Consider the following 62,231-nt stretch of genomic DNA (forward strand, 5'->3'; position numbering starts at 1 on the left):
GCATTTTATTATAGAATCGAATAAGATTTCCTTTCGTACCCATCACCTGATCTGAATTTTGCAAATATACATTTTCAAATAATCAATGAAGTACATCAATATAAGGAACCGTTCATAATTAAATATATGGCTGCGGGTGGGGGGTGTTGATTGTAAGGGTTGGAGGGTGGGGTGGGGTGTCACCCATTTTGTTCAGGGGAGCTAAGGGGTCAGCATTTTTGTACACACGCACTATGTTTAGAAATTATGGGAAGGGGAGAGGGCGTCATAGATAATGTACATGACATGCAGGGTGGGCCGTCTCTTACTCTGTACATACTCATACACTTTAGGCGGGGGAGGGGGGGGGGATGTAATTCACATTGTACATAAAAATCAACATCACCCCAAAGCCATACATTATGAACGGTCCCTAAGGGCAGCTATACACTATACAAAATCGGATGGGATTAATCAACATTTTATATTGCATCCCATTATTATGAACATTTCTTCGTTTGAATAGATCTATCAGTAAATGATGCATTGAGCACGCCCTGAACCCTGTCAACATATGTATATTATTGGGGTGAGGGGGTGGTGGAGAATGGCGTAAGGAAATGCAACGAAAATTTTCACTTTAAAATGTCTTGTGAAAGTCTTTGTTAAGGATGAAATTGTATATAATTTATTTGAACTTCTATTTATTTACAAAAAGTGTAACTTCACTAATGATTCTTTGATGGGACAATTAACAAAACTGCACCCACAGACTTTCATTCTTACACTTGTTTGGAAGGGATATGATAATTCATGTCTCTTAAAGGTTAAAATCTTACATACAAAAGAAGTAATTTTAATGTAAGGAACATTTAATTATGAAATAAGATTATTTTAATGGAATTTGCAGAAATCTCATCTTCGAAGACTGGGTGGCAGCAATTTTGTGGATCACATAAAAGGAGCAAGGCTAAGGTAACACGTTTTTAACATTTCACTTGTTTCCAGTATATCCACCACAAAGTTTAAGAGAAAGATGATAATGCTCTTTCATTACCACCTGTTTTGAATATTGGTGATAATGTTTGGTCTTTTTTTGGTAATAATAGTTGGTCTTTATTTTCATTTATATATATAAGGTTTAAAATTTAAGAGAAAAAAATGACAATGATTTCTCCCGGAGATGTTTAGTTTAATGAGCACTCCCTTGCTTGGCGCCATATTGTTTTTCGCCGTAAACAGCTGGATGCAAGATAGCACGCGAGAGGACAGAAGTCATACATTTATAGATACAAGAGATGTTTATTGCTGGGAAACAGACTCTTCGGGTATTTGGTCAGCTGTAGAATTTGAATATGATGTTTTTTATTATTGTCAAAGGGTAGGTCTTTCATTATTTGCAATCTAATATGTGTGCAGTGAAACATACTGAGATTTGGAAGAGTCCATTAATTAAAGTACAGGTGTTGTTAGATATCAGCGTTTTATGTACATGTTCCCTTGTTAAGATCATCTATCGAGTATATTAGAGAGAAGGTGTATATTTGTAGTGTTTTAAATCAGAGTTATTTTCAGTGTATGACCTACATTTCAATATGTTTTGGCCACCTGTCACCCCTTTGGTCAAATAGAGTAGGATTTCCATTTCTTGGAATTGAGAGTCAGAGATGCACTGTTTCCAAGAATTTGCGTGTGCCAGCGATGTTTGTTTACGAGTACATTTAAGTCTTTTTGAGTGTAGATTGGAGTTGTAAGAGATGTTATTCAATGTCTTATTGTTCATGGTACGATAGATTATTTCTGGCAATGTAGAGTTTAATCTCATTATTTTATTGTTCATGATTCAGAGAAGCATAGTTATGACGTCGCAGATAATACGCACACATAATTCATTATATGAGAGATTTTCTAAGCGTTCCTATAAGAGATTAAGTGTAAACATTTATGAATTATAAAAAAGTTATTTATCTGAGTTTTATGAGTGTACAAATGACAAAGAGAGAGAGAGTAGATAATAGAGAATATATTGTATACTTATGAGAGCTCATTATTGTTTTCAGAACTCCATGATCCATACTTCCTTGTGTTTGGGAACAAATGGTGTTGGGAGACCTCCCACAATAGACTTGTTCTTTGACCTGTGAACCACCACCCATTTTGTGTTCTTATCATTTAATGTAAAATGGCTTTTGTTACTATTTATGACTCCTGGTAGCAAAATTGCTACATCAGTTCAACTCCTATTAATTTGAAATAATCATTTCCGAGAATCTCTAAAGAAAACTAAATCTGACAGAATGACAACAATCTTCCATTGTTTTGCAGGACAATGTCAAACAATTTGATGTCAAGAATGAATGTTGATTGGCAAAACGGCAAGTTTTCTTTTAAGAATACAAGGTTGTATTCAATCATCTCTGGTAAGTTAATTACCAAGTGCAGCATTTTCATCATGACCATAGCAAATAATATATGACAGTAAAGCATCGTCTAATTCATCCTACCGGTAATTCATAGTCTAATTAAATAATCAACTTGCAATTGAGGATTTTCTTTGAAAATGTTTAAGAAAACTTCCATTCCTTCGGTTGAAAATATAAATTGTTTACACTTTTCTTCATATTTTGTATTGATGCTGTTCATATGTTCACATGCCAAGTTACAGCAGTGAAATGAACCTTTCAAGTGATTGATTAAACAAATACTTGAATCATTTAAGACAATATATCTTCTATATAACTTATTCATGTATTTCAATATAAAATTTCAGAATGTGTCCTATCTCAAGGGAATGAGATGGGAATGCATCCGAAGCAAATTTCAAGAAAGAGTTAGGAACGTTTCTGAAGTATCCACCTGACCGCCAGGCAGGGAGTGGCAGAAAGAAGAGGAGCTGATAATTGTGTTTTTGGAGTTGTAATTGTGTTGAAAAATCTGAACTGTGGTATTGAAATTGGTGGCGTAAATGTCACTTTGATGCTATATGCAGATGATATTGTGTTATTAGCACAACAGAGATCACCTACAGACTATGTCATGTGTGATGTTTTACATTATGCTTTAAACCACGTTTTCTGTGTGCGTGTGTGTTCATAAAGATTTCATGAAAAGTGACTTGTTTTATGTGCTGTCTTCAGGTATAGTTCCTGGTCATCTTGGATGCCTTTCATGGTGAAAGTAATTGCATTGTGTTTATTCAGGGGTCTGTCTAAGAGCTGAAATTCAGACAAAATGTCTTAAGTGAACATTATATTGAATGTGGAATTTTAACCAAGTATTTTATCAGGTAAATATTTTTACTGCAATTTTCTGTTTGAACACTGTTCATTGCATGTAGCTTTTTGGGTATTTTAGCTGGATGCAGGAGTTTGGTGCTACTTTATTGTAGTTAAAAGATGAAGTGCGAGTCTATTTACAGGAAAGCGTAATACCTCCCAGACACAACCACGGAACAACCCATTTTCAACGTTAATAATATGTGAGACTTCAACATTGATTCCACGTCGGATATCTACGTCAAAAAAACTTTCATATACAACCTATTTTCAATCTATTTTCAATGTTGAGGATCAACCTATTCTCAACGTTGATAATCGGTCAAACTTCAACGTTGATTCCACGTCGGATATCTACGTCAAAAAAACTTTCATATACAACCTATTTTCAATCTATTTTCAACGTTGAGGATCAACCTATTCTCAACGTTGAAACAACGTTGATGTGCCTGCTGGGTAGGTACGTTCCTTGCTTTCCACGTTACTGCTTGTACTCACTTCCACCAACGTGAAAATATTGTTTCTAAATAACTATTGAATATTCAAAATAATTTAACATTCTTCCATTGTTAGGTACGCTTTAGTGTTCCACCATTACGGAATACAGGAATTTTAGTTTGATTGAAGTTAACTCTCAAGCCCAACTACTCAGAGAAATATGCCAGTACATTGACGTCCTTCTGTAAACCAAATACAGAATGAGTGAACCAGCACAAACCATTGACATACAACAATAAACATAATTTGTGCATTTAACTAAAGTGAGTAGCATTTGATTTGTTGTTTTATAATCTTTCGCAAATGCTCCGAGTCGTTCAACTATTATTGATTTTGGCATTGAAGTCAGTTTGATGACACCACGACAGCTGAACTGGGTGACATGTTCATCGTTTGGTGCTCGCAATCGGTGGATTGGCTATTACCTATACACATGGGAAAAGAATGGCAACACCCCATATTTCATATACTAGCCACATAAAGAAACTGTGAATTGTCAAAATATTATCCCAGTTGATAAGTACAATAACAATGTCAAAGGTACATATAAACTTTAATGGAGGGATCATGAGACCATAACAAGTCGGGAGAATTTCAATTGAAAAGTCAATCACAATGACGTCACGAGTCCACAAGCGGGACAGGGGGTCAAACGACCATGTCACAAGCTCAATAACGGGTATGTCCACCATCGGCATTGAGAACAGCAGTGCATCGACGACGCATAGAGCCTATCAAACGTGTAAGGCAGGCTTGTGGGATGTCACGCCACATTCTCTTAAGTTCTGTTGCAAGGTCAAGGACGTTATCTGGCGGATGAGGAAGACGGCGTAGACGTCGATCCATCTCGTCCCAAACATGCTCTATCGGGGAGAGATCCGGTGAATTTGCAGGCCAAGGCAGTAAGTCAACGTTGTGGTGTTGCACGAAATCCATAGCAACCCTTGCCGTATGAGGGCGGGCATTGTCCTGTTGGAATGTTAACCCAGGGCCATAACGTTGCAGAAAGGAATTGCCACAGGTCGAAGAATCTGATCCCTGTAGCCCACACCAGTTAAGTTGCCCTAAACAATCACCAAAGGAGTTGTTTGGCGTGCTGTAATTCCACCCCAAATCATCACGGAACCACCACCAAAGCGATTCCTCTCCAAGACACAGGCCTGTGCATAACGTTCTCCAAGACACAGGCCTGTGCATAACGTTCTCCCACGCGTCTATAGGCACGTTGACGTCCATCACTATGGGAAATGTTAAACCTGGACTCACCTGTAAAAACAACATTTCTCCACCAAAACAAGGGTCTGCGGACATGATTTCGGCACCACATTCGGCGAGCTTGTCGATGACGTTGTGTCAGGATAGGCCGTATGGCGGGACGTCGTAGTCTGATCACATGATGACGTTAACGTTGTCGAACTGTGTTGGGGTGGATACGGCGAATTCCTGGGATGGTTCGGGCAGTCATCACTGCAGTCTGAAACCTGTGGCGAAGATGGGTCACCCTTATCCATATGTCCTGTCTTGGCGTTGTTACACGTGGACGTCCAGAACGTGGCCGATCGATGACGTCATTTGTGTTCTGGTAGCGTCTCACCAGTGCAGAAATGGTTTTCCGGTGGCAGTGGAAATGTGCAGCCACTTGTCGTTGAGACATTACCCCACGGACCATCCCAATGGCCTCATGACGTTGTGCAGACGTGAGCCTTGGCATGCTATGCGTTTGAATAGCCGTTTAATTTTTTAAACGAACGCAAGGGCAGGGGTTGAGCTTTCCAAAGTGACAGTATTGTGTGGCATTCATTTGCTCTGTTTCTCTTTCCCGGAATGTACGTGCAACAACGTATTGCACGTCTCAAGGACGAACCCACTGACGTCACGGAACGTGGCACGTGCATGCATGTTGGATACATGTCACTAATCTCTGAGTTTACATCCTTATGTGTCTACACAGGTTTGATAAATTTAGGTTTTAAATTGTTGTATGCACAGTTTCTTTATGTGCCTATTATAGTATCAATATGTTACCATTAACCATTGCAAATCGGCTTATCAAAACCTCATCTTACCTCACCATCTGGACAAAGTGACCACGAAGGAACAATTAAATGGCAAAGTTAAACAAAAAAACAACTAAAAACTAGTATATTCAGAGCAGCAAACATGGCAAAAAATATTACTCGTTTTGCAGTGCTGAAAACTATAGTCGTACGAAGTTAGCAAGTACTGTCATCTTCAAGATTCTGGCATAGAATCCTCAAGAAATCCTCAAGTTGTATTTCGCTCTGGGATAACACGGACGTCTGATAGATCGTCTGACTCCATACCCGACCGATTTTTGACGATTTCAGACCATTCTGTTGGACAACTGCGTTTTTACCACGCCACTTGACCTGAACGGATGAAAGCGTGTGATTGTGAGAAGTGCTGTAATCTCTAGATCGATCTGAACGGTGCTTAACGTCTTTGGTTTGCTGATGATTTCTGGCCATCGGCTGATAGTCGATGGATGATAACCAACATCTCTTGCTGTAGCCCAAAATGACTTGCCAACATTCTGCATATCAATAACCTTGAATTTGTCAGCAGGTGTCAGGTGTTGATGCCTCATATTTGATTATCAACAACAAGATCAATTGATTTTCCAGTTATCGTACTGTAAGAACAGTTTACTGATTTTTTTTATTTATATGTTTTTATTTCCCAGCAGATGTTTACATGACACATAATTATGCGTAGATATATAATAATTATTGTTCATATTGTATATGAAGTATAGCTAATACAGGTTAGACTATATCTGATAGCCATGGGGCCTAAATCATTTTTACATTACCCATTATTTCTCTGCAGACGTTTACATATACCTAAGTATGCGTAGCTACATAACAATGTTTCATATTGTAGATGAAATACGGCTAGTGCAGGTTTGACTGCATCTGGTAAAATGCAAGGTATAAGTCATTTTTACATTACCCATTATTTCTCTGCAGATGTCTCTACATGTACATAGGTATGCGTAGATTAGATAAACAAATGAGTAGGCGAAGAAGAAGATTGCACTCATTTTAGACAACTGCCCTGCTCAGCCGAAAGTCAAAGGTCTCACAAACATTACTCTTGTGTTCCTTCCACCAAACACAACTTCTAAAACGCAGCCAATGGACCAAGGTGTCATCAATAATTTGAAGGTTCACTACAGGAATGCAGCTCTTGACCGTTACATAGCAGCCATCAACGACAGTAAGGAATGTGTAATCACAGTGCTTGATGCCATGCGTATGTTATGACATGCTTGGCAGAAAGTAAAGCCAGTAACAATCTCCAACTGCTACCGCCACGCTGGATTCGTTCTGACAGAAGCCGCATCTCCCGACGCCCCATGTGAATATGACGATGAAGATGACATCCCCCTAGCCAGATTACATGTCTGTGTACTTCCAGGTGATGTGACTTTGGTCGACTATGTAAGTGTCGATGACAACATTGAAACATGTGCCCCTTCATCTGATGCCGACATCATCGAGTCATTGCTTGGTCCCAGGACCTGTCACAACGACGACTCGTCTGATGATGAAGACGAGACACACCCTGCCGTCAAGCCACCACCATCCGTATCGGAAGCGATAAAGTTCTGTGAAGGACTGGAGGAATTTCTCGAGTCGGTCCCAGGTACAAACAAAGAACATTTTTCCCACTTGGCAAGCGTCCGTGAATTTGTGTATAAATGTAAGGGAAATTCACAGAAACAAACATTAATGTCAGACTTTTTCCAGAAGTGAGTTCATCTTTTTGTATTAATAAGATTCAAGATGGCGGCATGTACATGTATATCTATCGATTGCCGATAGATTTTGTTCATGGATTTTAAGAGGTAAATATATTTTGTATTTTATTGTGCTAGTATTGAAATGTGTTCTCATTTATATACTGTTTGTTTCCATTATCCATTATTATCCATTATCTATGTCACCTAATGTATTGTTGTGCTATATTTAGATATGATGTGCTGAATAAAGGAATTGTTCAATATTCAATCATCTTTTTTTCTACCCTCATAGACATACCTATGTCTCGAATACATCGATAAGTCGAATCTTTTACTTGGTCCCCAGCGATTCGACTCATCAGGATTTGACTCTATTTCTCTGCAGATGTTGACATGTACTATATTGTCTATATTGCATATGAAAACGGCTTGTGCAGGTTTGACTGTATGTAATAGCCTGCAAGGCATAAGTCATATTTACATTCCATAATACTCTTTGAAGTTTGCATTTGAATATTTATATTACAAAGTTTACTGAAAATTGATATTTGCTTAATGGCGGGTAGACGAATGGAACGTGATGCTCGCCTTTGATCGTGGCACGTGCATGTATATAATGAATGTATGTTGCACCCGGAAGGTCATAATACTCATGCAAGCATAATCATGACATGAATATAAATGGCTATAAAATGTTATGAATGTTAAAATCATAGGTGTTGCGTTACTAAATGTTATAGTTGTACATGTGTATTATTACATACGAAGGTGGACACGAATTTATTCTCTGTTACAACGTAAACAATATTTTCTCAACAAGCAGAAATAAGCAAAACCTAACTTCCTACGTCTCCCATAAGGTGAACGCGACCTCCTGTACCTTTATCAAGGTGAAGCCGCCTTCTTTCTCCTAATAATAATAATAATAAGTCATCTTCTATAGCGCACAGTCTCCAAAACACCAAGTGATTGCTCGCGGCGCTTAATCAGAATCTGATTCTTATTACCCCGGATAACCCAAGCTGCCTAGGCGCTAGAAGGTTATAGTCACATGACTTTATCCAACCTGGTACCCCTTTTCTGCTGGGTGAACAGAGGCAATTTGGACAAAACTCACTTGCCTAAGGTGAAACCACATGTATATCACATGTGCTTCGTTGTGGGGCAGGCCTGAAGTCCTAGAAACTCTCAGGAGTCAAGCTGCCAAACACGGTTACCCACCAAAGGACTGTCCGAGCTCGACGTTGCTTAACTTCCACTGATTCGTGACCTGATCTCTGTGCACAGGACCACACGCCACCACTACAAGATGAACCCGCCTTCCTTCACCTCCTACAAAGTGAACAAGGCTTCCTCTACCTGCGTCAAGTTGAACCAGGCTTCCTCCACTTGTGACATGCTGAACCCGTCTTCCTCCATCTCCTCCTGGCACCCGTGAAGAGCCACCTCCTCGTGGTGGGTGCTGGGTAATGCTAAGAGCTCTTCAATCCCCCGTTGTGGACCCAGGGGTATATTTGGTCCACCAACCCGTTTGCCGCGGGTTGCCCCCCTGTGTCGGTGGAGGACGGGATTCTGGTGGTTGAGCGCACTGGTTCCAGGAACAGTGTTCCTTTGCCCAACACACCACTTCGCCCCTTACTTCACCTAGACGGGTGGTAGAATCGGCCCGATTCTATCAATCAGCTGGTCATGTCGAGCCCTGTGCATTACCAGGTGACAGTTTCACCCCATAATACACTTAATACCTGTAAAGGCATTGTGAGAGATAAGGAAAGAATGCTTTCTGACCTGACTGAAACAGAACTTACAGCAGAGCTGAGAGATCAATGAGTCACTCACATTAGACGCTTTACAAGGAAGATTAATAATGAAGTCGTCAACATTAACACCTATCTCTTTACTTTTGCCCTTCATAAACTGCCAAAAGTAATGAAAGCAGGCTATTGTAACATCGGGGTGGAAACATATACTAGTATTCCAAATCCACTCCGTTGTTACAACTGCCAAAAACTTGGGCATGGATCAAAGTCATGCACAAAATCCAAAACATGCTACCGATTTAGTGAACAAGGTCATGATGGGAACGAGTGTACGAAACATCCCTAGTGTGTGAACTGTACTGGAGAACATATGGCCTCCTCTAAACTGTGTCATGTATTTCAAACAGAGCACAAAATCATTAAATTGAAACTAGAAAAGAATACGTCTTACCCTGAAGCCAAACGCTTGGTACATATGCAAGTCAACCAAACACTCTTCCCCTGTCTTATTCCGCTGCAGTAACCAGAACAATGAACAAATCTGCTAAATCAGTTGAAACCCAGACAGAAATTACATGGGTCAAAACAGATACCTATTCACTCGTTGATGCTTCTTCTGTTCCTGATGTTGATACTCCTGCTGCTCCTGACGTTACTTCTGTAACCTCGTACACGCAGACGCAACAAAAAACAAAACAACATATCCATCTCCTCTGGTTAGAAATGCTGGCAAGAATATTGATCATTCTAAGCAATCTGACAGAATGTCAAAGGGTCTCCGAGACCCAATACAGGTATTTAATAAGTTTGATATCTTGGAAGACATGGATCCCCATAGGCGAAATAGAAGCAAGTCGCCACGGTCAGGGCAAAGTAGATCACCCGTACGCCCACCCCAAATAACGTGACCATTTACCATCCACTTATACAGTTGAATTGCAGAGGTCTAAGGACCAATGCCAATGAATTACATTTATTAGTACAGGACTCCAGGAGATTTATCTCAAGCCAACAGATAAGTTTGAATTCCGTCAATACAATTCTTATCATTCTTTTTCACCTCCGGATGTTAAAGCTTCTGGTCGGTGTTCTATTTTGGTGGAACAGGATGTGATCCACAGTCCTGTTCCTCTTTATGTCAATCTACAGGCTGTTGCAATTCGACTTACACTGCATATTAATTTTACTTTGTGCTCACTGTATATTCCACCCTCTTCTGCTCTTCAGCGATCCGAACTACAGACATTATATGACCAGCTCCCGAAACCATGTATACTCATGGGTGACCTTAAATGGTCATAACCCTTTATGGGGAGGTACCAACACTAATTCTAAGGGAAAAGTCATTGAAGACTTTATCATTGATAATAGCTTGTGTATTTTTAATGACGGCTCACAGACTTACGTGCATCCTGCTAGTGGTAGTTATTCTGCCCTGGATCTCTCACTGTCAGACTCTAATATGTTAAGTGAATTTTCATGGTCTGTCCACGATGACCTCTGTGGAAGTGACCACTTCCATTCTTACTCCAACCATCCCTGCTGATGAGCCACCTTCCACGAGGTGGAACTTTGCAAAGGCCAACTGGACTATTTATAAATCATTGTGTGAGGAAATAATGCAGACAGATATGTTCATGAATGTACCTGATCCCATTCAGCTGTTTACAGACAAACTTAATGTTATTGCTGAAGAAACTATTCCAAAGTCCTCTTCAGTTTCACATATCCGTAGACCATGGTTTGATATAGACTGTAAGACTGACTGACTGAATTTAGTTTTACGCCGCTTTTAGCAATATTCCAGCAATATCACGGCGGGGGGACACCAGAAATGGGCTTAACACATTGTGCCAATGTGGGGAATCGAACCCGGGTCTTCGGCGTGACGAGCCAACGCTTTAACCACTAGGCTACCCAACCGCCCCTAGACTGTAAGAAGGCTAGGAAGACCAGGAAAAAGGCAGAAAAATATTTTCGTAGACACCCTTTAGTGAATAATCTAAATACTGTCAAAATAGCAAACCCCAAGGCACGGCGAACCTTTAAACAGAACAAACGCCGTAGTCTTGGAGTAACTATGTATGTAGGATCAATTCTAGAACGCCAATTTCTAAGGTGTGGAACATGATACAAAAAATCAAGGGTAAAGGTTCAAAATCGGCGGTTCATCATCTGAAAGACGGTGATCAATTACTTACAGACAAAATTGACATTGCAAATAAAATAGGGGAAACTTTGTCTAAACATTCTTCATCATCGAATTACGTACCTCAAATCCAAAAACATCAAAAACAGCATGAGAAGAAAACTCTTAATTTTACTTCCGATAATGGTGAAGATTATAACGAAATATTTTCAATTCATGAGCTCCACACTACACTTGGACAAGCACACAATACTGCAACAGGTGTTGATAACATCTGCCTGAGTCGTGTTTTGAAACTCTGCTTTGTATATTTGATGCCATATGGACTTCTGGGAACTTTCCATCTTCTTGGCATGATGCCATTGTGGTACCAATACCAGAACCTGGTCGGGATCATTCTGATCCTTCTAATTATCGACCTATATCTTTAACTAGCTGTGTCTGTAAAACTATGGAACGTATTGTAAATAATAGATTAGTATGGAAACACAGAAGTACCATTGACCATTTAGTACGTTTGGATTCATTTATAAGAAATGCCATTGTTAATAAACAACATGCGGTGTCAATCTTTATTTATTTAGAAAAAGCGTATGATACCACATGGAAGCATGGCATTTTAAGAGATTTACATGATTTTGGACTGAGAGGACGTTTTCCGCATTTTACATCTCAGTTTTTAAAAGACAGAACATTTCAGGTCCGAGTGGGTTCTACCCTGTCTGACCATTATAATCAAGATCAGGGTGTACCACAAGGTAGTATATTGTCTGTTACACTGTTTAGCATTAAGATTAACAGTTTGTCAGAAGTTTTAAATGACTCAATTGATGGGTCTTTATTTGTTGATGATTTTAACATTTCATGTCGTGGCAAAAATATGCGCACAATTGAACGCCAGTTACAGTTGTGCCTTAATAAAATCCATCATTGGTGTCTCGAAAATGGTTTCAAATTTTCAAAATCCAAGACAAATTGTATTCATTTTTGTCGAAGATATAAACCACATAAAGATCCTGAATTATTTCTTGATGGAACTCCTATTAAGGTTGTAGAACAGGCTAGATTTTGGGGATTGTTTTTGACCATCATTTGACATATTTCCCGCATATCAGTCAGCTAAAGACTAAATGCTCGAAGGCTTTAGACTTGTTGAAAGTCGTGTCGAATTCAAAGTGGGGAGGAGACCAAAAAACCCTCTTCCACTTGTACAGAGCACTTATTCGCTCAAAATTAGAATATGGTTCAATTGTATATGGTGGAGCATGTAAAAGTAATTGAGAAAAAATAGATACAATTCACCATCAAGGTTTAATATTATGTCTTGGTACTTTCAGATCATCACCTATCGATAGCCTTTATGTAGAAGCGGATGAACCTTCTCTTCATCAGCGCCGCATTAAATTATCTCTTCAATATCTCACAAAGTTATGTTCAGATCCATCAAATCCTGCTTATGGTACAGTTTTTAATCCACAGTATGAAGAACTGTTTAATATAAACCCTAAACAAATTCCACCTTTGGGAATTCGGATGAAATCCCATATTACAGCTGCAAATATTGAACTGGAGACTATATGTCCATGCAGGCTTCTCTCAACGCCTTCCTGGCAATTGGTCCGACCGCTAGTGAACCTAGATCTTACTAATCATAAGAAATCTGACACAAATGACTTCATATACCAACAGGAATACATCCAGTTAAGGAACCAATATACTTCCCATCGTTCCATTTTTACTGATGGATCTAAAGATGGTGGCAATGTGTCCAGTGCCACTGTCATCGGATCAAACAATATCCCATTCCGATTACCAGACAATAGCTCCATATTCACAGCAGAGTCCATGGCAATATTGACAGCCTTGCAATACATTAAACGTCAGTCTCATCATAAACAATTTGTATATATTATTTTCTGATTCATTGTCATGTCTTCAGGCAATGAAAAAAACATGTCTTCGGACCATCCCGTCATTCTAGATATATTGGACCTATACAATGCTCTTGCCACTAGTCAATACGACATTGTCTTCTGTTAGTTGCCCAGCCATGTTGTCATTGTGGGAAACACAATGGCTGATGATGCAGCAAAAACAGCACTCACCAAATCTGTGACACCACTTCTTCTACCATATAGTGATTTCAAACCTATCATTAGATCTTATATCCGCGATCTGATGCAGAAGGAGTGGGACACCCGAGTAGGTTTCAATAAATTACATGCAATAAAACCAACTATCGGTTACACCTACTTGGGTTGTAAGTCCAGATTTGAAGAGGTCATTATGCGACGGTGTCGTATTGGTCATATTCGTTATACACATCAACACTTGTTAAAAGCTGAAGATCCTCCTTTCTGTATCCCTTGTGATGAGAGAATCACTGTCAGGCATGTTTTGCTAGATTGTGTCGATTTCTCTCTCACAAGGGATCTTTATTATCATTCCACTAGTCTAATGGATCCTTTTAGTAATGTCAAGGCTCATTTTATACTTGGCTTCTTAAGAGAAATTGAACTGATAGATAAATTTTGAAATCGATATCTGTTTTAAGTTGGATTAATATTATGATCAACTAAGAACACATATGGCGGTGTCACTAAGAGGGTTAAAATAGTGAAATATAAGTCCATTGTTGATCAAAGTGCATAATATTTTGTCTAGTGTTTTAGAATTTTGATTGGCCTAAGTATTTTAAATATTGGCTAGCAGAATTTACAACCACTGATAACCAAAGGGATGGCATAAATCCTGCTAGGAAATCATGTAGGAAGCGAAAGCACTGTAAGTTCTCTTGATCCCCAGTAAGGTGGTTATTGGTGGTTTATAGCCTAGTTTTAATTGGTACGGATGCATCTATTGGATCTACTCTCTTCTTATATATATACTACTCAAAGTTTGATAAGGATCATATTTTTCAGCACTTGTAAAACTTTCAACAAAGGTGAATGACAACCAACACAGAGTGATTGATGTTCAGAAATGTTTACTTCAAGAAATTGTGACAGAAAAATTTGGCAAACATGACATTTCATCGCGTACTCCTAAGGTAAAGGGAGAGTACCATAAAAAGCATGGTAATTTCATGATCACGAAATTGTTTAAACTCTGCACATTCCATTTCACACTGCACAAACAAGTGTCAATAGCGGGTATGGCCTCCGTTAGCTCAATGACAGCTTGGCAACGTCGTCTCATGCTTCCAACGAGGTTTTGAATGGACGCAAGATAGAGATTGTTCCATTCTTGGATCAGAACATTTTCAAGTTCCTGGAGGGTGGTTGGTTGTACAGGACGACGTGAAATCGCTACCTGAAGCATATTCCAGACATGCTCGATAGGGTTGAGGTCTGGAGAACAGAGCTGGCCAGTCCATACGAACAATTGTCTCACGTTCCAGGTACTCGTCCACCACCCTAGCACGATGTGGACGTGCATTATCGTCCATGAGGATGAAGTCAGGACCAACAGCACCAGCATATGGTCTCACGTACACATCAGGACTTCATCCCTGTAGCGCACTCCGGTCATCGTGCCTCGCCTTAGGACATGGAGATCAGTTCGTCCAGCTCGACTGATTCCTCCCCAAATCATCAACGACCCACCACCATATCTGTCGTGTTCAGCAACATTAGCGTCCTGATATCGTTCTCCTGCCCTTCTCCACACTCGTGCACGACGATCTGTGAAGTCAACACAAAACCTCGACTCGTCTGTGAAAGTACAGGGGCCCAATCAACAACCCTCCAATTCACATGAGCCCTGGCCCAATTCAAACGATCTTGTCTGTGTCGCTGAGTAAGAGGGATGCGAATACAGGCTCTCCGGGAACGAAGACCAGCTTCATGAAGACGATTACGCACAGTTTGCGTGGAAATGTTAACTCCAGTTGCATTCAGAAGATCATTTCTAAGCGCAGTCGCCGTTGCAAACCGATGACGTTGTGCTGAAATCAAGAGAAAACGGTCATCTTGCTGCGTGGTGGACCTTTCTCTGCCGCCTCCATGTCGATGAGAAGCTGAACCATGAGCTTGATACCGGTTCCAAGCTCTGCAAACAACGCTCTGACTGACACCCAATAGCTCTGCAACGTGACGTTGTCTTGCACCATTTTCGAGCATTCCTATGCATCTGGCCAATTCTTCAACAGTCAAACGACGTCTTTGACGTTGTGGAGGCATTTTCATAGAGTAACAGTGACTTAAACGATGTCAGATGTAAAGACAATGCCCAAATTCAAATCAACGACAAGCACTCAGAAATGTGAAAAATGTGGGTACCATGCTTCACGTGCTACTCATGATCATTGCAGCATGCATTTCCCTACCTAACCTGTGTTTTGAGGCTCAAGAGGGGTCAGTCAAACATTGTGTTGAAATTTGCGTGTCATATCAATTCATATATTGATTTTATAATGTAAGAACTATATGATCCTTATCAAACTTTGAGTAGTATATATTTTTAATTATGGTCAGGTTGGGTTTTTTTTCAAAACTGTGATATATACACCTATTTCACTGTCCTTTGTCGACAGATATCTTAAAATGATTACCTTGTTTTCTTCGCTATATGGCTGTAATATTGCCGACACGATGTACACTTTTAACTCATTCACTCACTCCTCCACCTCCTACATAGAGAACCACGCTTCCTCTACCTGCGTCAAGCTGAAGCGGGCTTCCTCCACTTGTGACATGTTGAACCCTCCTTCATCCACCTCTTACAAAGTGAACCAGGCTTCCTCTACCTGCGTCAAGCTGAAGCGGGCTTCTTCCACTTGTGACATGTTGAACCCTCCTTCCTCCATCTACTACAAAGTGAACCCGTCTTCTTCCACCTGCTACAAAGTGAACCAGGCTTCTTTTACCTGCGTCAAGTTGAACCGGGCTTCCTCCACTTGTGATATGTTGAACCCGCCTTCCTCCATCTACTACAAAGTGAACCAGGCTTCTTATCTGCAACAAGTTGAACCAGATTTCGCACCCTGTTGCAAAGTGAACCAGGCGTCTTCCACCTACAACACGGTGAACCCGGCTTTTCCACATGTGACATGGTGAACCCGACTTACTCCACATGAGACATGGTGAACCCGACTTTTCCACATGAGACATGGTGAACCCGACTTACTTCACCTGCATCAGAGACCATGTAATAGGTCAATAATCTTATTAGATATCAGATGAATCCTATTGTGTGGTCTCTGTTTGCAAGAAGATGAGCCTGACTTCCTCCACTTGCTACAAAATGCACCGACATCCTCCATCTGTCATTAGATGAACTAGATGAAGGCTAATTAGTGATAACGATTTTGTAACACTGAGTTCAATTGGAACTGGAAATATTGCCCCGGTATCGAAAGTTGTTAAATTGCCTGTTGTCTCGTATGGATGCCGGTTATTCAAGCACATAAAGCCGTTCCAGTCTCGGTCCCTTCCCACTGCTATTGATTGCTTAGCAGTGAATCCTGATTGATCCTGAAGACAAACTCAGAGTCAGAATAGGCAGAACAGATAACGATGAACAGGGCATTGCTGTTGTTCATGCTGTGCAAGTGTTTAGCTGCTAGTATTACTTCTACGCACTTTAAAAACCGCCCCGAATACAATGATATGAGTGTCAATGGTTTACTGGAGGAACCCAATGTGTTGAACAGAGTACATTGTGGGGTGCTCTGCTTAAAGAATCAATGCTTGGCGTTCATCTATAATGCAAATACAAGGGTGTGCCGCCGTAGTTCGTCCCTCCCACAAGCACACGAGGTAGACGTTCCTGAAGTGGGTGCACGGTTCTACGAAACAGGTAAATACAACCAACAGCATCCTGTTTTCATATTCATACGAAATATCTGTACATACCCTATTGTACAACTCCGACTTTATCATGAGTACGTTTTAATAAATCACTATATATATATGAAATACTGAAAATACCGAGTATTTCCTCAAATTGAGCGCATGAGTCTCCATTGTTTTAACCGGTCACACACATGTGCAAAGGTAAGCCAATTTGTCACTTGATAGGTCAAAGGAATTGATGGGACATCACTTATGTAAAATGTGGAAATATCCTCCACATGTCTGCTGAGATCTTGACTGTGGAAGCGTTTATACAAAGGGGAACGGTCAGTGGAATAGAGTTGGTTATTATGGTTACTGAACGATATCAATTCTTCGAATGGCCTGTGGCTGAAATTTAACATCTTGGCCAAATAACCTTGTTTTCAGTTTGTCAACACCTGTTGAAATACGAATCCATATTCGTTAAAACGCAAATCAGTAGGGAGGTTAGAATTCACGTGGTTCTAATTCCCCTTGCCTGTAAACATATAGAAATTCATTCCTTGAACTCCTGAGGTTTATAATTATCCTTTGTTATAGGGACTTGGGGTACATTCGCTGGGCCCAGCCATATATTTCTCCTATTAGTGATTTTTCTAGGGCTTTCGAATCGAGTTCAACCGAGGAAATGGACATTGCTACGGGTTTCAAAGGAGTCAAAACTGATGCAAGGTTTTGGTAGCTCAATAATGACCTTATCTGTGGCATAAATCGAGACGCACACCAATTTCTTTCATGTCTATGGCGACTCCCATTGTTTATCTGATGACACCCGTTGTATGTCTGTGGCGACTCCCATTGTTTGTCTGATGACACCCGTTGTATGTCTGTGGCGACTCCCATTGTTTGTCTGATGACACCCGTTGTATGTCTGTGGCGACGCTCATTGTTTGTCTGATGACACCCGTTGTACGTCTGTGGCGACACTCATTGTTTGTCTGATGACACCCGTTGTATGTCTGTGGCGACTCCCATTGTTTGTCTGATGACACCCGTTGTATGTCTGTGGCGACTCCATTGTTTGTCTGATGACACCCGTTGTATGTCTGTGGCGACACTCATTGTTTATCTGATGACACCCGCTGTATGTCTGCGGCGACTCCCATTGTTTATCTGATGACACCAGTTGTATGTCTGTGGCGACACTCATTGTTTGTCTGATGACACCCGTTGTATGTATCTGAAACGACACCCTCTTGTAAGTCTGTAACGACACCAGTTGTATGTCTGAAACGACACCCATTGTTTGTCTGTTACGACACACCCTGTATGTCTGTCAGAACATTCTTTGTATGTCTGTGACGACACCCGTTGCTTGTCAGTGATGACACCACTTGTATGTCTGTGACGACACCAGTTGTATATCTGTGACGACACATCTTGTATGTCTTTTACGACATCCATTGTTTGCCTGTGTGATGATACGACTTGTATGTGTGTGATGACATCCATTGTTTGCCTGTGACGACACACCTCCCCTGTATGCCTGTGACGACACGCCTTGTATGCATGTGACGACACACGCTGCTTGTCTGTGATGACACCAGTTGTATGTCTGTGACGACACACGTTGCTTGTCTGTTATGACACCAGCTGTATGTCTGTGACGACACATCTTGTATGTCTGTGACGACACATCGTGTATGTCTGTGACGACACACCTTGTATATCTGTCAGAATATCCTTTGTATGGATGTCTGTGTCGAAACCTGTTAGTCTGTGATGTATAACATGATGTTACAACAAGCTTTTTAAATGCGACACCAGTAAAGATAAAGCTATTGTTGTGTAATTTTGAATTAAGTTACTTTTAGGAAAGACTATGCGTTAACTCGACTGATTCGTTTCTCTTTAAATTTACTCAGCGTTTAAACTTGACATGTATACAGAAATGGCTTTGGTCGTAATCCAGAGGTCTTAAAATCCTACATCAACATTACCACACAAAATACTAACAATAACTAGATATAACGTTTTAATGGTTTGAAAGAATGTGTTTTGTGAGAATGCGGCCATACTACTAAGAGGAGCGGACTTAGAAGAATTAACGTACAAGAGTTCAGGGATTACCTCCCTTCAACTGTCAAACGTGATTGCGATAGACGATGCAATAAGCTGTACCAAGTGCCCATTGCCTACATATAAACTGAGTGGAAACGTTGTATGACCCTGCACTCTTTTTACGCCTGTTACAACACACAATGTCTGTGACACAGAAACCGTTAGTCTACGGTATTCTGTTGACAGTGTATACTTTTGACAGGAGGGTCTAACTGTGTGCTCTAGGTGGACACAGGTTAACTGTGTGTTATGCATTGACAGACAAGCCAAACTGTGTATTACACATAAGCCCTATCTGTGTGTTATACTATTGACAGGGAAGCCCTAACTGTGTAATACATTGACAGAGAGACCCTAACTGTGTGTTATACATTGACAGGGAAGCCCTAACTGTGTTATACATTGACAGAGAAACCCTAACTGTGTGTTATACATTGACAGAGAAGCCCTAACTGTGTGTTATACAGCGATAGAGAAGCCCTAACTGTGTGTTATACATTGACAGAGAAGACCTTACTGTGTGTTATACAGTGATAGAGAAGCCCTAACTGTGTGTTATACAGTGATAGAAAACCCCTAACTGTGTGTTATGCATTATCAGAGAGGCCCTAACTGTGTGTTATACTGTTGACAGAGAAGCCCTAACTGTGTGTAAGTCTCGCTCATTCTCAATAAAAGGGCGCATTTGTGTCGCCGCGCTGGCTTATTTTCCTGGCTTTCCTTTTTAGTTCATTCTTTTGCATTTTGCAACATGTCACCAAATATATCCAATTGATTGTTAATTTTGAAGCGTACGTGACTGTCGCCGCAAGTGGTATACACACCTTAAACGACAGTCAGTATGTAATTTTCATTACTAATAACCCGGTAAACAGACTGTAGTATTTTGCAATGATAGACGTTTCATTTACCTATCAAAGAAACTAAACAGGACGTGAAATAACTTTACTGTCAAGTCTAAAATGTATGTCGTCAGTTTGTAATTTATGAAAATTTGTGTCAGTTTTCTTTAGTTTATTAAATGATTTTGGGCACTGTTTAAGATATATGTGAGTAAGACACATCTGTTTTGAGATAGGTGAAGCCCATTTCTGGTCTACCCCCGCCGTGATATTGCTGGAATATTGCTAAAAGCGGCGTAAAACCATACTCACTCACTCACTGTTTTGAGATAGTCATGAGAAAGAGCTGTGAAAAGAAGTCTGACAGATCCCCAAAGTTTGCATGTTTCTACTCTGTCCCTATTTGAACAAGGCCTGTCAAAAGCGTATGGTTAAAGATGTAATGTACGTGGCTATTATATTATCAAAGTAAACAAAATATATCGAAATTTATCTTGCATGATAATTATTAACATTAACGGTCTCATCACAAAATCAACATTTTTTGTTTAATCCTTAACAAGTTTGAGCAGATATTGGGAAATTGTTGATAGAAAGAAATGTACGTTACTGAAATGTACGATACCAGTACATTCGGATTTTCTTATTCCGACGTTGTCCAGCTCAATACCACTTTTGCACACGTCACTATTTTAACCCACCACGTGTCATAGAGTCCTGAGGCGGCAGATCTACGAATTAATATCTTCAGTATCGCTCAAAATATGATTAAATGGTGATTTAAACTTTAGTACCAATATGTTTCTTTGTCTCATAGAACGTAAGAGAAACATAGAAAGAGTTTTGTTCATACAATTCATTCCCCTAGGGTCAATTTGGTTGTGGCTGATTGTGAACTATGGTTGACGAACTATGTATGTAAACAGATAGTGAAATGTACGTTACACTGGGTATCCAGTTATTCATGGACATTTAAAGTAAACATCAATTTCATAAGCTTTAATATTATTAAATCCTTATGATGTTTAACTAGTATGAAGAATGGATTAAGCAGATATATCCATGCGTTTATTATTTTACGTCTTGAATTCAAATGTAAAACAATTTTGCGAAAAGCTATTGATTTTTAGGCTATTTAAAGTTTGGAAATCGCTTTCAATTGCTACTGATACTTGCATAATCATACATGATGTTGGTGTAATTGTTTGTATGTAGCATATAAATGTAACTCAGGTACCTAGAGAGAATTTCGGGTAAATCATGAGAATACGTAAGATGGTAACGTACATTTCAAATGTTCTTCAAGCAGATGGAGAGGATAACACAGCTGAAATATCCTTTTTGAAGAATGAGTTAGTGAGTGAGTCGGGATTTACGCGCCTTTAGCAATATTCGAGCAGTATTACGTCGGGACACCAGATATGGGCTTCATACGTTGTGCCCATGTAGGGAATGGAACTATGGCCTTCGGCGTGACGAGGGAAGGCTTTAACCTCTCGGCTACCCAACCGCCCATTTTTGGAGAAAAAACGCTTTTTGGTTCAGTACTCTAAATGTGATAATGATGTATGGTTTCCAGCTTCTGATGTGATGTGCAAGATAGATGAACCTGTAGGCAAATCTCGAAGAATGCTGAAATTGGATGCTGTTGAGAAGCACAGAGTGTTGGATGTATTTGCAGTTAGAGATTTCAGTGAATTGAAAGTGTGTTTGCTTGTTTCTCAGTCAAACCTTACTGATTGTGTGGAATATTATAATTCATAGAGCCACAGACCGATAGTACAATGAATACTACGAACGAGAGTCACGGCAGTATGATGTAGTATCAAACTTGGATGTGAGAGATGATTTTACTGATTTGAAAATATAGGTTGCTTAAAACGATTTATGTCGTTTTTACCACATCTTATTTTGTTCTGTCTGTTGAAGTGAAATTTGCAGTATTTATGTGACAATTCATAGTTTCAGAACTGTGCTACAAAGGCAGTAATGTACGTTACATTTCATACATGTACATGTTCATGGAATCCTTTCAAGAAACGAACAAATTCGAATACTTCATTTTGAAATTATTGCGTAGATTATAATTTAATTGTCGACTTCTAGAAATGTTCTTGTCTCTAAACATGTGTATTTTGTGGACATCACATAAACCAAATGATGTAGTTTGAAATTACACTGACATGATTTTTGGCAGAAAAGATACGTGACCTTTGAAGATCTCGACTGGAACTCTTCTTTGCTATTCATGACAGTTATTTGTTTTTATTAAAACCAGAATATTCTCCACTACGGTATGGAAGAAGAGAATATATCTTTAATACTTCTGTTTATTACTAATCAACGTATAGGAATCGCTTTCACCGTAACGTACATTACTTAGCTACATCTTTGGAAACTCGAAGCATTACTTTGAGTCGAAAAATAATATGTTTAAAACAAAGATTACTTGTTGTATATTATGTAAACCTAATACTCTACTCTGAAATAATCTTATAGTTAATGAATATATTAACTTTATTTTTCTACTTTTGATATCGTCAAATGCAACCATTTATTGAGAATGAGTGGTTATACGTTGACAGAAAAGCCCTAACTGTGTGTTATGCATTTACAGAATAGCCCTAACTGTGTGTTATGCATTGACAGAGTGTTATGCATTGACAGAGAAGCCCTTACTGTGTTATGCATTGACAGAGAGCCTAACTTAACTGCGTGTTATATACGATGACAAGGCGTGACCCGTGAAGATCCAAGCCCTAACTGTGTGTTATACATTGACAGAGAGGCCTAACTGTGTGTTATACATTGACAGAGAAACCCTAACCGTGTGTTATAAGGTGACAGAGAAACCCTAACTGTGCGTTATACTGTTGGCAGAAAGGCCTAACTGCGTCGTTAATGCAGAAGCTGTAACTGGCTGCGTATTGTTGCCCTACCATCCCAACTATCTCAGCCTTCTGTGACAATATTCTTCACTATTAGCTGAATATCTCTTCCTTACCATAACGTGCCACTGTTTTAGCAGCGTCCTTCCCAGAATTTACTATGTTTTTGTTTATCTTAATTGTCACTTTGCTAGTTGATAGAACAATTTAGAACACTATTTCTAGGAGTTCCTGAAGAAACACCTCCAGCTGCAAATCCACACAATTGCTCTGACATAAAGCAATGTCTTCCTGGGGCCACTGACGGTGAATACTGGATCTACTCACCTACCTTGGGCAACAAGAAGGTTCGAATCTACTGTCACAACATGTCAAGTGTACCCAGCGAGTATGTGACCTTGTTCCATACTAACAAGGGAGACTACCCAGGCGTCAGAGACCTTGACTGTGACGGGGAAGAGCCAATGACGGGTGGAAAAGCTGGAGTCACAAGCTTCTCGAGAGTCAAGGTCAACGCTGAGGTATGTCAATGATTAATCATAATTTAACTACATAACTGTTAGTGATAGAGTCTCGACCAAAACATCTAGCAAGCTGTATATCCACGCTATTGGGGTCCGTAGTCATCAAATGTCACCCCATGAAGATTCATTGATTTTGATCCCCATAGTCCTTAGTATGGTGATCTACCTTCTGTTGTTGGCGATCTATAGCCTATTTTAATATTATGTATTGTCCAAAAAGTGCTATTAGTTTTAACTTTACATGCTAGTTTTAAATTCGAACTGTGATAGTCTAGTTGTTCTACTGTCCTTTGACGACAGGTTTTATGATATATACATCTTTCTAATCGTCAAATTTGTTCTCGTCACGATATGGCTGAAACATTGCCGATGAGACGTTAAATATCAACTCACTCATTGATTTTGTGCATGACATGAAGTGGGGTCACTTAATTTGTACATTAATTTTAGGAGGGTTCATTCACATTGTACATTCTTCTCAGTAACATTCATCGTCCGCCCTCATACCCCAGTCGCCCTAAGACTATAACACCACCACCAGCTATATAATGGACGCCAATAAGCTTCTTATTGGCCCAAGTTGCCCTAAAACTGTCCATCTAGGTTCTAGGGCCACCAATTCAGACCTGTAGAACGTGTTTTGTTGGTGAATATTTATACAATGACATGACAACCACCGAAACATCTCTGTATGCAAAAAGACCTTTTTCTAAGTTTTACTCTTGCAGAATATGACTGTGATAACAGACGACTATGAGTTTGCATTTTCAACGGGCACACCCAGCCCGTACGGACAGGGTCTGGACTGCTACACCCGCCATTCTGGGAATGTTCGGAATACATGTGGACCCAAGGGAACATTCCTCATAGACACCAGAGGAACCGGGCTATTGTTCAGTAAAAATGTACGTCTATGTGTCACTTTTTCTTATCCCGACCTATTTGAACATTATCTTCAACATGACCTACATGTGCGTGAAGCTTTATCATCATCCCAAAACACCTGTTATGCAATTCGACATATGTATTCTAATTTGCTTAACCCGTCATATTTACAACCCTTGTTTGACTCCGCATGTATGTAACACAATCGTTTACGTGTATTTCGCAAGTGCTGTAGGGGTCTCAAACAGACTAGTCTGGGTTAGATTTACCCCTCATTTATTCACACAAGACAGGACTGAGCATCATTTTTCACTAGCCCTCTCATTAAACAAAACATCAACACGATTAACCTTTTATGATATGGCAATATAAATGAAATGTTGAGCAGGAAACAGAGTTTTACATCTATAAATCTTTGAATCTGTTCAATATATTTATGGGCTGTGTGAAACAACTACACATTTTCACTATAGTAACGATATGGGTTACAATGTAGGATTTCGTTCCATGTTTATGCTATCAACTACTCTTAACCAAGATTCAGCTATTTACAGCTACAGAAGGTATAGTGTTGAGTAAGACGTAAAACAACAGGTTGCCATGATACAGAAGGTATAATGTTGACTAAGACGTAAAACAATATTCACTCACTTAACGAAGCAGCTTGATATCCCACTCACTAACGCGCTCTCAGTTTTTGAGAAAGTCAACAAGGGCCGTATTACCTTCTGCTACAGATACAATGGCAATACAAGAACCCTAATTCTTGGGGAATCGCACAACGTTTCCATAATGGAACAGTGATTGAGATTCTTGGAGGGGGGAACTGCGGGGGTGTCAAGCCGGCGGAAGACCTCCAGTTCGAGACTAACACCAACGAAGGTACGCAATGACGGGTCATCTCTGAAACACAACAAGTGTTTGGCAGCTAAGTCTTGCACGTTGTACTGTATGTTAACTGAACTAAGTTATCGAAAATACATTTACAAATAATGACAAGGTCCAGAGATATAACTTGGAATGAATTTCTACAACACTGGTGTGTTTCAGATCTCGACGCACAGAGCGCAACAAGCTGTTAGACTGACGGAAGATACTACAGAAGACACATTAGCTTCATACCATTGATATATTACTTTCTGCTGATTTCCTACGATCGAGATGTATTTTCTGTACTGTACAACCAATCCGTTTCTTCAGGAACAAATCAGTTCATGAACGTAACTTTACTGTAGAAATATAGAGAGTACAAAGTCAGATGACAATAATGGATTACAATCACAATATTGCAGACGTTTTTTCTATGTACAAAAGTATGTTGGATATACATACTAAGTTTGCGAATATAACTTGTATTATAAGTGTTTATTAACAAATCAAATTTACATGTATTAGAATATATATGATAATATTGCGGTAGATATTTTGTCCTTAAATCAGTGTAGTAAGGACATACGAACAAATGGTGGAACATTTGTTCTTCAAATACATTTAATGTACAAAATTTACACAATCTGTTCATTCTTGGAATATTATAATATCAACCCTTCTCGATCATAAGATCATGTGAAGAACATCTAAATCTGGATAATGAAACGACTTCTATCGTGTAAGTATTGCTCGGTATTTAAAACAGTTATAATAGATTTGGGCAACTGTATAACAGATGAATTCCAAGTCTGAATGAACATATCTTTTAATCTTTGTAATACGGCATTAAAAATGACTTTGAGCAAGTGATTTTTGTGACAATAATACATCACATTAAGGAAACGTCTAACATCCGTTACCCAATTTGATACATTTAGTAAATTTTTAACATTTGTTGCCCAATTGGAGTTTCCGTTAGCGTCAAACAAACACATCATGTTATGAAATCTTGATGCATGCAAATACAAGAGCCTTCACCGGGAAGCGAACGAATTCACCATAATTCATCACATTTGGGCTATTTTATTTAACTCCTTAAACCTTTTATACGTATATAAGTGAACCTTTTCCAATACTTCCGAACGAAATACCACCCCCACCCCCACCCCCGACCTCTGCCCCATATAACAGATTGGTTTAATTTTGTATCAAATATTTTTGAAAAATGATTTTAAATTTACAATGCCCAATTTCTTTAAATTCCTGCAAATGCCTATAGACACCTTCTGTCCATGTAAAGCAGCACCATTTACATGGTGATATCATGACAACATATTGGCAAATTGGACACCTAGATATTTATACCCTTAATCAGCATGTAAGTGTTCTCTGTCATACCGCCACTTTCTGATTTGGACAGTTTTCGGCCATTCTTGATTGCAACAACTTTGATTAAGCATAAATTCAAGACAATGGCTTTCCAACTCAGTAATTTGTTTTCGCAGTCCTTTCACTGTACTTGAAAATATGATGACATCATCAGCAAACAATAACAAAAATACCTTAACAATATCTGGAGGCAACTGAATACCCTCTGTACATGTTTGATACACAACTGTCGCTAATTAATTTCTGAAGAAAATAAACAAAAATGGGCTTAGTATACAGCCTTGGCATACGCCGATATTGCAATCAAATGTTGATAACATAACACCATTATGACCAACACATGGTTTCACATTATTAAATATAGTACATGACAATTTTCCCATTTTACTACTCAAGCCGTGCTGGGTGAGTAACTTCCATAATCTATTCCTATCAACTCGCCGACACGCCGAATAGCCCGACTTGGATTCCCCACATGGTTACAATGTGTGAAGCCCATTTCTGGTGTCCCCTACCTTGATGTTGCTGGAATACTGCTAAAGTCGGCGTAAAACTAACTCACTCACTCTCCATAGTTGATAGCGTATGAGACCTTTACACATCACTTCACACATTAAGGTGATATAACTGGAGTAATGTTCAAATGGACATATAACCTCAATCACTAACTTATACATTTGCATGTGTTACAATATGTCCACATATGCAAAAAATCAAGACAGCGCAGTGCTACAAGGTGAACTCAGCTTCCACCATCTGCTACAAGATGAACCCGGCTTCCACCATCTGCTACAAGGAGAACTCGGCTTCCACCATCTGCTACATGGTGAACCCGGCTTCCTCCACCTACTATAGTCCGTTTGGCTCAAAAGCGGACCAATGAATTGCAATCTAACTCGAAAACTAATAAACATAAAATACTCAATGAAACGCTGATCATAATCAAAACATCATACCCATTCTGTGAGGTTTTTGCAGAATTTTTGTCCTAAAAATAAAAAAGTTGTTAAACAATCTATCATTAAAATATTGACACAGTTCACTATTTGTTACGAGGGAGGAGTGCAGAGAAAGGGACAGTCAGGTGTTCGAGAACGGATGGAGACGGTACAGCATAGGTTAATGAATAAATAACTTTGTCTGTGAACGTGCTTCTCGAACAACTTTTTACTACTGTTACAATTATTTATGTAGTGTACCATAAATTTAAAAGCAATATATATATACCAAGATTTATAATAGTTGACAATTTGAGTTCATTAAGTTAGTAAAAGATTCCTGTGATGGATTTACAGTATAGTTACATTTAATATACCTTTCCGTAAATCAGTTGTATGTTGTATATACCTATAAAAAGTGAAATTCATTTTCAATATAATCTAATCAATAACATGAACAGTGAGTACATAATCTACATTCACTATCAATACCAGTTCTTCGTCCCACTTCCACCATTAAATTATGATTACCACATCTAAAACGACTTAAATCTTGGCTATAAACTTGCTCTCCTGCATATTGATGACATAGGATTCCACATTTAATACTGACTTGTAGATGACGTATAAACTAAGCCTTGAATGTCCAGCAATATTAGTGCGCCACTGTTGCATGTCGATATGCTTGATGCGTTGTTTGACTTCTGAAAGTTTTCACGGCTTCAAAAATCTTGAGTTATCCATACGATCCCAAATCCTAATCTATGTAAAATGTCCTTTAAGAATGATACCCATGAAATACGTATAGGAAGATCAAGTTGATATAGCATTTGATATGTCTGTTTTGGTAATCTTCTGTTCTCCATGATAAATAATTTGCTCCAATAGGTGATAGACTTCATTACTTGCATTGTATAAATAGAGTGTTGTCCATAATATCCAAGAACAGCGGCGTTACAAGCTGAATTTGATAATCTTATAATCCTTTTGAAGTATTTTGTTTGAATTGTTTCAATAGTTCTGTAAGTTTGATACCCCAGATTTCCGATCTAGGGAGAAGTAAGTATGGGAATCACAATGCTGTCTAAGAGTCGAGATGTAATAGGAAGTAATGCTGTAATGAATTAAGGCTATGGAGTAAAGAACATGTTTTTTTCTGCTTGTTGCGCCAATGTTGAGGTGGCTTTTGTCCAGACGGCTATTGGTGTGAAAACAACTACTAAATATCTATGATGTGAAACAACCTTTATCTCGGATCCTTTGAAGTGCCATTTCTCATAATGCCGTAAATACATGTATCCTCCATATGTAAACACAACTATTTGGGATTTGTTGATATTCAAAGAAAGACCCAATAGAAGTCTTCATGCACTATCTGCTGAAGTTGTGACGTCATTTGCGCATAATAATGGACATATATTCGGCGCATCTTCTGATATAAAAGTCCCTCTGCAGTTTGAATCTTCCATCCCTGAAGAATTACACTTTTCATGATAAGGTTACAGATGCCACTATTCTTCGGATCTAGATGCAGGCATCTGTATTCTTCCATCCCTGAAGAATTACACCTTTCATGATAAGGTTACAGGCCACTACGGATCTAGATGCCATCTGTATTCTTCCATCCCTGAAGAATTACACCTTTCATGATAAGGTTACAGGCCACTACGGATCTAGATGCCATCTGTATTCTTCCATCCCTGAAGAATTACACCTTTCATGATAAGGTTACAGGCCACTACGGATCTAGATGCCATCTGTATTCTTCCATCCCTGAAGAATTACACCTTTCATGATAAGGTTACAGGCCACTACGGATCTAGATGCCATCTGTATTCTTCCATCCCTGAAGAATTACACCTTTCATGATAAGGTTACAGGCCACTACGGATCTAGATGCCATCTGTATTCTTCCGAATCTGTCCGGGCTATGGACTATCCTTAGAACCTCTTTTTAGTTTGCATTGAAATATAGCTGTGAAAGGTATATTACTGGGTCACTGAAAATCGGTGATGACACTAGGTGTTCGTGGAAAGGGTGGGGATTTGTCCTGCCTTACAGACAGTACCGTTATTCACGCATAATGTAACAATCAAATATACATGTACAAACGTAATAGGAACATCAGATGTATAAACCATAAATATGATCAAGAAGGCTTGCCATTGGTGGAGGCATTTTGAATTATGCGCAGCAGGATAAGTATTATACAATATCCAACAATTTACATACGATTGGTGACAACGTAATTCACAAACTTCCATGCGCTGTCCGAGCGGGTATGTTTTGACATTGTCTGTTTGTGGCCTTCCCATAGTTAACACTGCGTATAATTTCTCAGTGCACCCGATCCTAGATATATCGCATGTAAAATGGTAACATATTTGAAAATCAGTCCCGTTTCACTCATGCTGTGATAAGAGCAAACAATCAGCATCAATGCGTTGTTTTCCTATTCCATTATGAAATCTAAGCCCCTTGGAGTGGTTGCCAGAATCCAACACGCAGTCGGGAATAGCGTAAGTGCGTTGGTCCCTTACTCCATTTTGTAATCTATGTCCTTTGGAGTTGTTGCCAGAACCCAACACGCAGTCGGGAATAGCGTAAGTGCGTTGGTCCCTTACTCCATTTTGTAATCTATGTCCTTTGGAGTGGTTGCCAGAATCCAACACGCAGTCGGGAATAGCGTAAGTGCGTTGGTCCCCTATTCCATTATGTAATCTATGTCCTTTGGAGTTGTTGCCAGAATCCAACACGCAGTCGGGTATAGCGTCAGGGTCATCGTTAGTATAGGTGACACCTTCATCAGCTGATCCTTTCTTATTCTTACGTCCATACTCTTCACCTTTTCTGTCGGAACTGTGCCTGTTGTTACAGATCGCCGACGGTCCTGATTTGGGGAAGCCCTCGCGTCTTGCCTTGTTCCAAAACGACTGCAAGAAAAGCATACCGTGAGGAATAATAATTAAGAGATGTCTGAGTCTGACGCTTTGAACGGTACGGTGTATTCTCTTTTTGTCAACTGACTTTACTCCCTAAACAATACCTGCAGGCGAAAAGAGAACACCCCAAAGGTGCATCGGTATGCGCGTCACTACCTTACAGCTAGATGTGCGACAAAATGAGATTCAAGTCTTCGGCGTCTAGCAGCTATGGTGATACTCACAAACAAGGGTATGGTTTTAACAAAACCTAAAACATAATTCCAGATCACCTTTAACCAAATTGATTCTTTGCGGGTGTAAAATTTAAACCTGCAGTCACGGTGTTCAATTCTCTGTGAGGATACTTGGTCAGAGCGGGCAAACTACAGGCTGTGAGAGTGAACAAATGAATCAGGTGATGAGGCTTTGTGACCTTGGGGAATGTTTGACATTGTACGCTGACTATGTATAGGAGGCTGGTCACGCTGTCTAAGACTTGTCCAGACTCGACTGTCTGCGTGTGGTCGTAATTCAACTGAACTATAGCCAACTGTCGAGCAAGCCTACAAATATACATGATATAGACTCACCTGACCTTCGTGCATGTACTTTAGGATCTGAAAGAAATATTAGCAAATGAAAAAAGTTCTAGTATGTACTATATACTATAACATAAGGATGAAATCGATAAACCATTTATTGTTTGTTATGTCAGATTCGCCAAAATGACTTGAAAGAAAGAAGAAAGACTCGTAAGAAAGTAGGTTCCTGAAATATTGCCATAGCAGATTAATATCATATAAAGTGTTTGTTTTAGAGGAGGAAATGGTGGAGAAAAAGTTGAGTCTGAAATTAATCAACAACTAGGTGTCATTATGTGGGTTTGCTTCAGAAAAGCAATTGGAACTTCCCAGCCAAGAAGCCTAGCTTAGAAGCCAAGAGCGTTGAACTCGTCATGACCGTAACTAATACCACCGTGGGGTGTGATGAGTCTGGAACTTTAAAGGTATCCCATGTGATAAATGACATCTAACATGGATATCATATCTCTACTCATAAAAGACCTTCGTACTAAACCTTCAATCACAGGAATTTCTACATAGAAAAAAGTATAAATAACACAAATATATGCTATTCACATGTCATAATCATTCGTGAATGATCATGAAGCAATCGACTGAATGCAGATACATCTGTTATCCGTGAAGATCATGGTTAGATTGGTCTTCAGCGACCTATGTTTGTCGTATGAGGCGACTAACGGGATTGGGTGGTCGGTCTCGCTGACTCAGTTGACACATGTCATCGTATCTAAATTGCGTAGATCGATGGTCGTGTTGTTGATCACTGGATTGTCTGGTCCAGACTCAATGAGTTACCATTTGCTGCCATATGTCGGAATATTGCTGATTGGTTCGTTAAACATCAAACAAACAAAACAAAACAGATACATTTGTGATACAGAGTTATCTATTGTAGATTATGCAGATGGATAATTCCCACAGTTTCTGTTGTTTGGCTTATGGATGATCTTACTGATACTGGGACGAACAGGATTGAATACAATATAAGTTGTATGCTTCTCTCGAGGGTAATACGGTCTGATGTACGCCTGTTTGTAGCAGCGTCACCCGAGCCGGTAGGCGAGGGATGACACTGCTACAAAAAGGCGTACATCAGACCGTATTACCCTAGGAAGAAGCATACAACGTATTGATCTTACCGCCATGTTAAATGTACAAATTATCATTTTATTTATTTTGAAGATCGCTACCGACTATATGACATGTAAACAAAATGGCGTCTGCCTCTCGACTGGATTTTTAAAATCAGTTAAACAAATTCAAGCTTAAAACTGCTATAAAAATGGTTAATTATGTTTAAGTTGAGTGTGCAAACGACTCAATGTATAAAATAGCTTAAATAAAGCAGTGAAAGTCGATAAAATAAATCTGTACAAAGTGAACACAAAAACAGCTGATCGAACGGTTTTCGAACTCCGGGCACGGCATGCGTCATATTATGACGTCATACGATTGTTAGCGCTTCAGCTTACCGGCGGAGAGCTTGGCGGTTACCATGGCAGCGGGTAATATATTTTCCAGTTGTCACCCTCAAGGGAGGGGTGACACGGAAACTTGTTAAAGCGTCATTGACCAATGAAATTAAAGTATTTTACATGAAAGTAAGATAAATTATTTAATTCACCTTAACTTTGTTAAATTCCTCCTGTGAAAGTGTATCGTTTCTTTGAAGATGGAACTGTTCAGACATTATGTTGCGAGTGCTGGGTCCAGCCAGAGCATCCATACTGATATGATCTGGTGAGAAAGAAAACTTCGGAGGGTTAATGAAGTAGAAAAGCTTTTACAATACATGACAGAAGTAAGTCATTGTTACCTTTTCCTAAATGATACAAAACTGGTAATTCTGAATCTTGATATTGATCTAAATCAAATATTATTGAAATAACACATCCGATCTTCAATCTGAGTAATCAGTTTGGCGTATTATAGGAGCCCTCAATGTTGAAGTATAAAAATGTGCACACACTTTACAATTACAGAATATCAACTATGTCCTACAAGAATTAAATATTCTACCATAGTATGTAAAATGAGTGCATCGATATGTGTCCGTTATCAAATATCAACCAACAAAAGCTCTCACTTGATTCAAGTCTATTTGAAGAATGTTACTGAAGCACAAAAAACATGTGTGCTCCTGTGTGATTGTACTACCTCTACTAGAGAATAGATCAAGTGTTCTTGAAGCACATGAACATGTTTGCTCTTGTGTGATTGTACTACCTCTACTAGAGAATGGATCAAGTGTTCTTGAAGCACATCAAACGTGTGCTCCTGTGTGATTGTACTACCTCTACTAGAGAATGGATCAAGTGTTCTTGAAGCACATCAAACGTGTGCTCCTGTGTGATTGTACTACCTCTACTAGAGAATTGATCAAGTGTTCTTGAAGCACATGAATCATGTGTGCTCCTGTGTGATTGTGTACTACCTCTAGTAGAGAATGGAATAAGTGTTATTGAAGCACATGCATGAATCATGTGTGCTCCTGTGTGATTGTGTCCTACCTCTAGTAGAGAATGGAACACGTGTTATTGAAGCACATGAATCATATGTGCTCCTGTGTGATTGTGTGCTATATCTACTAGAGAATGGAACAAGTGTCATTGAAGCACATGCAGGATCATGTTTGCTCCTGTGTGATTATGCAGAGACTGAGGTTAACTAGTCACTTATGGAACCATATAATCAACATTCATTCTAATTTTACCTTTGTTTGTGCAGACTGGCTTAAACTTTGGAAACATCGCGGCTAGAAAAAAAATACATGTCATTTCATTATGACCTCCCAAGTTAACATTTCGGTATTATATGGGAACAAAAATAATCAAAAATCCGATTCTTATCAAACAGAGAAAGATTATAAGTACAATTGATCTGGCTGTATACTGGCATTGTTCAGAAAACATCTGAACAGTTAGTTCTAAACACGAATTTGTCATGTACAGCAGTACCTTCATCCGTTAGAGCAGCTTGGCACATATCAAATCAAAGTTTAATTGTAGATTGTGACCAGTACTTCCTCATGCGTAGTTTGTGTCTGGCCACGAATGAGGATAGTTTACATGGCAGGGTGCATAATGTCAAAAAAAATTAAAAACACCGGAGTTGGAAAATTCTAAACATCATCAATTCATCATGAAGAACGTTGTGAAGTTGGCCTACCTGGCAAACTTAGTCGTAGCAGAAGTTGTGTAAGCCATTTCTTTTCTCTTGTATCTACCAATTCAAAACATTTCAGGCAGTCGGGAACATCGACGGGTGTTTTCAGTAAAGGTACAATATTGCTGTGTTTTTTGTGGACGCTGTAATGAACAGCTAGATTCAGCTGGTACATCGACCACTTAGACCGGACAAACTCCGGCGACAGCACCACGATTATCCAGTGAGAGTCTTCCAGAAACTCCTGAAACAGATCTGTGATGTACTTCCCACAACAGCTGAAATCCCGGTCGTATTCAGCACATTTTATACCATACTTCTTGGACTCCAATGTGTTGATCATGTCCATAACCCACTTTGTGTCGACATTTGCGTGGCAGAAATATGCCACATATCTCTTGAAATCAGCGCTGCGTTCCGTCATTTTGAAATCTAAAATCCCGTATCATAGCCACGTCAGGATATTATTCCATAACCCAGTTTGTGTCAGCATTGGCGTGTCAGAAATATGCCACATATCTCTTGAAATCAGCGCTGCGTTCCGCCATTTTGAAATCTAAAATCCCGTTTTATAGCCACGTCAGGAAATATTCCTGACTGCAGTACACTGAACTAGAAAATTACCCGTGCGATAGCGTGTCACCTTACACTCGACAGTGGAGCAATCAAAAGCCTAAGTCACGTAGGGCACACACTGGAGAATGAAACATGTTGAAACGTGTTCGTATTCGGCGCTACTCATATTGTTTGTTTGTTAGTTTTAAACATATTTTATTCATTCATAAAAAGGACTGGGCACAAGTTATCCAATATATTTGTGTTAAGGAAGCAAACATTTGATTCTTGTGCGAACACACCTAATGTGCGGTTCACTGGTTGTTGCTTTTATTATTGTTTATCCCCGCGACTACCCGGATGATATCCCAGAATTCTTAACTGGATTGCAATCTCTGCTGCGCCACCCGCAAGCGCTATTAATAGTATAGAAGGTTATCTCCCAATTGACCCGACCGCCTCCGTGGTGTAGTGGTTAGAGGGTCCGCCCGTCATGCCAAACAGACGTTAAAATATGGTACTTGTTGGTCCCTGCCTGGCGCTCGGCATTAATGGGTACAACAAGGACTGATCGGCTCGGAGTCAGTATAATGTGTCTGAGTGGGGTATTCATGCTTCACTGCGGCATGGTATCTCAGTGAGCTAGCACTATAAAACCAGCTTCAGTCTGGGCTAGTACAAGCAGCCGCACATACACATACACACGCATGCACGTCGTCATATGGGCGAAATATTCTCAAGCACGACGTTAAACCCAATTTCACCTCACCTCACCTCACCCAATTGACCCAATTCCCCACGCATCCCCAGGCGGGATAGGTCTGCCGAAATGCCAACAGGCGAAGGCGACCTCCAAAGCACCTAATCGAAGAAGAATGACCCAATTGACAGACAGTCGATTATACATATTATAATAGTTCTTCACAAATCTATATTCGGGCATTTTACATATTTTACACCAATATTTAACAATGTTTTATCTATACATATATACATTGGATAATTAGACATTTTCACCTAACTACATGGTTCGAAGTCGACCGTTTGACATTTAAAAACCGTTTACAACAAAACACTTCGACTTCGAATTTACCAAATCCCCATATTTCAGCTCCATACAAAAGAATTGGACTAATTTTGGTGTCAACTATCTTTAAAAATAAATCATAAGGAAGTGGATTAGACGTATAAAGAGATTTTAAAATATTATGTGCAATTTTCTTAGCTTGCAAAGCAGCGGTTATTCACATGGAGAGACCAAGATAGAGAACATGCAAATGAAATACCCAAATAGTCGTAAGATTAAACAGTTTCCAAAAGAATTCCATTGAAATGCCATTTTTCATATTTGGATAATTTACAACCATTTTTAGATACAACAGTCTTGGGGAGTTTTCTAAGTTAACAGTTAATTAATGACTTTCACAGAAACTTTCTCAAATATTTATACGTTTTTGTAAACCAAATACAGAGTCTGCAAAAAGTACAATATTATCAGCAAAAAGAAGTAGAAACATTTGCACATCAGGGTGAAGCTGTATACCAGTGTAACATGTGGATTCAATTTCCAAAGCTAATTCAATTATAAAGAATGAAAACAATAGCGGGCTTAAAACACACCCTTTTCGTAAACCCGGTGGGCAATCAAACAACTAAGAAAGAGAAATATCATGCACCCGTCCCTTAAGACACTTATAGATATAAGTTAAAAGTCACATGCAACCAAAAAATCATACATAATTAAAACACAATTATCACTTATTCATGACATATAATATACATTGCTGGTTATGAAAAAAACATAAAAACAAAATTATAAGCGTACAATCGCAAATCAAAAGTGCAATATTGTGTACTTGGGTTAACTTCCCACAGAAACGAAGCAGCCGGGATACCGAACCCAGTCAGAGCGGGTGGGTGTGCACTCAAGTGTAACGGCTGGTTTATTAGCTGATGTCCTCACGGCTCATTGTGTGTGTATATAGAGATGTTGGGTTTTGTAAATACATGCTCATTTTTTGTGTATAACATTTTGCAATCAACAGACATCATAACATGTCAAGTGAACAAGTATCACACCTGCTTGTCTGTGTAATTACATAATGTGACAGAGACCGAACTCGGGCCATACATCAATGCGTTTTGTTTATGGTGTATAGCCTGATAGGTGTTAAGTTCAAATTGCATGTGGTCAGTGATCGAAGTTGTGTATTGAATATTGTCATTAGCAGACGGGCAGGCAGACACATATAGGTGTCAATAAAACAAGACATTGAGTTTTGTCCGTGACAACGACATATCTATATCACAGTTAGAAATTCTGTCGACGCTAAATAATGACATTGCTTTTAAGTATCGAACTGAGAAAGTGACTCGGTAAGAAGAACATGTGGTGAAATAGACAAATGAAATGATATAAACAGTTAATCTACTGTCATAACATATAAAAAGCTCGCGCCTGTGAAATATCAACAATACATTAGAAAAATAGCTCACACCAAAGCCTTCTCCGAGTATTCACCGGACAACCCGCTTCCAACCTGCGCGAACCTATTTCACTGCGCATGTGCTATGAGCGCAGCCCAGCTGTTGAAACCACTTGAATTCCCCCAAGCGATTTCGCGCGGTTTTTTACATCGCGTTATTTTTCAACTTTTTAAGTTTAATTTGCATTTTTGATGATTTGTTTCGGTAAGTCCATACCGAAAGGTATCAGAATCTGCAAAGTTGTGTTTTACGTTGCATGTGACCTGGCTTTAAGCATCTGAGGTGAAACGCCTCTATATTTGAAAATGACCCATAGTTTATCCCTGTTAACAAAACCAAAAGCCCGTTTGAAATAAACAAATATAGCATAAAACTTCCCCTTTTTCTCAGATAGATAACCCTGGATAACAGATTTGTACTGCAACCTTCCCTAAATCCTGCTTGTGAAGATTCTACAACCATTTCGTATGTATTTGACCAAAATGTTATTCTATTAAGTACAGATGTATATAATTTACTGGAAGTACTAAGAAGGGATATTCCCCTGTAATTATTTTGATAATTACGATCCCCCTTCTTAAATAAAGGTACAACAATTGCTGTACTCCAGCTGTCTGGAAAAGTGGATGACTCGAACATAATATTGAACAATAGTTCCACATATGGTAACAAAATATACACTGAATGCTTAAAAAACTCCGGCAATAAATTATCTTCACCAGGGGACTTTGAAGATTTAAGCTTGAAAATAGCATCAGACATTTCGTCCCTAGTAATTGGTGAATCTATATATAGTACATGTTATGTCATCAACGTCGTAATCAAAATCACGTTCATTGATATGGGGCTCAGCATTATGCTTTTGTTTTGATACAAGTTCTAAAAGCAGGAAAACAATACTTCAATATTAAATTTGTTCATAGCTCTGGGGGCTGGTAATGTGTTTAGCGTATTCCAAAATATCTTTGCATTATAGATATTCTGTAGTAATTTGTCCTTATTGACGCATTATAGAGTCTTTGCTTGTTCCGTAAAATATCATTGCACTTGTTTCTGCAATCAACATATGACTGTGGGGATATGTCAGATTTAAGCCTTTTAAATACATTTAACAGTCTTTGGGTTTCTAATCTAAGGAAATTACAACTCGCGATCAAACCATGGCTGATTAGATTTGATATATTTGTTGCAGCGTTTCTTTGTAAAGTCAGAAGTAAGGTGATGAAAGGAAAAGGACAGTTCTGGAACAGGAGCCGAAGGAGCCCCACTTTTAATTGGTCAATGAGAGTCACGTGACCACAATAGGTGTCTTATATTGCATGTTGTGGTGCAATACCGAATCTATATTTAGCCAGGGAAAGACCCGAGCTATAAATAGAATGATCAGCCTCTCGCTGTATGACAATGAGTGAGTGAGTGAGTTTAGTTTTACGCCGCACTCAGCAATATTCCAGCTATATGGCGGCGGTCTGTAAATAATCGAGTCTGGACCAGACAATCCAGTGATCAACAGCATGAGCATCGATCTGCGCAATTGGGAACCGATGACATGTGTCAACCAAGTCAGCGAAACTGACCACCCGATCCCGTTAGTCGCCTCTTACGACAAGATAGTCGCCTTTTTATGGCAAGCACATGGGTTGCTGAAGACCTATTCTACCCCGGATCTCCACGGGTCTGTATGACAATGAAGTCAACGCTTCAATTCAAATTGACTGGAACAAGAGCTAAGGGATCCCTCTTTGAATTGGTTAGTGACAGTCAAGCGACTACAATCGGTGTGTAATAGTGCATGGTGTAGAGCAATAACAGGGGAATCCTGGGTTATTTACAGGTAGTCTGGTTGACGAGTGTCACGTGACCTAGTTTAGTCGGAGCGTTATATAACGGGTCGGAGACATATGGAGAGGATAAGATAACATTCCCATTGTGTGTATGAAAAGTAGGTCATGCTCCGGCGATCGTTTCTGTGACAGGTTTGAGCAAGTGTTTATATATATAGATATATATTATATGTTACTCGATAAACAACAATCTTTTAGTATTCAGATCAGAAAGTATTGCTGTGTAATGGTAATGATTTGTCAGCTACTTTGCAAAGGGTCCACTTTTCAAGCCGATATTGGAAAAGTGAGATCTCTGGAACCTGAGATTGATACCCGTGAGCTTGATGGAAAAATACTACAGTGGATGAAACCCACTGTGAAGGACATTCTCTCCCATGTGGATCTATCAGAAGCTGAAGATTTGAACCTTGATCGTGATGCAGACAGTGATCAGGAGACAGACACTGAATAAATCCTTTCCTTGATGTAGATAATGTAATGCTTATACTTATATTGTAAGATACAGTCGGGATACCCTCCAAACCAGTATCATGTTATAAACATGGAGGAAAATAAATATTGAATCAACTTTTTTGTGTGTTTTGCTTCATATTGTTATCAAGTACAGGAGCAACCTCATTTTACACAGATACACAACAAATGCACTGGGGTTGATGTTCAAGTTTTATTTCAAAAACCAATTGTATGTTGAAATGCATACAATAATTAGTGCTACATACGTATAGTACATATTCATCTCAGCACAAATATTCTGGAATTAGTTAAATAATACATATTCAATAAAATCAGCGTATTCAAACACAAGAGGCTCAGGTTTAAGAGAAGTGAGTCCTCTATTTACATTGTTTTTGTATGAGGTGTTACATTCATATCATCCGCTAAACGTTCAGTTGTACCTATAATACACAGATATGTGAGAGTTTAGTAGGAACTATTCACAATAAATATACATGTATACATGAAGTTTGAAGCTGCTCATAACGAATAGTATATACAGAGAAAACAGTATGAAATGGTTCCACATCAATAACTGAACGTCTTCTGTGTTTTGTAGTGACCATGAGCTAAAGTATGAACCCCATCATCTAGGACAAAGCGTTTATCATCGAATGGGCTCAAACTGACTTTATTAATGGTCACCGTATAGAGTTGGTGAGTTTGGCTTTGAATCTGAGTCATGTTGTGCCTCATTTGACAATGCTCAGTCAAGCATTGCTTGTACATGTCATGCCTCAACTGTTTCTTAATGACTGCGTTAGCGACCCCCTTTGCTGTTTTCTTTTCCTTTCCCTTATACATTAGGGAATACATTTTTGGACGCAGGCCAACAAACTCCTCAATGGCTACACCACCTACTTCATCTTTGAATTTCCCCAAAACTTTGGGATTTGCTTTAGAGTAGAGAGGATGGACAGGGTCATAGTTGCTGGTGTCAAATAAGTCGGCATGATTTGCCATGTCAGCGTAAATGTCAGCTGTTTCGATTTCATAACACAGAGAATCCGTGTCTGTAAAGCACAGTTGAGCCTTTTCACCATACTTTTGCTTGATAAAATTATAATGAAAATCATACATCACTATCTTGGACATCTCCAAAATAGAAAACCCTGCAAACAGAGGTTGGTTTGAGAATAAGCTTGGTTTCTTTAGATGGACGGCTGCTATATCATCATTGAAAATTTTGAAGGCTTCGAATGTTGGTTTTGCACAAAGTTTTCTGAATCGTTGAGCAGAATTCACAAGTTCAACATTGACATGTTTTCTCACGTTCATCATCGATCTTCCAAAACAAGAGTTGTTCATTAACTTGAAAAAGGCTTTTTCTGTTTCATTTTTAGCATCCTTGCGTTTTTGAGTGTTGAAGTCTATGTAAGGCTTCAGCCATGGAGATTGTTTAAACATAATGACTCTCCGGATTTTGACTAACTTCATACCCTGACTTAAATAAAACTGTAGATTTCTGTAGTGTAGCACATACTTTGTCTTATCATTTAAGTTTGGAACTAATGTTCTTACTGGTTGGCCTTTGATACAAAGCTTATTTCTCAACTCCTTTGAATGGGGAGAGAGCATGTCATTGCTGATCAACACAGATTCAGGGGCTAATGGATAGTCACTGTGGCTGTCATGTAATTCCCTGGGATAGTCGAGATCAACTTTCAGAATATACCCAGTTTTAGAATCAGCTGGGATGCTTCGTACATCTAACTTCTCTATGTCCTGTGAATTCATCCACTAAAGTCTCGTTCAGGGAGTGCTTGGGACATAGCATGACCGTACAGAGTATTAGCGTCCCAGTACATGATATAGGACGTTGGGTTGTCAGGCTGGAAGGTCTGCAGGTCAGGGTGATTCCCCTTAGCATACTTTTTGGAAATCATGGAAATACCCCCTCTCAGACCTGCCTCAATCATGAGATGCATATCTAAATCAGTGAGCAATTCTAGATGTACACTCCCCATTTTCAGCATGGCATCCCACCCAAGGCCTGGCAATGTATAATAATGAGCGGGGTCTAACTGATAGTTTTCTAAGGAGGTTTGTCTAAAATTTTGAAAGACATCAGCTAGCAACAATACATCTGTTTTCATGTACAAGTCATGGTACTCACCCACTGACTTTAAATTGAAGATTTTCCAAACGTTTTGAGCATATGAATAGTCATCCTCTGGTATAGAACTATCTGTCAGTTTGTTATAAAAGTCCTCCTTTGACGGAAGGTGAGTCATATCAAATTTTGATTCATCGTCCATGAAATCATAAGGATATATTCCCTTTCGCAGGAGTAATATATTCTGTTGGTCATTAGGAAACTCCCGCTTCAGTTGTTTGAACTTCGAAGTACCCTCAGCTCGGAGGTTTTCAACTAATGTATCAAGCGATGCATTTAAAAACTGAAGAGAATCAATGAATCGTAATTTCCCTACCGAGAAGGAAATATACTTCTCCATGTTATTTGCCAGACATTGAAGTTTTTGTTTCAGTGTTTTGTCTAAATATTTCAGAAGGAGATGACTGTCATAACCTCTCAAATTATGAAATACTACAGGAATGAAAAAATCATCATATTCATTTTGTTTCCCCTTCTTTTTTGTAAACTGATATTGCAGATTGCAGTTTTGATGAGCAGCTCCACGATAATTATATCCCGGAGCCAAATGATCATGGTCGCGGACTTTCCATGCTTGCTCAGTGAAGGGTTTAGAACATATATGACATATGTTTGCCTTTTGAAATGCTTTCTCATCGGCTTCACTTAACTGCATTGGTTCCACTACTTTCAATTTATCCCCAATTTCTTTTCCTTCTTTAAGCAAACAGTCAATGAAATGTGAAATGACATTAGGGCCTCTATAAACAACAGCAGGTTTACTATGCGGAGTATGAAAACTGACAACTTTGTAACAGAACCCAGAGGGCACATGTTTTTGATAGCATGAAGTGTAGGATGTGCAAGGGTTTGGACTACAACCACTCACTTTACGTGTGATGGACTCAAAATCAGCATATATGATGTAAGGTACTTCAAGCTGTTTCTGAATGCACTTGAAGTTTACCCATGTTTCTTCCTCTTTCTCTGGCAGTCTTATCCTTTGCATCGAATAATTTGAACAGTAAGGTAGGTGGTCATCTAACAAATCCTTTCTGCTTAAGCCATGAAGCCATCGTCTACAATAAAATCTTGCCCCATCATGTTTGGTTCGATCCCCAATTAATCTGCTGAGATTTCTAATCAGACAAAAATGTCTCTTGTCATTTTGACCTATGAGCAGTAAATCAACATTGATGGGAGATTTAACTGTGCTAACACGTAAAGGGAATACGCCCTCACCTCCTTCATACCCAAAAACATTAACGCAAATTTGATTTAACTTTTCAAACCTTGATATTTGCGACAAAGAAATTGGCATATCTAATTCACTAAGGTCCAACTCAGATTCATGTGGAATATAGTGACTAACCCTATGAGGATTGTGTCTGACCGGGTGTAGAGCTGCCAACACAGACCACACAAAACACTTACTATCCTCATTATGAATGTTTAGGATAGCTTTTTTATCAGCAAGGTATTTGGGGAGAGGAATGTAGCTACTTGCTGATAACGGTGTATACTCAGCTGTATTGACTTCCAATTGTACAATTTCATCTAGAATCCACCCACTACCCTCAGCTTGAAACTCTTGCATGGAGGTATACAACTTCTGGTAGGCTTCAGCTATTTGTTCAGCTAACTGAGATTCGATAGTGGTGACATGATTTGTGCTCCTTAACACAGGTTCAGCCAAAATGCTTTCATTGCTTTCATTATATTTTATAAATTTAAGTCTTAAAGTTAGGAACCATTTCATACCCTTTTTCTCCTTTAAGAAATCATGTAACAGTGACTCAATATTTGTCTGTTCATCTGCAGAAAACTGCAATATATCAACATTGTTCGATACTGTTGGCGTCAGTGTTGTTGTTGTCACAGCATCCTCCAGCGCCCTAACTTGCCCTGCCCCGACCTGGTTTCGTCTCGCCTCATACCTCTCTCTCCGTCTTACACAGCTGTCACACTGTTCTACACGTCGGCTGAAGAAACGTTCGGAGAGAGGCCGGTGACACTGTTTACACTCTCGACCTTTGTATGAACATTCCTGACAGAAACGCTTTCCAGGTGGTAAACACTTATGATGCCCACAAAAGTTGCAGGTCTCATATCGCGCAACGGCCACGTTATTCACCGAGTTTAGTGGTTGAAGGCAGACACGCTTTACCCGAGGATGACCTACTTCAGTCTCAGCCGACCGCTTCCCTCTCAGTCTACAAGTGTGCGCTTTGTAGTTATCCATGCGAGAAAAGGCATACTGTAAAACATGGAGTGGAGTCTTGGAGTGGAGTCTTGGAGTGGAGTCGGGAGTCTGGAGTCTATGTGCACATGCCACTTCAGTAAATACTGATTACTGTTTAGAAATATATCATTAATGGCTCTTCCCAGTTGTCATTTATACCTTTTGAATCACCGGTTTAAAAAAGTACTGCAAATTCATATACATGCTGAAATACCTAATTTGTTTACAAATATAATGTAACTATATATTATATTTGTAGTTTATACAGGATATTGCCACTGTTCCTTCATTGACTGCTATGCAATAAATATGTTATCTAATTCATCTTAGATATTAGTCTTTCTTGCCTTACAGATTTGGGAAATTGTCATTGTTCATATCTATACATAGAGATGCAAATCCTAAAGATAATCCAACACATTTACAGTCCAGATAGTTATGTTTTATTTCTGAAATTTGATATTTATTAGGGAAAGTTAATACAAGTATATAAATCATGAATGGGTAGATGGTTTTGTCTTTGTAATTGTGCTATTTGTTATGTAAAACATAAAACCAAACAACAATACTGTATTCACGTTTATATTTTGCTGATGGGACTCCTGATGTCATTTCAAATCTTTTCAGTTCAAAATATGTTACATGTGACATATTTATAAAACAAACTATCTAAACGATGAACGATATATCTTGCCATACTGAAATTTGTGCTGAATCCCTGGGATGGCTGTCAAGTGTCATGGGTTGAGGACTGGTCATTCATTCTTGGAAAAGGGTTTGCCTGGAACTTTATCAAGGCATTGACATTGTAGATGTTTATCAGAACTAAACATCCTGTAGTTGGAAAACGGTAATTCCTCGAAAATATTTCATTAATTTCTTTAAAAAAGAAATATTGACAACAAATAACAATAAAAACGTGAATACAATGTCTACAATACTTTAACTGGAAAATATATTTGCACTTTCAAGGGGAAGACATTTTATGTTGGAAAGATTCTTGGCTATACAAGGATTCCTATTGCAGTATTACTATATTTACTACCATAAGGGTGTTTACACCAGTTTATCCAAGTGATAATTGAAACATTGGTGGAAACTTTCCATCTATACAAATTTGGTCTGTATACTGAAGAAGAGGGAAAAGAATTCAGTCCCACACAGAAATTTGGCAACTGCCTAAAATGGCGAAGATTTTGAAGTATATGAAGAAGACGTATGCTGATGTTGTCAAAGGTAGGTAATTAATTAATATATGAATGTAAATTGATAATTATTTGATATAAAAGATGGATGAATGGATTTCCAAACAAATGCAATATACATGCACACACACACACACACGGACACTCACGTACACAAATATAATGAATTAATGTCAGTTTTCATATTTATATTTACTGTTCCAGGGTGTAGTGAAAAACAGGAAATCATTGAAATCAGTGATGCCAGTGAGGATGAGGGTCAGCCTGGGGAAAGTGTAATCAAATCCAGTTGGGTTGGATTCAGGTATTCCTCTATGAGTCCATCCTCATCTTCCTCAGAAGGTGAACGCCGGGGGATACCCAAGCGGAAACGAAGACAGGTGCAAAAGTCCAAAAGGAGCCCCATGGATTTTGATGAAATTTTAATCAGCAGCGGAACAAGTGATTTAGAAAGCCCAAGAAAAAAGTCTAAGAAAACACCAGCTAATTACAAAGACTCACAACAAGAAGAACTAACGACTGATTCCGACGAGTTACCAGATTTGCTGGAAAGCAAATTCAGTCGTAGAAATGTGGAGTTTGAAGGATATATTACTGATGGGGCTGCCGCTGCCAATTCAAGTTTCGAAGAAAACTATGAATTTAGAGGACATTGTAATGAGAACGTGAAACTGCCCATATACAAGTGTCTCAAACATGGCATCAAGACAAGGGATGCAGTTATTTTGTTGCTGAGAGATTTTCCGAATGAAAACATTTGCAACATACATTGACTCTAACAGTTCTTTCATATACAGTGCGGAAAGAATAGGTCATTGGAAAAATGTCCTGTGTGATGGCATGGGAAAATGGATACAGACTGGAACTGAATCAAATTTTGTGTCAGTGGATGGTGATGTGAAATTTGTTGACAAATCTCACACTAATAACGAAACACTGAAAGTTATGAGGAGGAAATATGTACATGGATCAAACCCTTCATTGCACCGTGTAATAATAACCATGGAGAAGGATGAGGTTATGCTCGATCAGTTCTTTGTCCAATACTTTTATCATGGACAACCACAACCTAGTGAAATGAAACCACATGGAAATTCTAAAAAAGATAATATCTACAGCAGAACGTCAGAAACCACTAAAGAAAGAATAAAAGCATTATGCAAGACAAATACAAAACCAAAAGACATATTCCACACCATGCTGGAAGAACAAGGCGGAATTGAAAGTGTTAAAAGTTTCGCAAATATTCCGAAAGGCAGGGGACAAATCAGTTATTTCAAAAAGTCAGTAAAACCGCACATAGATCCATTATTAGAATGCACTCATTTGGCAAAAGAACAAGAAGGTAAAAATAATAAATTTATTAGAGATGTGAGATCAGCTCCTGAATTTACTATGCTTTTGGCAACAGATGCTCAGCTTAAAAATTTGAGGAAATTTTGTACACATAACAAAAACTTTTGCATTCTTGGTGTGGATACAACATTCAATATTGGACAATACTATATAACTGCCACAACGTATCGTCACCTCATGCTAGAAACAAGTAAAGGTACTGAACCAGTAATGTTAGGCCCAATATTATTACATCAGAAAAAAACTTTTGACAGTTATTTAAAATTACCCAGTGGACTAATACAAGAGTGTCCTGAACTAAAACATGTCAAAGTTTTTGGGACAGATGGTGATGAAAATTTATCATCAGCATTTCAGGTAAACTTTACAGATGCAAAACATCTCATGTGTGACATACACATGCTTGATAATATTAAAAGGAAATTAGATTCTTTGGCAATTGAAGGGAACATAGCAAAGTTGTATATTAAGGACATATTTGGGGAGGTGGTTGATACATCAAAGTTTAGAGGCTTGGTGGACTGTCTGTCAACCAAAGAGTTTGATCAGAAGATGAATAATTTGAAGGAACCATGGATCAAACGCCACAAATCAGGTGTTACATTTTATCACTATTTCATGGACTTCAAATCGGACATTATTAAGCACTGCATGTCAGCAGATTTACGCAGCATGTGTGGCCTTGGATTTCCTCCTAAACCGTACACTCAGAATCCAAATGAGTGTCTGAATTCTGTGATGAAGAAAGAGTTAATCAAACAGAAAGGACAAAAGCTTGACCCATATGACTTTGTTTGTCAAATTGAAACAATTGTCAAGAGACAGGAAAACGAAATAAAATTATCACTCATTGGGAAAGGTGAATATCGGGTGAAACCAGAGTATTCCCATCTCTGTGTAAATGAGACATCTTATTGGAGAAAATCAAGTAATCAACGGCAGGCTGTTTACAAATCGTAAGTGTTTTCCCCTATTACTATTAATAAATGGTGCACATCATGCACAGATGACTAAAGTCTCAAAAGCTTCCACAATATCTTTTAATGCTGATGAAAACGGCACAGTGTAAAGTATGGAATGGATTTTGGAATGGAACAGTGGAATGGAATTTGGGAGAATGTTCTGTCCTTGAACCTTAGGATATATATATGTGTGTGTGTGTGTGTGCGTGCGTGCATGCGTGCGTGCGTGCGTGTGTGTGCGTGTACTGAAAAATACAAACATTCTCTCTTCAGATTCTGTGATGAGCCCATACAGCCAAGGGTATCATCTGATGTACAGTCACAAGAAACCAGTGATTTTTATGATGTTGAAAATGATGGAGTTGAACAGCTAACTGATGAACATGAGTCATTGCAAGGGGAAGGTGCTGTTTATAAGAGGGTTCAGTTGTCTGTTAATGCTGACCAAAGTGGTATTATTACAGCGCCTTATCGCCTACTACATGATATATTCAACAGTGCTGAGGCACTGCTGGAGGATGTCAGCAATATCATCCCTGTTCCTGGATGTTCTGACAAAAGGTTATACTTTGTTTGCTAATTCTAAACATCCTGAAAACCCTTACAAACTGAGATACGCACCCTCATCTGGTCACATTACCTGTGATAACCAGTGCATCAGATATGCAAGTCTTAAACTCTGTCAACATACTATTGCCCTTGCCCAAAAGGTAAATTGTTTAGAACAGTTTATAAATGTATTCAGGAGAAATTCAAATGGAAGCAATCTTACTAAGGGTTCTACTCGAAATCTACCAAGCAGCAGAGGTAAAAAAGCAACACAGGCCACATCAAGAAGGAAAGGTAAATCCAATTCCATATCGTCTGAACTACTTCAATACAGTGGTCACTTGCATTCTGCTAGTCATTCATCTACCCCCACCCAGACTCAGCCATTTCACCTGACATTCATGGCTGGCCTTATTAGGAAATGTTATGGGTGTGGACAACCATTCAATAAAAGACATAAGTCCCCACCTCACGATTTGCTTCTTAAGAGATTTGATCATCGTGTTTACACCAGCCCGAGGAGTAAAGAAAAGAAAACAACGGTTAACTTGCAAAACACATATTTCCATCTAAATGTTCACTGTGCAAGGCGATTGGATCCAGGGTTTGAGATGAAGAATATTCTCATACATAATGAATTAAGGGAACAACTGACTCTTGTTCACAAAGAGAAATTTAAAAAAACTTAACGTTTTTACAATGTAATGTTCATTGTATTTGAGGACACTGAATAACAAGTCATGTCTACCAATACATTACTGTGAGACTGATATGGAAAAGATGGGCAGGCCTGAAGTGCATAAGAAGTATGATGTCAAAGATGTTCATATATTTATCTTCGAGATGCAGTGCATGATCAACTAGTAATGTTTGACTTGGTTTTACAAGTACATCGAATGTCTGTTATGTGCCAACTATTAAAATGTCCAAACTCCTTAATAATTTGTCACAAATTCAAACTCTCTGCAATTTGTGCTTTCATTTGTAGACATGCAACGTAATCAAGAGTGTGAAAATGTTTACATGGCAATCCTCAGTAGCACTGGCTTAGCTTTCTGCCATTCTGAGGGCAGATCGTATCAGTGATGTGTTGCCTGTTATCTGTCACATTCCAATGGACTGCCCATACATAACCTTACAGAAAGTTAAGATTTTCGAAGGCACAGAGAACTGATGAAACTCACTAACAATCAGCTTGCAAAATATTCAACTGTATTTATTTTTGCTTTTTGTTTGTAAGTTCAAGGATGTAAAAAGATAACTATTTTTATTAAAAAAAACAAGACAATTATGACATTGCAACAGTTACGTTTGCCATCACTGACAAACAAAATCCTGTTCCTGAATAATATAGTGCTATGTATCTTATGTTATCAATTTCTTTGTTATGTAATATGTCTTAGCATAGACTGTATTTCTGTACCTTTCCCTTACAACGGCTTCCTCTACACAAATGTGCATTTGCATGTGTCAATGTTATGTATGTCCTTCATTGGACAATAAATAATGCCATTATTAGTATTTGGTGTATAGGTTGTAAATCATTTCCATCCATACATTCATCTGTTATGGCGCCTAATTCAGGACAGCCATCGTTCAAATATTCCTAAAGATAAAAAACTATGTAGCCAAACCATGTGAAACTTAATTGCAATTATTTAATCTGCATACTTAATTATTATCACTACCGCACTGTACATTGTCTTGTCAGCAACCCTGTACCACTTTGTCACGTTCATTAATATGACATTTAGAACCTTAACTGGTCATCCCCCTTGGCCGCGTCTGCCATCACATCCACTGTTACAAAGAAGTGCTATTGTTTCTCTATCTGTCAACTGTTGTGTGCTCGCCTGTCCATTGTTGTCAAAAACCGTATATATATGCTCACATCCATATTGTCAAGGAGTCCGGTATTCAGACTGTCTGTGTAGGGACGACCACGAGCAGAATAATCCCTCGTAGGAAGCGCCCTGGTATTGAGCCGGAACTCCACTAACCTCATTCATGTATACTATTACTAATGTTTGTCCTGGCTTGTGCAACCAACTAAAGTAGTTTGAACTCAACCTATCCTTCGTCTTTGTCAACTTATTGTACGTATAATTCCAAGCTAGTTCCCCTATCGATCAAATCTACGCGTTGACACATCCATCCTTCCGATCTATTCATACACATTTTTTTCTTGATGTCAACAAAGCCCCAGAACAGGACCCGCTGTTAATACAGTTACAGAATGGCATTTCTGGAGTTGACAGGGCTAATTGATAAGTGTATACAAAATGCCTCCTGCCTTCTGATAAAACTGATAACACCAACCAGCTACAGATTTTTGGAACGAATGCCCTGGTTTAGTTTCCCTTATGATCAAAACAAAACAAACTCGGTCTTCAAAATATTTACATTTAAACTCCATTCCAAGACTCCACTCCAAGACTCTACTCCATGTTTTACAGTATGCCGCGAGAAAACGAGTGTCCACACTGCGCACATGATATTTTCTCATTTCCATGTACGGTTCGTGTATGTCGAAGAAGATTCCTTTTGCTTGTAAAAGATTTGTTACAGTTGTCACATGTATGAGTCAGTGATGAGGATGTATTCTTGCAGTTGTTGGATAACCTGTTTGCTAATAGATTGATACGTTTTAAGTTCACAGCCGGGTCATTTGAACAGCTATTGGCCGTTGCCCATGTCTCAAGTTCATGCAGGGACTGTACAGAGTCTAGAAAACGTTGCCTCTCCTCCATTCTGAATAAAAAACAACAACCAAAAACCGAATAGTGTAGACGTTAAAATCAAATAAACTTAAATATGTTGATAGTTTAATTAGATAAAACAAACTTATAACACTACCCATATTAGTTATAATCGGGATTGGATATAATAGTTGATATTTCAAAATGTGAAGAAAAATTCAAAAAATATGTAACTTTGAATATTTATATTTTCCAGCTAACTATATATTGAACCATTTACTTTTAAGAAAGTTCCCTGTCTTGTGAACAGCGTCGTAAGATTGAGTGTAGACACGACAGGACCGTCAGTCTAGATTCGCTCACAAGAGTGAAATGACATATGAGTATGGGGGGGGGAATAACCTCTTATATAAAGACAAAAAAAACATGCGGCTATATCCGGTCACGGCTAGCCAGTTCTGGTTACAAAACGTAAACTATGTATTGGCTTATATCACAAGGGCGAGTCACACAGCGAGACGCTGACCTATTTATAGCTCGGGTCTTTCCCTGGCTAAATATAGATTCGGTATTGCACCACAACATGCAATATAAGACGCCTATTGTGGTCAAGTGACTCTCATTGACCAATTAAAAGACGGGCTCCTTCGGCACCTGTTCCAGAACTGTCCTTTTCCTTTCATCAGTAAGGCATTAGTAAACGATTTAACTGATTGATTTACATCATAGATAGCTTGGCAAGCACAATCATATAGGGTCTTTCTTACATCGGGTGAAAGCAAATTAACATGGAATTTGTTTACACAATCATCAGTCAACTTAAACCTAAAGTTCTGTCCAGAGTGTGAATCACGTGCTTCCTTGTGGTTGTCAATATCACCACGCGACTGAAATGCACAAGTGATTGGCAGATGTAGAGACTCTGACCTACATCCGATATCGAATCCACTGCACAATGTAAAGAAGTCACTCTATCCGATAACATAGTCTATCACACTTGTTCCGTTTGATGAGATATTCGTGGAATCGTCAATCAATTGATCATTTCCATTTCTGCCGTTAAAAACTGTGATATTCAAATTTGCGCATACCATAGTTTGAAATAAAATTGTCACATGAGTACCGTCTATGTTGAATATTATCGTGCAAGAATTCACAATAGTCCATACAGTAGAACACAGATATAACGAACTCCAAGGGACCGAGAAATTTAGTTCGCTATATCCGTTGTTCCTTATTCACATTTGACCGCCATCTTGGATTGTAGAGATGTAGAGACATGTATATGCTGAGGCTACAAATCTTTAATTTGTACATGGACATTGTCATAACATTAAAATTATGAATTTATCATTCACAGACATTAGCTAGAACATGTTTAACAATCACAACAATCTCAACAATTTTTTTACAAAGTCAACAATTTTGCTCTGCACACCACGTCTTGCAGACTTCATTTTGTCAACTGCATCACACACATCTGCAAGAGAGTGGATATTATATCGTCCTCTACATAGTGCCGGTTCTTGCGTTAAAGTCCCCACCAAGTAGAAGTGAGGTGTTACCCAGCTCTTGTAGAACATCAGTTAGAGAGTCTTGTAGCAAGGCTATACCACCATGCACGTTACTATGAGCGTACCATGGAGATATCTCAGGGTGAATATATACAGAACCTAATAACACATCTTTGAATTAAAAACACTTTGTCGAACAACAGGGTATAACTTCTCAATACACCCGATCCTAACTCTGCCGCATGGGAAACGACACCATATTTGAAAACCTATCTTCCCCATGTTAGTTGTGTGATCTGAGCAAACTATCAGCGTCGATGCGTTGTTTTCCTATTCCATTATGTAATCTTAGTATCTTGGCGTGGTTCCCAGAATCCAACACGGAGTCGGGAACAGCGTCGAAGCCATCGCTAGAATAGGTGGCACCGTCATCATCTGATCCTTTCTTAGTCTTACGTCCGAACTCTTCACCTAAGCACTCTTGATGTCTCTTGTCCGTACTGTGCCTGTTGTAACAGGTAGCCGACGAAACTGTCCTCACCATGCCTCCTTGTTTCAGAAAGTTACGATGGGGTTCCTTGGCGTGGCGTGCCTTGTCCAAAAAGTTCTGCAAAAAACATACCGAGGGGTGAAATATGTAAAAGTGAGTAAATGAGTTTAGTTTTACGCCGCACTCAGCAATATTCCAGCTATATGGCGGCGGTCTGTAAATAATCGAGTCTGGACCAGACAATCCAGTGATCAATAGCATGAGCATCGATCTGCGCAATTGGGAACCGATGACATGTGTCAACCAAGTCAGCGAGCCTGACCACCCGATCCCGTTAGTCGCCTCTTACGACAAGCATGGGTTACTGAAGATCAACACTCTAAACCGGACCTTCAGGGGTAGAAATATGTAAAACGACATCTGAGTCTAAGTAACTGATATTAGTTTACGCCGCTTTGAAAGTAAATCGGTCATGCCGTATAATATCAAAATGTTGGGAAATGAGATCAAGGTCTTCGACGTATACCAGTTAAGGTGATACTCACAAAACTGGGTGTGGGTTAAACAAATCTAAAAACACGGGTGTTCACTTCTCTGTAAGGATACTTGTCAGGGTAGGTCTAACTACAGTCTGTGAGAGTGAACAAACTGAACTGATGACAGTGATTTTGGTGACTGTTTGACATCGTACACCGACTGTCTATAACACGTAGGTCACGCTACCTAAGACTGGCCTATCTGGCCGACTATCTGCCGTCGATCGTGATTCAGCTGAATTAAAGCTAGCTGTCACGTAAGCTTACAAATTACATGATACCCACTCACCCGACCTTCGCTCCTGTACTTTAGGATCTGAAAGATATATTAGCAAAAAAGTATTTCTAGTCTAGTTTATGTAAATTTATGTACACGTTTTCTGTTTAATATAAGTTAACAATTCAGATTCGCCAAATGACTTGAAAGTATAATACTTACAGAAAGTTCCCGAAATAACCATATTAGAATACTATCAGTTAAATGATTAATTTTAGATGAAGTAACGGTTGAGAAATAATAGAGTCAGAAATTAATCAATAGCTAGGTGCCATTATGTGGTTTGCTTCAACAGAGCAACCGGAAGGTCCCAGCCCAGAAGCCTTAGAAGCCAAGAGCGTTGGGCACGTAATGATCGTGGGGCGGTGGGGTAGCCTAGTGGTTAAAGCGTTGGCTCGTCACGCCGAAGACCCGGGTTCGAATCCCCACATGGGTACAATTTGTGAAGCCCATTTCTGGTGTCCCCCGCCGTGATGTTGCTGGAATATTGCTTAAAGCGGCGTAAAACCAAATTCAGTCAGTCAGTCAGTCGTAATGATCGTAACTTATAACACCATTGGGTGCGGTGAGCCTGGAACAGCACCGTATTCCATGTGATAAACTGTATCTAACATGGATATCATATCTCTACACAAATAGATATCGATACTAAACCCTCAACCACAAGAAAGTCTACATCGGAAGGTGAAGAACAAGAAATCTTAAACAACGTTCCTGACATTTTAAGACATCAAGCACTCCAACAATTTTTGTTGTTTGGTTTGTGAATGCCCTGGGCCTCCTTTCAAAAAGCACTAAGATGATCGTAAGTCACCAAGGTAACCTTAGTGCAGTGTTGAAGAATGGGAGTTAAGGTTAACCTTAGTAAAGGTTGCTTCGTGAATGGAGCCCAAGACTAATACTGGGACCAACAAGTATGAATATGCTTATCATTACTTAATTTACCTTAACTTTGTTAAAATCCTCCTGTGAAAGTGTATCATTTCTCTGAAGATGGAACTGTTCAGACACTACTCTGCGAGTGCTGTGCCCACCCAAAGACTGAATACTGATATGACCTGCAGATGAGAAAGAACTTCGGATGGTTAAAGGCACTGTATTATAATACCACACTCCTTCAAAATAAATAATGCATTTCTCTGTCAGTCCTCAGGGCAGCTACCATATAATTTATTCCCTCCAAAATTACGTATTTAGATTACAATATTGAATTATAAAGTTCGAATGAATTAATGCAACGTTGCATTAAATCGACTTTCGTGCCGTCTACTGACCGAACATTATTTTAAGCGAACTCCATGGAGTCATGTCCCTTGGAGCGCTTTTTACAAATATCCTACTAAAACACAACATGTGACTGAAACCAGTTCGGCAAACACCGACAACACCGCGTGCGACAGTTTTCGATGTACCGAGCAATATTACGGAGTTTATATTCCATATAATATCATATCAAGTGTTATTTGTTTGGAAGCTGTTCGCCTCGAAGTTTCAGGTAGCAATTTCAGACAAGTCGTAAGGGATAATAAGTCTTTTATTGCATCAATAGGAAGCTAAAGTGGGTGCATAAGCCCCAATATATAATACTGTATAGGGCAAAATATTGTCGAAAATATATGACATTGTGACTTTAATGCAGTTGAAAAGCTTTTATAATTCATGGCAGAACAGAAGTAGTCCTTTGTTGCCTTTTCTTGAATGATACAAATCTGGTGGTTCTGAATATTGATATTAATCACTAAAAATAGCACACCCTATCTTAAATCTGAGTAATCAGTTTGGCGTATTATAGGTGACCTTTTACTCAATGTTGAAGGATAAGCATATGTGCATATACTATGCAATTACAGAACTTTCAATATTTCTTACAAGAATTAAAGATTCTACCTTACAAATGCAAGATGAGTGCATCAATATGCAATCAACAAAATCTCTCACTTGATAATTAAAGTGAAGAATGAAACACATGTTATTAAAGCACATGAATCATTTGTGCTACCTCTACTAGACAATGGGACACGTGTTATGGAAGCACATGAACCATGCGTGCTCCTGTGTTATTGTGTGCTATCTCTACTAGAGAATGGGATAGGTGTCGTTGAAGCACATGAATCATGTATGTTTCAGTGTGATTGTGTGCTACCTCTATTAGAGAATGGAACACGTGATATTGAAGCACATGGATCATGTGTGCTCCTGTGTGATTGTGTCCTACCTCTAACAAGAGAATGGGACACGTGTCGTCGAAGCACGTGAATCATGTGTGCTCCTGTGCGATAGCGTGCTACCTCTAACAAGAGAATGAGACGTTTTATTGAAGCACATGATTCGTGTGTGCTTCCTCTACCAGAGAATGGGACGTTTTATTGAAGCACGTGAATCATCTGTGCTTCTTCTACCAGAGAATGGGACCTGTGCTATTAAAGCACAAGAACCACGTGGGATCCTGTATGACCATGCAGAGATTAACGGGTCACGTATGGAACCACATACTCAACATTCTAAATTGAATTTTACCTTCGTTTGTGCAGACTGGCTTAAACTTTGGAGACATCGTGGCTAGAAGAAAAATACACGTACTTTCATTATGTCCTCCCAAGCACACACATTCTCATATGAGAACAAAAATAATAAACTGTCCAATTCTTATCAAAACCTGAAAGAATTAAGTACAATTGTTCTAGTTGTGTTCCTGTATTGTTTAGTAAACATCTGTTCACTCCACACGAATACTTCACTCTAAACACGAGTATGACATGTATAGTAATATGAATGCTTGAATAATATGTACCAGTGTGTGAAATAGTTTTGAAATGTGACCTGCCCGAGGACTGACTGTCAAAAACGTGACCAGTCCTGAGCAAATACAGCCAGTCCCCAAAACTAAAACTCTTCATTGTTAAGTTAAGTTTATTTTGTTCAAATAATTATACTACCCATAAAAGGTTTAGACTCACTTAAAGCACTCACTGTATGTTCTGTATATACATGTGGTTACATCGAAGATGAATTTCTCCACTAACTTGGGCGAACCAACTGCTAACTTTATGCAGATAAATTGCACGAGGGTCATGCATCAACTTGCTGAAAAGCATGTGCAAATATCGTGCATGTGAGCAGCTGCGTTTTGGTGTAAAGTTTTGTTAAGAATTTGCCAATTTTCACTGAGTTCGATCATTTATTGAACTCATGACAATAAACTTTTCAACGTTACGAATTTGTGTTACAATATATCAGTTCATGTGAAAATAGTACCTTTAGACAGTGTAGAATATTTTGCAAAATCTAGTTGAGATCAGTTGACTGAAGTAAGTGGTGGCTGCATTTAAAATAGTGAGTCTAAATTTTTGATGGGGAGTATATTTCCCCCGACCAAAGGACGGCCTTACTTATTTAATAGACCGTCCTTCACACAAATAGACCGTCAAGGACGTGGGACGGGATATATGTTATACGCTGCATTATGGACCCGTCGTTGATACAGATGTTTGCAAAAGAGAGCAGCTATCGGCTTGATACAGCAAATAGTCAACATATCAAATCAAAATTTCGTTGCATGATTGCTACCAGTACCTCATCCTACATAGGTTGTGTCTGACCACGAATGAGGTGTGTCTGTTTGACGAACCACATCAAGCGCTGCTTACGTCAGTTACACCTCTTGACGTACATGAATAGAAATTCAAGATGGTGTACATGACAGGGTGCAAGTGTCTAAATTGTGAAACATTTGTGGGCCTACCTGGAAAACGCAATCGTTGTAAAAGTTGTGTACGCCATTTCCTTTCTCTTGTATCTACCAACTCAAAACATTTCAGACAATCTGGAACGGCGACAGATGTTTTCATTAAAGGCACAATATTGCCGTGGTTGTTGCAGATGCTGTAATGAACAGCTAGATTCAGCTGGTACATCGACCACTTTGACCGGACAAACTCCGGCGACAGCACCACGATTATCCAGTGAGAGTTTCTAAGAAACTCCAGAAACAGATCTGTGATGTACTTCCCACCACAGCTGAAATCCCGGTCGTATTCAGCACATTGTATACCATACTTCTTGGACTCCAATGTGTTGATCAAGTTCATAACCCACTTTGTGTCACTTTGTGCGTGGCAGAAATATGCCACATATCTCTTGAAATCTGCGTTGCGTTTCGCCATTTTGAAATCTAAAATCCCGTTTTATAGTCACGTCAGGATACTATTCCCTAACCCGGTTTGTGTCAGCATTGGCGTGGCAGAAATACTCCCAATATGTTATTCTCTGTTCCGACAGTTTGAGACCCAGTCACAAAAGACCAGGAAAATCACGATTTAAATCCGTGTCACATTTAACCTGTTCGAGCCATACCCTGGCTTTGCGCTGTCTGGAAGACAGTGGGCGAGACGTATACTTGACGATAGCCTTATGGTATAATGTGAAAGTTCAATAGTTGGTTCTAGAACAATTCCACGTCAGGCTGATCACATGGTAAACAACGAGAACTGGTCCTAAAATACCTCCACGCCAAGCTGTACACGTCCGGCTTGGCGGCCAGCCAGATATGTCAAGTGAGTGGGTGAGTGTAGGAAACAACAGCAGTAAACAATAGACAGGGGTCAGATTATGTTTTGACTTTCATGGTTACGAGGGCTGGACGAAAGGTTCCAAGCCAAACTACCAAGGATGCCTATTGCACACTTAAGCGTTTATATTTATTAAATACAACATTATTCATGGAAATTACATGCAGAATAAACTACAATGGTATCTTCACTAGGGCCTTCACGTGATTTATAAATGTGAAGAACATTTGGTGTTTGGCGAGACAAGCTGACGCTCCATCCATTAGGGCTGGGACGGGTACTCGACTTCGGGTCGGGTACAGCTGGAATCGAGTCCTATTTCTCGGAATCGAGTACCAGGAAAGGGAGAGAACTCTGTAATGACAAGGGCAGATAATAACTTGTCTTTTTTCATTATAACGTAACACATTTACATCGATGGTATTGTCCGATTAATGGAGGTTATTATTAACAACTGTAATTTATCTTTTGGTTTAAACTACAAGCTATGCCCAGTAACAGATATCCAAAAGCATGTTATTCACTGCTTTGTGGTCTGGACAGTGCAGGGGAGAAAATCATGGGCCCGTCCAGTTAGATGTTTGCTCTTTTCTTATGGTTTTGGTATGGTGTGGGAAAACCATGGAGTTGGAGACAAGTCACTGTTTTTAACATTTTCAAGCAAAGAGTTATTGACTGTTGGAGACAAAATTGGTCAGTAAACATTAAGGAAAGTAACAATTTATCTCTTTATTGCCAGTATAAATCTTCACCAGAAATGGAGTAATATTTTAATGTGGTGCAAATGGACAGATATAGAATAGCTCTAACCAGATTTAGATGTACAAATCATGATCTTGCTATTGAAACAGGGAGATGGTTAGGAATTATTAGAGATGAGAGAGTGTGTAACTACTGTTTGTCTATGTCCAAAAGTTGTGTACTTGAGGGCGAAATTCATTTTCGTATTACTAGCTCTCAATATCATGATCTTCGATCCCAACTGTTGAATATTCTCCATTATCTCTCCAACGAAAAGAAATTTATCCACATCATGAAGTGCGAGAATAAGTCACTATTAGCAGAATACATATTCAAGGCCTCAGCTGTGAGACAGAGGTTCCTCAATACCTGATGCAAGCGAGACAACTCAATCATATTCCGTATAACATCTTGTCTACCTACAACTATGGTTTAATTGTTTGACTTATAACCATTACAAATTATTGTGCTCATGCATCACTATATACATATACAATTTGCTATGACTTGATATGCTCTTTCTCAGAAATTGTACCAAACTGCAAGGGAGTTAACCCTATCAACTTTTGCATTATCATATTGTCAACCTCTAATTATTATTGTTCAATTGTACAATGTATCTGCTGGGATAATTATGCCGTTCACGCTCTTATGTAAGAGCCACCAAAATGAAATGCCATGTATTGTTTGTACTCTGGGCCAATGGGCCCCTATTACCGAAATATATTGAACTTGAACTTGTAATTTATCTGCGCATGTGCCAGTGAGTAGTCAAGTTACAGTAACAGTAGGAACGAAAAGTACATTTTAACAAGCAATGTAAGTAATGAGATGACCCAACTTTATGGATGATCAACATCTTTATTTTAACAATAGCGACGTTTCTGTATAGGTTCTTATACCGTTTTCAAGCATATGGGAGGATGATGGGGTACACCAGTTTATATACAAGATAAGATAATGCGACAACAATGGTGGGGAAACAAAGCATCAAAGAAAGTTACATGATGAGCTACAATGACATGATGATGAGCTGAGGATAACAAAATGAGATGAGTGGGATTACCATGAGAATTAGCGAATGTAAGTTAATTAGGCAGAAGCCAAGGTGGTGGTGGGGGTATTTATTATTGAGAAGCCGGTGGTGAGGAATGTGAGTATGAAGGTTGATGAGAAGCCAGAGTGGGTTGAGTGGTTTATTATTTGTGGATTAGGTGGTTGTAAACCGAGGGGATGTAATAGCCTTGATCTCTGTTAATAGAGGGATTAAAACGGCGTATTTGTAATGCTTCGGACAATTTCCGCTGAGTGTAATCATGTTTGTTGTTTGTAAGTGTTTTGACAGTGTCCCAGTTGATGTTGTGTTGAGGAAATTTGGTGATGTGTTCCGAAATGGCTGATTTGGTGTCTGCATTGTTTGTGGATGTCTTGTATTCTTTGATGCGTATGCTGAGGGGTCTGGATGTTTCACCAATGTAGTGGCTGCCACAGTCGCAGCTGATGTTGTAAACCACACCTTTAGGCTGTTTTGTTTTGTAGTGTTTCCTACCGTTTGCTTTAATGATAGTTTGGAGAAGTGTGGCCGTCAATGTAAGTAATGGTGTTACTCTTTATATTGGTTAAACAGTCGTAAATTATATAGTTGGTGATCATTTTAATGTCTTATTGTCACCCTTATAAGTTTTCTATGATATTCAGAAAGTTGACAGAAGCGCTGTATTCCTTACATTTCCGGGTACTCGATTCCGATTCGGGTAAGTACATGCGGGTACTCGATTCCAATTTTTCCTACCCGTCCCAGCCCTACCATCCATGGGGCCACCCAACCAGCTCTAAAAGCTGAGTTGTCCTCACAAAGTTTATTGATAACTACTACAAGAGTGGACCTCATATTTTATTCATAACTGTACAATATAACCACAACAATATCCATGACAACATCAACGGCCCTTCTTCTTCATTTTCATCTTCTTTCTCACCCCACGTGATTCCTCCGTGTCACCCTCGTCGCGATGACGTTTCTTCTTCTTACCATCAGTAGTGTCGTTCATTTCCTGCAGAACAAGATAGTAGCCTTAACAACACCCTGACAGCCAAGAATGGAATCAATGCAGGCTTATTGAGTTCATAATGGCATGGGTACAGGTTGCTAATGCAGTGAGTTTGATTTAACACAATTTTGATCTGTATTTCAGAGTGCGAGTTTGATGAGGAACTTCATGCAGGTTTAATAGTTTAACATTTTGTCGAAATCCATGACCATAGGCATGCCACTGACATTCCATGAAATATAATTATGGTGAAACAGAAGTTGAACATGCAATCATAGGCTCTAGGGTGAGTGAGTGAACATGGTTTATGCCGCTTTTAGCAATATTCCATCACAGTAGGGGACACCAGAAATGGGCTTCACACATTGTACCCATGTGGAGAATCGAACAACAGTGACGAGCAAACACTTTAACCACAAAGCTACCCCATAGGTTCTGGAAGGTACCGAAAGGAGTTCTGTTTAACAAATTGCTGCACCTTTGATGACAGGGCCACCTATAGCCGACAAGAGCTGAGAATGGTATATGTTAATGGCTACTAGAGTTGAGGAAGGTATATGTATGGGCTGACAGCTGAATTCAGTACATGTACACGCTATTAGAGCGGACAAACTCCGGCGAAAGCACCACGATTATCCAGTGAGAGTCTTCCAGAAACTCCTGAAACAGATCTGTGATGTACTTCCCACAACAGCTGAAATCCCGGTCGTATTCAGCACATTTTATACCATACTTCCTGGACTCCAATGTGTTGATCAAGTTCATAACCCACTTTGTGTCAGCATTTGCGTGGCAGAAATATGCCACATATCTCTTGAAATCTGCGTTGCGTTTCGCCATTTTGAAATCTAAAATCCCGTTTTATAGTCACGTCGGGATACTATGCCATTACCCGGTTTGTGTCAGCATTGGCGTGGCAGAAATACTCCCAGTATGTTATTCTCTGTTCCGACAGTTTGAAACCCAGTCACAAAAGACCAGGAAAATCACGATTTAAATCGTGCCACATTTAACCTGCCATACCCTGTCTCTGCTCTGTCTGGCAGACAGTGGGCGAGACGTATACTTGACGATAGTTTTATGGTATAATGTGAAAGTTCAATAGTTGGTTCTAGAACAATTCCACGTCAGGCTGATCACATGGTAAACAACGAGTACTGGTCCTAAAATACCTCCACGCCAAGCTGTACATGTGATGTAGACTGGCGTCCGGCTTGGCGGGCGGGC

At 39.2% G+C, this 62,231-nt stretch overlaps 3 protein-coding genes and 2 long non-coding RNA genes across 6 annotated transcripts; 2 read left to right on the forward strand and 3 right to left on the reverse strand.

The window, feature by feature from the left end:
- The first annotated feature begins 16,940 nt into the window (after nt 1-16,940).
- On the forward strand, nt 16,941-25,831 carry LOC124288102 (A disintegrin and metalloproteinase with thrombospondin motifs 9-like). Its single transcript, XM_046724667.1, has 5 exons — nt 16,941-17,226; nt 23,281-23,576; nt 24,308-24,484; nt 25,202-25,346; nt 25,515-25,831. Exons 1-5 carry the CDS (start codon nt 16,944-16,946, stop codon nt 25,544-25,546), a joined length of 933 nt encoding a protein of 310 aa, XP_046580623.1. The 5' UTR covers nt 16,941-16,943; the 3' UTR covers nt 25,547-25,831.
- A 3,789-nt stretch (nt 25,832-29,620) lies between these two features.
- Nucleotides 29,621-35,007, reverse strand: LOC124288101. Its single transcript, XM_046724666.1, has 5 exons — nt 34,339-35,007; nt 33,884-33,925; nt 32,795-32,907; nt 31,177-31,203; nt 29,621-30,595 (listed from the first exon to the last, which is right to left on the reverse strand). Exons 1-5 carry the CDS (start codon nt 34,757-34,759, stop codon nt 30,065-30,067), a joined length of 1,134 nt encoding a protein of 377 aa, XP_046580622.1. The 5' UTR covers nt 34,760-35,007; the 3' UTR covers nt 29,621-30,064.
- Nucleotides 35,008-39,054: 4,047 nt separating this feature from the next.
- On the forward strand, nt 39,055-39,795 carry LOC124288107. Its single transcript, XR_006901384.1, has 2 exons — nt 39,055-39,127; nt 39,479-39,795. It is a non-coding gene; the product is annotated as an uncharacterized LOC124288107 (long non-coding RNA).
- Nucleotides 39,796-50,517: 10,722 nt separating this feature from the next.
- LOC124288106 lies at nt 50,518-51,993 on the reverse strand. Its single transcript, XR_006901383.1, has 2 exons — nt 51,108-51,993; nt 50,518-50,879 (listed from the first exon to the last, which is right to left on the reverse strand). It is a non-coding gene; the product is annotated as an uncharacterized LOC124288106 (long non-coding RNA).
- A 522-nt stretch (nt 51,994-52,515) lies between these two features.
- Nucleotides 52,516-57,742, reverse strand: LOC124288105. Of its 2 annotated transcripts, XM_046724669.1 has the most exons (5): nt 57,387-57,742; nt 56,162-56,203; nt 54,590-54,702; nt 53,657-53,683; nt 52,516-52,948 (listed from the first exon to the last, which is right to left on the reverse strand). In XM_046724669.1, the coding sequence occupies exons 1-5, from the start codon at nt 57,730-57,732 to the stop codon at nt 52,625-52,627; spliced, it is 852 nt and encodes a 283-aa protein (XP_046580625.1). In that variant the 5' UTR covers nt 57,733-57,742; the 3' UTR covers nt 52,516-52,624. The 2 variants fall into 2 exon arrangements, with proteins under 2 accessions (XP_046580625.1, XP_046580626.1); XM_046724670.1 differs by lacking the exon at nt 53,657-53,683.
- Between the last annotated feature and the right edge of the window lie 4,489 nt (nt 57,743-62,231).

The sequence above is a fragment of the Haliotis rubra genome, unplaced genomic scaffold, assembly GCF_003918875.1.
Source record: "Haliotis rubra isolate DU_JTF1 unplaced genomic scaffold, ASM391887v1 Scf412, whole genome shotgun sequence".
In the NCBI taxonomy this organism is placed as follows: domain Eukaryota; kingdom Metazoa; phylum Mollusca; class Gastropoda; order Lepetellida; family Haliotidae; genus Haliotis; species Haliotis rubra.

Coding starts and splice junctions, on each gene's coding strand:
- LOC124288102 (XM_046724667.1), top strand. CDS start 16,944: ATGAACAGGGCATTGCTGTTGTTCATGCTGTGCAAGTGTTTAGCTGCT. Junction 17,227..23,280: donor TGCACGGTTCTACGAAACAG/GTAAATACAACC, acceptor CACTATTTCTAG/GAGTTCCTGAAGAAACACCT. Junction 25,347..25,514: donor CGAGACTAACACCAACGAAG/GTACGCAATGAC, acceptor GGTGTGTTTCAG/ATCTCGACGCACAGAGCGCA.
- LOC124288101 (XM_046724666.1), bottom strand. CDS start 34,759: ATGACGGAACGCAGCGCTGATTTCAAGAGATATGTGGCATATTTCTGC. Junction 31,204..32,794: donor AGGAATTTAACAAAGTTAAG/GTGAATTAAATA, acceptor TATTTCTTTCAG/ATCCTAAAGTACATGCACGA. Junction 30,596..31,176: donor AGTACATGCACGAAGGTCAG/GTGAGTCTATAT, acceptor CTTTTCTTGCAG/TCGTTTTGGAACAAGGCAAG.
- LOC124288105 (XM_046724669.1), bottom strand. CDS start 57,732: ATGAACTTGATCAACACATTGGAGTCCAAGAAGTATGGTATACAATGT. Junction 56,204..57,386: donor ACAACGATTGCGTTTTCCAG/GTAGGCCCACAA, acceptor TTTTTCTTCTAG/CCACGATGTCTCCAAAGTTT. Junction 54,703..56,161: donor GCCAGTCTGCACAAACGAAG/GTAAAATTCAAT, acceptor TCTCATCTGCAG/GTCATATCAGTATTCAGTCT.